The sequence below is a fragment of the Schistocerca cancellata genome, chromosome 2 (assembly GCF_023864275.1).
Source record: "Schistocerca cancellata isolate TAMUIC-IGC-003103 chromosome 2, iqSchCanc2.1, whole genome shotgun sequence".
Lineage (NCBI taxonomy): Eukaryota > Metazoa > Arthropoda > Insecta > Orthoptera > Acrididae > Schistocerca > Schistocerca cancellata.
Genome location: NC_064627.1, coordinates 211335327 through 211407415, shown reverse-complemented (window position 1 = coordinate 211407415; position 72089 = coordinate 211335327). Strand labels below are relative to the sequence as shown.

Here is a 72089-nt window from a genome sequence, read left to right as displayed (position 1 = left end):
TCACCTGGCTTAGAAACCATACCGTAGTGATTGTAAAACCAATACTTAAAGCAGAACTTCAAAATAACGACGGACAGTAACAATAATATAACATAATACCAGAATCAAGCATTTAGGAAAGCTTTTCTTGAATAATGAATTTCCATGTTTCCGTGTTTGGTTTTCAATCAGCCTTGTCAAACCCGACTACTATTAAACGCTCGCTAGGTTCCGTTAAACAGGCGGACTAGTTGTAACATAATCTTAGCTCAACAATCATGCATCATCTGTGCGTATTTTTTATATCGCTTTTAATTGTTACTTAAAGGTTTACCAGAAATAGGTCAGCATGAGACACAAGGCATCGTAACATGTTAAAAACACCCATTTAACGTACGCCTGTCTTGTGCCACTAAAAGCTAAAATATTTCAGAAATATTTTCATAAGGTTTATAACGGAACATAATAAATTGAGTACCCACTGGACATTGAACATGTAGACCAATTTAATCAAAGGCTGACTATTAATAGTTGTAACCATTGTCATGCAATGAAAACCATTCACTGTGGCGTGGGACCTGCTCACTAACGGCCAGCTCATCTAACAAACAAGTTACAAAAGTTTGGAGTCATCTAAAGCATTTTAGTCAGTTTGTTTAAGCGAGTACATGCGACGCTGCACGGCAGTCTCGGTAATGAGATGATCATAAAATACGTTACTCAAAGGAGCAACTTCAGTTTAACCATCTGTAAATGATGCAGTTCTATGTATCATAACAGTCGTGACATGGGGGCAACTCCCACCGAGGACGGCTATCGTGTGCAGAGACGGCATGCTGCCGGACAGCATACTGAAGTTTCCAGAAATAATCTGATTAGTTTACCTTTCTGGAGCCCACACTCTTTATTTCATAGGGTCACTTTCGGCATATCAGCCTAGTGAGTGGGTTGACGGGTGTCATTATTTGGAAACAAAAACCGATCACAATGGCATAATTTTTGCTGTAAATTTTTCGTACACCAGAAAAATGACCGGCTTAAGTATCTCAGGGGATTGTGTGCCTTAACAGAGAAGCGAATAACGGAAGAAAACCAGTAGTCTCCTGTCGTTCGTGTCCGAACAATCCGCCGCCATCCGCACCTGGTTTTTCCTCGAAACATAGACAGAATGAAGAAAAAGTGCCGCACTTGGAGGTCGGCATCCGATTTCTCATCTAGACGCAAGACAAAATTTTAACTAGCATAATCATATCGGCTGCATTTTTTAAAATACGTGTATGAAAACGAGGGGCTGGCAACGCTATGATATCATGCGACGCATTGGACTGTATAGAACATATATCAGGCAGTGCCGCCACACCTACTGTCGTAGCTCACTATACAGGGTGGTCCATTGATCGTGACCGGGCCAAATATCTCACGAAATAAGCGTCAAACGAAAAAAATACAAAGAACGAAACTTGTCTAATTTGCAAGGGGAAACCAGACGGCGCTATGGTTGGATCGCTAGATGGCGCTGCCATAGGTCAAACGAATATCAACTGGGTTTTTTAAAATAGGAACCCCCATTTTTAATTACATATTCGTGTAGTACGTAAAGAAATATGAATGTTTTAGTTGGACCACTGTTTTCGCTGTAATAGTCACTAACATTTGGCTCACAATTATAGACGAACAGTTGGTAACAGGTAGGTTTTTTAAATTAAAATACAAAACGTAGGTACGTTTGAACATTTTATTTCGGTTGTTGCAATGTGATACATGTACCTTTCTGAACTTATCATTTCGGAGAACGCATGCTGTTACAGCGTGATTACCTGTAAATACCACATTAATGCAATAAATGCTCAAAAAGATGTCCGTCAGCCTCAATGCATTTGGCAATACGTGTAACGACATTCCTCTCAACAGCGAGTAGTTCACCTTCCATAATGTTCGCACATGCATTGACAATGCGCTGACGCATGTTGTCAGGCGCTGTCGGTGGATCAAGACAGCAAATATCCTTCAACTTTCCCCACAGAAAGAAATCCGGGGATATCAGATCCGGTGATCGTGCGGGCCATGGTATGGTGCTTCGACGACCAATCCACCTGTCATGAAATATGCTATTCAACACTGCTTCAACCGCACGCGAGCTATGTGCCGGACATCCATCATGTTGGAAGTACATCGCCATTCTGCCATGCAGTGAAACATCTTGTAGTAACATCGGTAGAACGTTACGTAGGAAATCAGCATACATTACACCATTTAGATTGCCATCGATAAAATGGGGGCCAGTTATCCCATAATGCCGCACCATACATTAACCCGCCAAGGTCGCTGATGTTCCACTTGTCGCAGCCATCGTGGATTTTCCGTTGCCCAATAGTGCATATTATGCCGGTTTACGTTACCGCTGTTGGTGAATGATACTTCGCCGCTAAATAGAAAGAGTGCAAAAAATCAGTCATCGTCCAGTAATTTCTCTTGTGCCCAGTGGCAGAACTGTATACGAAGTTGAAAGTCGTCGCCATGCAATTCCTGGTGCATAGAAATATGGTACGGGTACAATCGATGTTGATATAGCATTCGCAACACCGACGTTTTTGAGTTTCCCGATTCTCGCGCAGTTTGTCTGCTACTGATGTGCGGATTAGCTGCGGCAGGAGCTAAAACACCTACTTGGGCATCATCATTTGTTGCAGGTCGTGGTTAACGTTTCACATGTGGCTGAACACTTCCTGTTTCCTTAAATAACGTAACTATCCGGCGAACGGTTCGGACGCTTGGATGATGTCGTCCAGGATACCGACCAGCATACAAAGCACACGTCCGTTGGGCATTTTGATCACAATAGCCATACATCAACACGATATCGACCTTTTCCTCAATTGGTAAATGGTCCATTTTAACACGGGTAATGTATCACGAAGCAAATACCGACCGCACTGGTGAAATGTTACGTGATACCACGTACTTATACGTTTGTGACTATTACAGCACCATCCATCACAAAGCGAAAAAAGTGGTCCAACTAAAACATTCATGTTTCTTTACGTACTACACGAATATGAAATAAAAAATGGGGGTTCCTATTTAAAAAAAACGCAGTTGATATCCGTTTGACCTATGGCAGCGCCATCTAGCGGTCCAATCATAGCGCCGTCTGGTTTCCCCTTTCAAGTTAGACAAGTTTCGTTCTTTGCAGTTTTTTCGTTTGACGCTTATTTCGTGAGATATTTGACCCGGTCACGATCAATGGACCACCCTGTATAGACTGCTGATACATCAAAGCCACAACCAACACGGAGCTATCTCTAGAATCATTCTCAGCTTCCATTTTCATTTTTCTGACGACCGTTCGCTAGTTCTCGTCGTTTACGAGCAAGATATCATTTTGTCACGTGACAATAGCCTATTACTTCAAATCAATATAACGAAGTCGAAAAAGGCATTTCCGAACATGTCAAAAATGTACCTAACAAAGTCGAAAATGGCATTTTCTAACATGTCAAAAACGTACCTACATTTTTTGACATCTTCGGAAATGCCATTTCCGACTTTGTTATATGTATTAGAAAATGGGTCTCGGTCCAAAACTAATCATCGAATGAAAAACGAAACATTTGCAGCTTGGGATGTTTTTTCGTTCTGTTTATTAACAGTAAAAACCCTGAACGCTGATCCTAGCGAACTTCCAAAACACCGCTTGGAGCCGCGATCCATCTGCACTACTGGCCATTAAAATTTCTACACCACGAAGATGACGTGAGATGCAATGAGTGTTAGCAGAATATGGAATCGGTGGGTTCAGTAGGGTAATACGGAACGCCGTACTGGATCCCAACGGCCTCGTATCACTAGCAGTCGAGATGACAGGCATCTCTTATCCGCAACGCTGTAACGGATCATGCAGCCACGTCTCGAGCCCTGAGTCGTTTGCAAGACAACAACCGTCTTCAGGAACAGTTCGACGACGTTTGCAGCAGCATGTACCATCAGCTCGGAGTCTATGGCTGCGGTTACCCTTGACACAGCATCACAGACAGGAGCGGCCGCGATGGTGTACTTAACGACGAACCTGGGTGCACGAATGGCAAAACGTCATTTTTTCGGATAAATCCAGGTTCTGTTTGCAGCATCATGATAGTCACATGCGTGTTTGGTGACATCGCGGTGAACGCACATTGGAAGCGTGTATTCGCCATCGCCATACTGGCGTATCACTCGGTGTGATGGTATGGCGTGCCATTGGTTACACGTCTCGGTCACCTCTTGTTCCCATTGACGGCACTTTGAACAGTGCACGTTACATTTCAGACGTGTTACGACCCGTGGCTCTACCCTTCATTCGATCCCTGCGAAACACTACATTTCAGCAGGATAATGCGCGATCGCATGTTGCAGGTCCTGTACGGACCTTTCTAGATACAGAAAATGTTCGACTGCTGCCCTGGCCAGCACGTTCTCTAGATCTCTCATCAACTGAAAACGTCTGGTCAATGGTGGTTGAGCAACTGGCTCGTCACAATACGCCAGTCACTACTCTTGATGAACTGTGGTATCGTGTTGAAGGTGCATGGGCAGCTGTACCTTTACTCGCCATCCAAGCTCTGTTTGACGCCTTGCCTAGGTGTATCAAGGCCGTTATTACAGCCAGATGTGGTTGTTCTGGGTACTGACTTCTCAGGATCTATCCACCCAAATTGCTTGAAAATGTAATCACATGTTAGTTCTAGTATAATATATTTGTCCAATGAATACCCGTTTATCATCTACATTTTTTCCTGGTGTAGCAATTTTAATGGCCAGTAGTGTACACTCAGTGTAGCTAAGCGTCACCAGCTCTGCTTTGGCCTGTGAGACAGGGTTAAACTTGCCACTGCTCCTTGTCAGTGCCCTGCAGCAATCCAAATGTTTTCAAGTCTTTCAAAACCACCGACTTGAGAGCCGTTCACTAAACGTCGCCTTTCAAGTCGTACTTCTTTACGCCAGTGATGGGTCGCCGAACTGATGCAAAGACGTGTACTTTGGCTCTTGTCCGGACACCTTACTCAGACATTTCTGAAACATTAGAGTGGAAAAGATCCTTACATCACATGCAATTTAGTGAGTTAGGTGAGGGTGCTGCAGTACCCAGTACTTAAATTGATCTTGATCACACCAGACCGAGTGGTCAGACTCTGCTCCACATACAAACTTTGTGGGCCCACAGTAAGTGCGCTTACTCGTTGATGGGACAGAAATAGAGCTCCTAGTTTACCTCCTTAGGAATCGCTAGGGTCCATAGCGCATCACCATATCCGGACCGGCCGTCCGACGGCTTCCATACACCAGCTCTGTCAGGCGTTTGAATAGCATGAACTTTTTGGAGTGGCGGATTGCTGGTGGTTTCCCCAAGAGCGAAAATTTCATTATAATAGTCGTCTCCACAGCTTTTAACATTTTCTATTATCACTGCAACTAAAATATTAATGCAGATTTAACAAATATAAACTAATTGTGTTACCACCGACGGCATTTTTCTGTATTGATAAGTTATTCATGTAATAAACTACCGGGCGTCATGGATCGATCTCAGAGCAATAGTTCTAACGGTGCTTAAAGAAAAATAAAATATGAGCTGCAGGCACAATGGTTATTAGTTCTATTAGTAGCTCGTTGAACTACTTATTCTCATTTCGTTCGTTATTGTTCTGCTCAGTTCGTCTAGGCGGACTTCGTACGACATCCCTTCAGGTTCATTTCACCCCGCTGAGCTACCCTGCCGGCGTCCACTACACTAGCTGCATCTACAAGTACAATGGGTACATCTGAACGATCGTCTTATATTGAAATCAGACATCTTTTCCTAATAACAGCGAAACCAAATATGCTCAATAACTTGCAAGAAGTAAATTTCCTGCATGAGATTAGAAATTTCAGCTTTTTTCCTTTTAGTGGCGGTCGTATTACGTGAAAATAAGGAAAACAAGAAAAAAATTACAGGGTTAAATGCTTCGTATGCCTGTCTCCCCGATTTAAAATTCATCGGTGAGATCATTTAATCAGTCTGAATTTATGATTTTAGGTTTGTGATGATTACTTTTCCGTTTTATTTAGATTCTTATTTCATTTAGCGACAGTTTCGTTTAGCTTCGATGATGAGGTGTACTCAGTATCGCTCGGCATAGAAACTGTAAATGAAGCCTGAAGATAGTTGCAGCCACAGCGATGGTCTCGAAGATTTCGTCGCTCAGCTGCAGAATAGTTAAATGTTGTTCGGTCGCCTGAAAACTAAAATGATTCTTTAATTTCACTTATACAACTTTTACAATATGCAAGACGGCAACTCAGTACACACGTGGATATCCAAATTGTTGCGTACGAAACTCACGGAAATAATTAGGGGTTAATGTTCTTTCATGACAGCGTCTGCAGATTCACCAGTGTGCATCCAAAAATCATTTTTCGAAACTCTATACTCGTATTCGCAGTCCACAGTATCAGGTAAATCACTTTTGAATGAGCAAGATATACTCTTTACCTTTTAACGTAAACTACTATACTGACGTAAATATTACATTCGTTTGTGAGTGGAATATCATTAATTTGATACAATTAACTTCGCAAACACTGCAAATTAACATCGACAGTACTGGCTGCCGCAACAATAATCTTACATTTCCAATCAAACTAACCTGTGCGCTATCGTTCATATCTAGGTAAGAGACAATGATGATTCAACCGCTGCATTCTTCTAGTATAACTTAAGCTCTCCACAGAGAAACACAACAATCAAAGATTTTCCCCTGCGCACACTCAGTCGAATCACAACCAATATATCATAAGTCAAAACACCTAAACTAGCTTAGGTAATCTACGTTTTCCCGCTCTGAGTAATAGTTGGGACTATTGTTACTTGCCACATGATTACCGACACAGAGTCGCATGAAGCTCTCGACTACCCTCGACAAAACGGGCGCTATCAGGCAGCCATAATTGAGCCTTCGAGGTTATCTAATTAGAAAGTAGGAGAAATAATAGCGCAACCACTCTCTCTGAATATAACCTGGCCAATTACAGGTAGTTGTCTCCGAGGGGTGTTTTAAAATTACAGTATCATTTCAAATTAACCTCTTTCCATTTACATGAAGAAGAAATATGTTTAAAATATTTTTTCAAAAAGCTTTTGCATACAGTTCATATTCACAACTTGACTTACTACGTCACAAGCATTAACAAAATAGGTACTGATATTATCTCGTGTGATATTAGCATTGCTGTTCTTGTTGTTGTTGTTGAGACTGGTTTGATGCAGCTCTCCATGCTACCCCATCCTGTGCAAGCTTTTTCATCTCTGAGTAACTACTGCAACCTACATCCTTCTCAGTCTGCTTAGTGTATTCATCTCTTGGTCTACTTCTACTATTTTTACCCTACACGATACCCTCCAATGCTAAATTGGTGATCTCTTGATGCCTCAGAACGTGTCCTACCAACTGGTCCATTCTTTTAGTCAGGTTGGGCCACTATTTTCTCTTCTACCCAATTCCATTAAGTGCCTCTTCAATAATTACCTGATCTACACATCTAATCTTCAGCATTCTTCTGAAACACCACATTTCGAAAGCTTCTATTCTCTTCTTGTCTAAACTATTTAGCGTGCATGTTTCATTTCTATACATGGCTACACTCCGTACAAATAACTGCAGAAAAGACTTCCGGGCACTTAAACCTATACTCCATGTTAACAAATTATTCTTCTTAGAAACGCTTTCCTTGCGATACCCAGTCTACATTTTATATCCTCTCTACTTCGACCACCATCAGTTATTTTGCTCACCAAATAGCAAAACTCATCTACTACTTTAAGTGTCTCATTTCATAATTTAATCCCCTCAGCATCACCTGACTTCATTCGACTACATTACATTATCCTTGTTTTACATTTGTTGGTTTTCATCTTATATCCTTCTTATATCGACAGGAAGTGCAAAATGGCTAAGCAGGGATGGCTAGAGGACAAATGTAAGGATGTAGAGGCTTGTCTCACTAGGGGTAAGATAGATACTGCCTACAGGAAAATTAAAGAGACCTTTGGAGAGAAGAGAACCACTTGTATGAATATCAAGAGCTCAGATGGCAACCCAGTTCTAAGCAAAGAAGGGAAGGCAGAAAGGTGGAAGGAGTATATAGAGGGTATATACAAGGGCGATGTACTTGAGGACAATATTATGGAAATGGAAGAAGATGTAGATGAAGATGAAATGGGAGATAAGATACTGCGTGAAGAGTTTGACAGAGCACTGAAAGACCTGAGTCAAAACAAGGCCCCGGGAGTAGACAACATTCCATTTGAACTACTGATGGCCTCGGGAGAGCCAGTCATGACAAAACTCTACCATCTGGTGAGCACGATGTATGAGACAGGCGAAATACCCTCAGACCTCAAGAAGAATATAATAATTCCAATCCCAAAGAAAGCAGGTGTTGACAGATGTGAAAATTACCGAACAATCAGTTTAATAAGTCACAGCTGCAAAATACTTACGCGAATTCTTTACAGACGAATGGAAAAACTGGTAGAAGCCGACCTCGGGGAAGATCAGTTTGGATTCCGTAGAAATGTTGGAACACGTGAGGCAATACTGACCTTACGACTTATCTTAGAAGAAAGATTAAGAAAAGGCAAACCTACGTTTCTAGCATTTGTAGACTTAGAGAAAGCTTTTGACAATGTTAACTGGAATACTCTCTTTCAAATTCTGAAGGTGACAGGGGTAAAATACAGGGAGCGAAAGGCTATTTACAGTTTGTACAGAAACCAGATGGCAGTTATAAGAGTCGAGGGGCATGAAAGGGAAGCAGTGGTTGGGAAAGGAGTAAGACAGGGTTGTAGCCTCTCCCCGATGTTATTCAATCTGTATATTGAGCAAGCAGTAAAGGAAACAAAAGAAAAATTCGGAGTAGATATTAAAATTCATGGAGAAGAAGTAAAAACTTTGAGGTTCGCCGATGACATTGTAATTCTGTCAGAGACAGCAAAGGACTTAGAAGAGCAGTTGAACGGAATGGACAGTGTCTTGAAAGGAGGATATAAGATGAACATCAACAAAAGCAAAACGAGGATAATGGAATGTAGTCAAATTAAGTCGGGTGATGCTGAGGGAATTAGATTAGGAAATGAGACACTTAAAGTAGTAAAGGAGTTTTGCTATTTAGGGAGTAAAATAACCAATGATGGTCGAAGTAGAGAGGATATCAAATGTAGACTGGCAATGGCAAGGAAAGCGTTTCTCAAGAAGAGGAATTTGTTAACATCGAGTATAGATTTAAGTGTCAGGAAGTCGTTTCTGAAAGTATTTGTATGGAGTGTAGCCATGTATGGAAGTGAAACATGGACGATAACTAGTTTGGACAAGAAGAGAATAGAAGCTTTCGAAATGTGGTGCTACAGAAGAATGCTGAAGATAAGGTGGGTAGATCACGTAACTAATGAGGAGGTATTGAATAGGATTGGGGAGAAGAGAAGTTTGTGGCACAACTTGACTAGAAGAAGGGATCGGTTGGTAGGACATGTTTTCAGGCATCAAGGGATCACAAATTTAGCATTGGAGGGCAGTGTGGAGGGTAAAAATCGTAGAGGGAGACCAGGAGATGAATACACTAAGCAGATTCAGAAAGATGTAGGTTGCAGTAGATACTGGGAGATGAAGAAGCTTGCACAGGATAGAGTAGCATGGAGAGCTGCATCAAACCAGTCTCAGGACTGAAGACCACAACAACAACAACATCCTCATTTGAAGACACTGTCCAGTCCGTTTAACTGCTCTTCCAGGTCATTTGCTGTCTCTGACACATTTACAATGTCATCGGTAAACATAGAAGCTCTTATTTCTTCTCCATGGACAATTCCTGCTCCAAATTTTTCTTGTGTTTCCTTTACTGCTTGCTCAATATACAGATTGAATAAGATCTGGGATAGGCAACAACCCTGTCTCTTTCCTTTCTCAACCACTGCTTCCCTCCCATGCACTTCTACGCTAGTAACTGCCATCTGGTTTCTGTATAAATTGTAAACAGCCTTTCGCTCCCTGCATTTTAACCCTGCCAGCTTCAGAATTTGAAAGAGAGTATTGTAGTCAACATTGTCAAAAGCTTTCGCCAAGTTTACAATGCTAGAAACGTAGGTTTGCCTTTCCTTAATCTATATGTCGTAGGGTGAGTATTGCCTCCACGGAATCCAAACTGATCTTCCCCGAGTTCGGCTTCTACCAGTTTTCCCATTCATCTGTAAAGAATTTGTGTTAGTATTTTGCAGCCATGGCTTATTAAATTGCTAGTTCGGTAATTTTCACACCTGCCACACCTACTTTCTTCGGGATTGGAATTATTATATTCTTCTTGAAGCGGGAGCGTATTGACTTAGGTCTTTCAGTGCTCTGCCAAATTCTTCACGCAGTATCGTATCTCCCATTTCATCTTCATCTACGTCCTCTTCCATTTCTATAATACTGCCCTCAAGTACATCGCCCTTGCATAGACCCTCCATATACCCCTCACATCTTTCTGCTTTCCTGTCTTTGCTTACGACTGGTTTACCATCTGAGCTCTTGATATTCATTTTGATATTCGTACAGGTGGTTCTCTTTTCTCCAAAGGTCTCTTTAATTTTGCTGTGGGCGGTATGCCTCTACATCCTTACATTTGTCCTCTAGTCATCCCTGTTTAGCCATTTTGTCCTTCCTGTCGATCTCATTTTTGAGACCTTTGTATTCCTTTGCGCCTGCATCATTTACTACATTTTTATATTTTCTCTTTTCATCAATTAAATTCTTTATCTCTTCTACTACCCAAGAATTTCTACTAGCCCTCGTCCTTTTACCTACTTGATCCTCTGCGGCCTTCACTATTTCATCTCTCAAAGGTACCCATTCTTCTTCTACTGTATTTCTTCCCCAGTATTTATCGATCGTTCCCTAATGAGTTCTCTGAAACTCTTTACAACCTCTGTTTCTTTCAGTTTATCCAGGTCCCATCTCTTTAAACTCTAAATTTTTTGTAGTTTCTTTTGTTTAAATCTACAGTTCGTAACCAATAAATTGTGGCCGGAGTCCACATCTGCCGTTGGAAGTGTCTTACAATTTAAAACCTAGTTCCTAAATCTCTATCTCACCATTATATAATCTATATGAAATCTTCCAGTGTCTCCAGGCCTCTTCCATGTATACAACCTTCTACGATTAAGTTATGCTATGCGCAAAATTCTACCAGGCGGCTTTCTCTTTCATTCCTTACCCCCAATCCATATTTACCTACTACTTTTCCTTCTCTTCGTTTCCCTACTATCGAATTCCAGTCCCCCATGACTATTAAATTTTCGTCTCCATTAACTATCTAAATAATGTCTTTAATTGCATCATACATTTCATCAATCTCTTCATCACCTTCGGAGCTAGTTGGAATATAAACTTGCACTACTGTGGTAGGCATGGGCTTCGTGTCTATGTTGGCTACAATAATGCATTCCCTATGCTGTTCGTAGTAACTTACCCACGCTCCTATTTTGTATTCATTATTAAACCTACTCCTGCATTACCCCTATTTGATTTTGTATTTATAACCCTGTATTCACCTGACCAGAAGTCTTGTTCTTCCTGCCACCGAACTTCACTAATTATCACTATATCTAGCTTGAACTTATTCTTTTCCCTTTCTAAATGTTTGAATCTACCTGCCCGATGAAGGTATCTGACATTCCACGCTCTGATCCGTAGAACGCCAGTTTTCTTTCTCCTGATAACGACATCCTCCTGAGTAGTCCCCGCCGGGAGATCCGAATGGGGGACTATCTCCGGAGTATTTAATATTTACATTACAGTCATGATTATCATGGTCCTTGCTTCGCCGCAGGTCAAACTTTACAACATTCCGAGTGGCTATACATTTTTTGTGGGCCTTATTGATGTATTTGCTATTTACATTACACTTTGCTGATCTCGTTTTTGATCTGTATTTACTCTTTAACTTGATGCAACTAGCTTTTTCTTCATTATAATTTTTATATTTATCATAATAAATCATAACTAACCTTTTTAAGCATCTGCTGAATGGGTGAGAATCACTTAGGGATGGGTGTAGTCATGTTTTCAGGCCGTTGCTTAATTCTTTTCAGAACCTTTATTCAACAGCTTTTAAAAATGACTGTGAAGTATACCGATAAAAACTGCAAATGCATCCTCAACATTCTCACTTTCGAGCGGGATGTCATTCCATCTAATCATCCGCAGTTATGTCCTTTATTTGTAAATAGTCGATCACGCAGTAGCCTAATATGCTTTGTTTCAATGCAGTCAGATAAAAGCATGTTAATTTTTAATTTGAACGGCAATCTTCATGGTCTGAAAGAAAATAAGTATTCAACAATTGTAATTCATGTAAATCTTCTTCAATATCGGTGAAGACATTAACAGGACAGGATGACTGCTTTGTTGTAATGTTATTAACACAATATAGATCATGTGATCTCACCATTTTCAGTTACGTAAACCTTCCCCTTCGCAATGTGTAATTTTTGCCATCACCGACTTTTGAAATTAATTGGTCTGTTCAGTATCTGGAGGTATGTTTCAGGTCAGAAGCAAGTTCATAATATTACATAAATACTCAGAAAATTTGTGGTAAGGTCTTATGGGACCTAGCTGCTGAGGTCATCGGTCCCTAAACTTACACACTGCTTAATCTTACTTGAGGTCATCGGTCCCTAAACTTACCCACTACTTAATCTGACTTAAACTAACTTACGCTATGGACAACACACACACCCATGCCCGAGGGGGGACTCGAACCTCCGACGTGGGGAGCTAAATACTCAGGTTCAGTTACAAAAGGAGCATACCGGAGGCTCATGAACCATCTTCCAATTTTAGGCAAAAGCGTAATGCGCAATTCTGAGCCAATGTGGAGAAAATCGCATTTGAAGACTGACAGTGCAGCTCTTTTCCGTACGGTATGTGCTTGTCCGTCTGGGGCAGAGGAGACTCTGCGGTAAGCCAGTAAGCGTTCTGACACATGCAGCCAAAGTCGAACTCCTCTGTTCACATATAGACTTCATTCTGCACTATGCACTGATTGCCGCTAGTAAAATATTTACCATTCGGAAATGTGTATGTTATGTATCCTAAAACCTCTATTTAAGGAAATCGATTATTTAGAAATACGATCTGCCCACGGAAGATGTTGATATTATGATTCATATTATCTCTGTTCTATTATTTGCGTTGCAATGAAGGTGATGAAAACAGTCCTGTTCTTGTGCTGGGCGGAGCTGCTTATCCGATCTTTTTCTGCTCACGCGTGGTACTGTGCTGTGTACATCATTATGAGCCTGTTTCAGTACACGTCTTTCACTTATCTGATAAGACATTTGACGATTTAGTGTTATTATCCAGATGCTTCTTATTATTATTTAATGCCCTTCAGCGTCAGTTGAAGGATGAAGCTTATCCTACCACGTTTTTGCATAATCTGATAATGCCTTACAAGGGCAACACGCGTCGCTGTAATTGACAAAAACATTTTTGCAACCGATAGTGTTTTCGTTCAAAAATATTCAGAAACAAATAACTCTGGACGTCACACGTGATGTTCCACAAGGCTCCCACATCAGATGTTCCACAAGTTTCCGTGCTTGGACCATTACTTTTCGCAAATTATGTAAATGATTTGTCCAGTATGATGGCATCATGTAAGTCCACATTATATGCATGTGACACCACCTCTGTCAAACCTGAAAGGGTCTTGGACACACACACGCATAAGGTAGAAGATCCAATATAATTTTTATGGTAAATGTATCACGAAATAACCATTCTAAAACTGTAAATATTCATATTAGCCTGTGTGACAATGACAACTGCAGTGGCTCAGTGAAGATTATTGGCATTCATATTGATCTAGAATTAACTTGGGAAACTCACACTAACTATATACGCACAAAGTTAGCCTCAGTCACACATCTGCTAAATAGGCATAGGATTTTATGAGTTTAAAGCTGTTGCTGAACTCTTACCATTTCTTTTTCACAACCACCTCATGTACATAGTGCTGTTATGGGGTAATTCCTGTGGAAAAAGGACATTAGGTGCATTTGCTGGGAGTGCTCAACTGCTTGGTGTATATCAAGGAAAACCAAGAAAGCCATATGACACACGTCAGAGGCAGGTAGTTGACAACACAGTTACTAGGCTTAAAAGAGCCAAAATAGTTGCGTGTACATAAGGATGTAGTTATTTAATATGTTTCCAATTACTACATGCAGCAAATCACTGAATATATTCACAAATATTTGAAAAAAACTGGCTTGAATAAAAAGGTTTCTATGGAGTGTAAGAATTTAAAATACATTATAAAAATGATCTAATATACTAAAATTTTGAAACTACTTTATGATGTGACTGGTATATTATTTGAGATTTTCTTAAATTATTTACTGTTTCATTGTGCTTGATTTTCATAATGCTTCAATACTTAATGACTAACACTTATCAAGCACGTCTCAGTTGTATTTGTTAAAACATTTTTCTCACCATCTGTACTCTGTCGCACATACCATTTCTTCGTTTTTCATCATGCATGATGCATTTATATTTAATGATTATTACATGTGTCCAATATAAACCATATGTACTTCTTTAACATGCTCAGACTATGTGACTTACTATCCAGCTAAACAATGTGTTTAAAAAGACGATGTCAGCTACATGGAAAATGTTTTAAAAGTGGAAAAATAAATCAATCAAAATAAATGACTTAAGCATGGTTCATAGGGGAGCGACTTACATAAGGCGCTCCTTACTTAGTGGTCGCTTTCCTGTCTTCTGCTAGACATCCACCAGATTCACACAGGCCCATCTGAATGCAATATCATGTCTCAAGGCTTATAGCTCATAAATCTGTTTCCATTCGTTTATAGACACTGCCTGCCACACTGTGGCGGTGTTGTTCCTGTTGCCACCAGAAACCCTTGTGTACAAAAGTCAACATAATTCTGTGTGGGGACATTAACATCAACACTAATATCATACATAAATCCAGCAGCACCTCGTAAATATCCTTCAAAGTTTTGACATATCCCTATTGGTCAATAGTGCAACAAGAGCTACTACAATGACTGCATCAGTAATTGATTATGTGGCCAAAAATATGGACAGGGAAAAATGTACAATAGGTTTCACTGACTGACGTTAAATGACTAAAAGTACTTCTTACCTCTAAACACTAGTTGTTACTATAAGGTAGAACACCTGCAACTATAAAATGGAATGTGTATTCATCATTGTGTATGTATGGCTAACCACCTGTAGCAAAAGTGAATGACCACTATAGCTTAATATCCGTAACAATAAATGACCTTGTAACGAAAATTGCTAACCACTTACAACTAAACATGGATACTACTTATCACTAAAGAAGGCAAATAATTTGTAACTCCAGATGATAAATTAACTGAGAACACCACGTTAAAAGGACAAAAACCAATTATACGTAACACATGTAAATTGCACAGTAAAATGTTGACTAACTGTAACTGTGAGCAGCACTATGTCAAAATCTTAGATCATAAGACACACTGCAAGCCTTTTCCTTTTTTATTAACTCTTGAAAATTGCGAAATTCGTAGCTTGCCAGGCGGCTAGATTAAAGCACTCCCCTACCGTGGCTCTAGCAGTCACCGCACGCACAACACGGCAGGTGCACAGCCTTGGTTGAAGGCACATCGGTAACCAGGTAACGCGACACAACGCGATCGTAATTACTATGGCGAATTTCACTTTCCGTCGGTAGTTTCTCGGAGACAGTTGTTCGCCACAATTATTGTTCGCTCGAATTTGGAAGTCATTCAATATCCATAATTACTGGGCAGCTGTCTTTGCGGTATCCCTAAGTGTCAACAATGGTGCTAAATAAATTCATTTTGTTTTCTTCCGGCATGCTTGCTAAGAACGTCAGGCTCCAGAGTTTAACAGCAATGTGGAATCCCTGATCCTCGCAAAGATGAGATATGAAGAACGTGGTATATAATAGAAATTACCTACTTCCACTGAAGTCCCACGTATGTGTTATTTGGCAGTTAATTTTTTGGACATTCATTCGAATGATGTCGATATTCCGGTAGGTTTTGTGGAAGCTTTAGAAGAAACTGGAAATAACTCTGACGAAGCCATAAATTGTGCCTCGAACGAAGACTTTTGTGCTAATGAAAGTCTAGAAGCCGGCCGGAGTGGCCGAGCGGTTCTAGGCGCTTCAGTCTGGAACCGCGCCATCGCTACGGTTGCAGGTTCGAATCCTGCCTCGGGCATGGGTGTGTGTGATGTCCTTAGGTTAGTTAGGTTTAAGTAGTTCTAAGTTCCAGGGGACTGATGAACTCCGATGTTAAGTTCCCATAGTGCTCAGAGACAAAGTCTAGAACGAAAGTACGGCATGTTAGTAGTCCAAAGGAAACATTACAGCAATAGCTTTCAGTGACATAGAAAAGGCTGTAAATGTTTTGGTTGAACGAAGGAGGGAGGAAACTTTATAGTTAAGCAACGCTCAATGCCGGTATCGATCCATATTTAAGCATTGTGCCATCTCTTTTTTTTTGTGGCATATTTCTCTGTACGATCTTCTGGAGAAGGTCGAGGGAGACCAGTAAAGAAATAAAATTTCCGTGACTCTGGCTGCTGATTGTTTTCTGCAAATGTTCTTACCGTTGTTGAAGACTAATAAAGTACTGCATTAGGTAACATTCATGAAAGAGAGATCGCCATACTTGATAGAGCTACAGAGATTGCAGCATCACTCACCGTCTTCACAAGCCGGGAGGCAGGAGCAATCATCGAGGAATAATAAGGGGAGACCTCGCTACAAACTTACGCTGTACGTTGCTTTGATACCGGCGCCGCCATGTTAGATGCCCTAAACATTAGTGGACTACTGATTACAATTGCTTCTTATTCGTAATTTACGTCGCATGCAGGCAACAACTTTAAACAGAAAATGTTATGGTCTCTTCGTGAATAACACCGCATCAGAACGGCATTTTCAGACATTTTTCTTCTCTTAAATGCATATTTCATCCAATAATACGACGCATTTTGCTTCGTTAGTGTAACGTTATTTTTGTGACATATTTCGAATATGTAACCAAGAAGAGAAGTATGTGATGTGAACAGGCTACTTCTCTAATTTAGGATTTTGCTAATAAGACCTGATGCAACTGATTTTTGGTGTGTCTTCTTCCCGAAAATGCTGCCGAGAGCTTTTTAGCAATGTTTAATCTGTTCACAATCTTTCCTTCTCACAGCGTTCGGTCAGTTAACTTTTTGAGTTGTATTGATGGGAAACTTAAAAATGTCTGGGGCAACTAACATGGCGGACGTCAGCTTCAAGTTTGTGACATATTGACAACTCCGTTTATTTTACCTCCATAGGCAGAATTTACTTACATACATATCACTGTTCATAGAAGATAGAGTGTGGATGTGAACCAAAAATAAAGTTAGTCATGTGTGCATTCAGACTGTAACAAGAATCAATATTTTCCAACAGTATTTAGAATGAAGTCCATATTCAATGAAACAAATCATTTGAGAAGCATTCTCGTAGGCGAAAGAATTCGGGCAGTTGCTAATTATTCACTGTTATGGTAGAACATGTGTCTGATATATAACAGCAAGGTAGTTATAATTAATGTGCAGCTTCTCAGAGAGGTCCATGATGTGCTGTAATTATCATATAGCATGCGTTAATGTGGAATTAAACTGAAAAATAATTATTTACGACTGTGGCCACCAGGTGCAAATCTGGCACTGTGAATACAAGAAAGACCCATAGAAATGTTTCCATATGTTGTGGATAAAGAACGGGAGGTGGGCAGGAAAAGGAATAATATTGATTTTATTATCAACCACCGGTTACACAGTTTGCGCAGTATGAGACGTTGACGGGATGCTGCATCTGTAGAACGATGTGATCAACAGTTGTTCGCAGCAGTTTCGGTGGTATCTGAGCGATGTGTTCCTGTATACTGGCCTTCAGATCAGGTAGATAAAGTATGTGTCACTGGCTAACGCATTCTTTTAGATACCCCAGAGCCAAAATCATATGGATTCAGGTCATGTGCATCGGGAAAACCTCTGGAAATAGGTGGCGTTTAGCAGATCTTTCACTGGACGACGGAAGTGAGACGTTGCCCCATTTTGCATGTAAACAGAGCTTACCACATAGTTGCGCTCTTCCAAAGCGTGCTATACGAGGATGTCTTCATAACGTGCAGACGTTACAGTACACCTGACAGGCCCCCTGGATGAGTTCTCTTGAAAGAAGAACGGACCGAGAATGATACTTCGTGCACAGACCGTGACTTAACAGCATCCCAAATTCGGCACTTCTGTGTTTTCACTGCTCACTGCAGTGTAAAATGTGCCTCGTCACTCCGAGGAATATTTCCGGGCCACATGTCATCAACTTCAATCAGAGCCAGAAGCCGAAGAGCAAATTCAAACTGTTGCCGCTGATCATGCATCAGTTGCTGCAGTATCTGGATCTTATACAGTTAACAGGGTAAATCACACAGCATACACTTGACCATGGGATGGACAGTTCTCGTGAGGTTCTAAGAACACTAGCGCCACCGAGGAGACGTGATGCAATGTCAGTTACAGCAACAGCAACCGCATCAATAACTTGCTCCGGGATAGGACGCCTTCCTCTTCCATGTCCCTCACCAAGCTAACCCGTCTTTTCGAATTTCGTTATAGTCTTCTTCAAACCATTCAATGACGTCGGGCCTCTCCTCAGACCTTTCAGTCGGCGATACTCTCTCAATGCAGTCCTATTATTACTACCGTTCCCTTAAAACAGTGTCACTAACAGCGCACGGTTTCTCCTTTCGATAGCCATACTGCTCAAAAACGTGATGCCTTGTCAAATGAAAGCATGGATGTCATACCGTACAGACCCAGATTTGCACTTGGTGATCACAAATGAAACTAAATTCCGCATGAACACATACGGTATTTACAGTCAGTAGTTACACTTTAATTATAACCACCCGGTACATGTATTCTTGCTGCTGGATGAAAAAAAAAAATGAAATGTCGTGTGGCTAGGGCCTCCCGTCGGGTAACCCGTTCGCCTGGTGCAGGTCTTTCAAGTTGACGCCACTTCGGCGACCTGCGCGTCGATGGGGATGAAATGATGATGATTAGGACAACACAGCACCCAGTCCCTGAGCGGAGCCGGGAATCGAACCCGGGACCTTAGGATTGACACTCCGTCACGCTGACCACTCAGCTACCGGGGCCGGACTTGCTGCTGTATGTCCAGTGATGATAAAACGTTTGTAGCTAGCACGAAAACGACGCGTAACATATAATTATAAAAGACATCATATTTACTCCAGTGACTGTAACACCTTCTTTATTTCACGATTGCAATTTCGGCCTTAGGCCATTATCAAGTGAAGATGTTATGGCTATTAGGCCATGTCAACCTGATAGTAATAGTAATGACAACGACATATAAATGTGTCAGCTCATTTTAGGCTGACATGGCCTGATAGCCATAACATCTTCACTTGATAATAGCCTAAGGCCGAAATTGCAATCGTGAAATAAAGAAAGTGTTACAGTCACTGGCGTAAATATGATGTCTTTTATAAAGTTCTACATGACTGTGGATCCCAGGTATAAAAAGTTACGTAACATATCAGTTCTACTATTACAGAGCTATTCAAAATTATGAAAACTATGTAGCAGTCGATGTTGTTTACTTAATTTTTTTGTATGTCTTCTGGGTGCAATTTTGCTATCAGAAGATGGTAAAGTAGGTGGAGGACTTTCGTAAAGAAATAGAAAAGCATGGAAAATAACCGATACATTTATAAAGTGCTTCTGCATTTCCTTACGATGATGCAGTGAAGGTACTTCGCAGTCGACTACTGCACCGTCGGTGAATAGTCTGATAGTGGTGCCGGGACTATCTGCTACGTATGCGACGCGGCAGAATGAAGATGGCGCGCACGCACGGCGGGCCGGATAGCTGTAGCAGGGTGTGGAGGTGGCGGCCGTAACGCGTGTGTTACGTCACAGCTTCGTGGCTGCGCTGCGAGAGAGGCTGGCGTGACGTAGCACAAACAGAAGGCAGCGGCTGTATAAAGCGAAGCTCGCGCCGGGAGCCGTCAGAACAGCAGAGCAGCGATGGGAATCGAGAGGTACGCAGGCCGCGTTGCCTTGGTGACGGGCGCCAGCTCCGGCATCGGAGCCGCCATCGCTCAGGCGCTGCTCAGGAAGGGACTCACCGTCGTGGGACTGGCCAGGAGGGTCGACAGGGTTAAGGTAGGCGGCTCGTCACTGGAAAATGCCTCTCGCGTTCCCCAGGTAGATGAATTACAGTTGCACTCAACCAAAAACTACAGTTCGCCAATTTTGCTACACTACATAAAAGACGTAGTGAGTAGTAGGATTAGCGGTACTATTGGTAGCACTGGTAGCGAAAGAAACATAAGAAATGTGTAAGAGAAAATCTGGAAATCGACTATTTATCTTTGTTTTTCGTTTGTTTGGTTGTTTGTTTTGCATGCAATTAGAACTGCACATCAACCAGTGTTAGTCTACTGTGTATTTTATATCCTTACTGAACGCAAATTGTATTTTTAAAGTAATAAAAATTAGTTTATCGCGGAACTTCTGCGCTTTTATGTAACCAAAATAATTACTTTGGATTCATATACAGTTCACATGCAAGAGCAAAACAAAAAAATATTATTATTGTCATTTTGTACTCTTCGCCATGATGCAAGGCAAAAGTTTTCTGTTGCTATTGATAAATGAAAAATTATAATGAAAGTTGTTTATGAATGCCGCGCGGGAATAGCCGAGCGGTCTTCGGCGCTGAGAAAAAAAAAGGTCAAATGGCTCTGAGCACTATGGAACTTAACATAAGAACATCACACACATCCATGCCCGAGGCAGGATTCGAACCTGCGACCCTAGCGGTCACGCGGTTCCAGACTAGAGCGCCTAGAACCGCACGGACACACAGGCCGGCAGGGCGCATGGACTGCACGGCTGGTCCTGGCGGAGGTTAGAGTCCTCCCTCGGGCATGAGTGTGTGTGTGTTTGTCCTTAGGATAATTTAGGTTAAGTAGTGTGTAAGCTTAGGGACTGAAGACCCTAGCAGTTAACTCCGATAAGATTTCACACACATTTGAACATTTTTTTGTTTATGAATAAGAGAAACATGTTTTATATAATTTGAACGAAGTACTGAAGCGATGTTTATATATTTTGTTCTTTTATTTTACCTTTTTTGTCGAGGACACTGAGTTTTCTAGCACTGTATGATAAATCTGTATTGTTTTCTTTACTTCATCTGTTTCCTGTCACAGATTAACAATTTTTTAATAAAACGTGAATTAAACATTGACAATTTTAGAATGAGATTTTCACTCTGCAGCGGAGTGTGCGCTGATATGAAACTTCCTGGCGGATTAAAACTGTGTGTCGGACCGAGAATCGAACTCGGGACCTTTGACTTTCCCGGGCAAGTGCTCCACAATCTGAGCTGCCCAAAGTAGGGAGTTTGGAAGGTAGGAGACGAGGTACTGGCAGAAGTAAGGCTGTGAGGACGGGTAGTGGGTCGTGCTTGGGCAGCTCAGATGGTAGAGCACTTGCCCGCGAAAGCTAAAGGTCTCGAGTTCGAGTCTCGTTCCGGCACACAGTTTTAATCTGCCAGGAAGTCTTATTGACAATTTTAATTTTGCTGTAAATACTGTTTATTTTTAAGCAACAGACAGGAGTATAACTATGTAGGACACAAATGTGTCTTAAGTTGTACGGCGCTTTATATATTCTGACTCACATTCTGTACAGTTCACAGCTTCCGGTTTTTACCGGAATCTAGTAAGACATATTGTTTTGATTTAACTAAGGAGTTTGATTGTGTTTATCACAAAATATTGCTCCAGAAGTTGGACCATTACGGAATACGGGGTGTAGCTCACAATTGGTTCACCTCTTACCTTAGTGACAGACAGCAAAAGGTCATTATTCACAGTGTTGAGAGTGGCTGTGATGTGGGGTCTGAGTGGGGTACGGGCATGTGTGTGTGTGTGTGTGTGTGTGTGTGTGTGTGTGTGTGTGAGGGGGGGGGGTGCCCCAGGAATCAGTGCTGGGGACAGTCCTGTTCCTTATTTATATGAATGATATTTCCTCTTGTATTACGGGTAACTCTAAAATATTTCTGCTTGCTGATGACACTAGCTTGGTAGTAAAGGATGTTGTGTGCAACATTGGTTCGGTTTCAAATAGTGCAGTTCACGACGTAACTTCATAGCTTGCAGAAAATAAACTAATGTTAAATCACAGAAAGACTCAGTTTTGACATTTTCTAACACATAATTCAACAAAGCCCACCGTTTTAATTTCACAGACTGGGCATATGATTAGTGAAACTGAACAGTTCAAATTTCTAGGTGTTCAGATCGAACGATATCTGAAGTAAGTGATCGTTCGACACGAAAATTAGCCTAATTTGCTTATTTTTATTCGCTTATATCGTATGATGATATATTTTGGGGTAACTCTTCCCCTTCTAAAATGATATTTTTAGCTAAGAAACGGGCGGTTCTAGCAATAAGTGGTGTAAGTTCGCGAACCTCTTGTCAACCCCTGTGCACTAGTCTGTGTATTTTGACATTTGCCTCTCAGTATATACATTCTCCACTCTCGTTTCTTGTTAACAGTATCAGCTTATTCCCAAGAATAAGCAGCTTTCACTCAGTTAATACTGGGCAGAAATTCAACCTGCATTTTGATCGTACTTGTTTAACTGTTGTGGAGAAGGCGTGCGGTATACTGCTGCATCCATTTTCAATAAGCTTCCATAAGAATTCAAAAATCTTAGCAGTAATCCAAGTGATTTCAAATCGAAACTGAAGAGTTTCCTCATGGGTCACTCATTCTTCTGTCGAGGAGTTCCTTGAAAAATTAAGCTGATTCTTGTTTTATTGTTGATTGCGTTTACTTAACCTTATGGCTTGATATTTTTCGGATTCATAAACATATTATATTTATCTGTTATTACTTTTATGTTGTAATTTCATGTGCTGACACGTTCCATGACTTTGTAGATTTGCTCCTCTGTTTGGTCCAACGGAACTTGACGTGTAAATAAATAAATAAATGAACATTTATCGCGTACATAAAGAAAGTGATCGTTATTAAATAAAGTCCGGTGGGTAAGCAACACACGGAACGTACAGGTGAAATGGGTACGACTTTAACTGAACAAAGGTACTAGGGAAATTACCGAAGTCTATGCTTACTTACGATACCCTACAATAGCCTACAGTATTTTTGTAACTCTATATCTATTTTTATAACTCTATATCTGTACGATTGAACTATTAACCCGGTACATGGCACCTGGTCCAAATTGCAGGTTACCTATCTAGCGGCTTCCTGTGGCAATAAAAATCTAATTTTCAGTATTTCATATAATGATTGACTAAATTTAAAAATTTTACTTTTGTCATAACCTATAAATTAGGAGGTATAACCTTATGTTCAACACTGTAAGACAAATGTTACTACAGTTAGTGTATATTTCTTGAGGCAGTGTAACTCATGGCGGAAATACCAAGAATACATTCTTACAGTATTTGAGAATAAGAGCAGTTAGTGACTTTTAAAAAACTTTATCCGTAATTTCTCACCAGTGTGACACTCTTTCTGGCTGCTAACGCCGACAGATGATGAAACGAGAAAACTTTACCGCTTACAATATTTTCGCTGTTCATACAGTAAAACTGCCGCATCATGAGTGACGTTTTAGTGTAGTACTTCTTTACATCTAACTCTATTCGCAACGCACTTCGCAGATATTAGCCACATATACCATAGAATGTACGTGAAACATTGTATTATTGTGTGGCACATATTTCAGGACGTATGATGTAATAAAACCTGAGATGCGTTGAAACTAGATTGTCCCGAAACGGAGCGCCAATACCCAAATTAAGATAAAAAAAATGGTTCTAATGGCTCTGAGAAGTATGGAACTTAACTGCTGTGGTCATCAGTCCCCTAGAACTGAGAACTACATAAACCTAACTAACCTAAGGACATCACACACATCCATGCCCGAGGCAGGATTCGAACCTGCGACCGTAGCGGTCGCGCGGTTCCAGACTGTAGCGCCTAGAACCGCTCGGTCATCCCGGCCGGCCACATTTGAACAATTTTGAGTCCCGTTCTCTAACCTAATTCTCTCAGCGCCAACTTCCCTTTCACACCCCTCGACTCTTATAACTGTCGTCTGGTTTCTGTACAATTTGTAGCTCCTTGTGTTGTATCTTCTCTACCTTCAGAATTTCAAAAGAGTTCATTCTAGTCAACATTGTCAAGAGCTTTATTCAAGTATACAAATGCTATAAGCATAGGTATCATTACTATAAGTATCCTTACCAAGTGAGAGCCGTATATGACTTCAGTCACTTCTAAATACAAGTACCTCACAAATGTCAGATTCGTTTCGATATTGACATATATTTAATCCTCCACATTTGTATGATTTTCAGCTTTGCAGTCCAGCGACTAGTTGCTTAACTTGATCTTCGGATGGAATTGTAGATCCATGTGGGTTATGGCTATTTAAGAATGTGTTTCGTATAATTATTGAAAAGAACCCAATGAGTTTCCGTCCTCGTCCCTTTCCTAGTATCCTTGCATAATATCCATATTCCACTTTAGTCTCTCACGAGATCTTTATTTTCCTTTCCTTTCACGCATTTGACTAGTTCATTATATTCGGTAATGGGATTATTTTTTTAAACATTTATTTTGGACTGGAGGACAATAGAATTCAATTTACGCTTTCATTTCAGGCCCTCGAGTTGAAGGATGCCCCGGGAAAGCTTCATGCTATTGAGGGTGACGTCAGCAATGAGGAAAGCATTCTCGCAGCATTTAAATGGATCAAAGAGAACTTGAAAGGTGTCGATATCTTGATTAACAACGCTGGCGTTGGCAATGATGCTGATCTGATCTGTAAGTATCTAAATGCATTCTTGTAGATACGTAGCAGTGTTCTAGGTATTTAAGCAACAATCCCTGAGTGCGATTACAATCATTAGATTTTTAGGTTTTTATTACTTTTTAAGCATGTGTGGATTATTGTAGCTGCACTAGAATTTCACCATTATGATGTGAGGAAGCCGTCTGGTAGAATTTTGCACAGAGCTTAAATTAATCATAGCTAACACTTGGTTCAAGAATCATGAAAGAAGGTTGTATACATGGAAGAACCCTGGAGATACTAAAAGGTATCAGAGAGATTATATAATGGTAAGACAGAGATTTAGGAACCAGGTTTTAAATTGTTGACCACAATCTATTGGTTATGAACTGTAGATTAAAACTGAAGAAACTGCAAAAGGGTGGGAAATGAAGGAGATGGGACCTTGATAAACTGACTAAACCAGAGGTTGTAGAGAGTTTGAGGGATAGCATAAGGGAACAATTGACAGTAATGGGGGAAAGAAATACAGAAGAAGAAGAACGGGTAGCTCTGAGGGATGAAGTAGTGAAGGCAGCAGACGATCAAGTAGGTAAAAAGACGAGGGCTAGTAGAAATCCTTGGGTAACAGAAGAAATATTGAATTTAATTGATTAAAGGAGAAAATATAAAATTGCAGTTAATGAAGCAGGCAAAATGGAATAAAAACGTCTCAAAAATGAGATCGACGGGAAGTGCAAAATGGCTAAGCAGGGATGGCTAGAGGACAAATGTAAGGATGTAGAAGCTTATCTCACTAGGGGTAAGATAGATACTGCCTACAGGAAAATTAAAGAGACCTTTGGAGAAAAGAGAACCACTTGTATGAATATCAAGAGCTCAGATGGAAACCCAGTTTTAATCAAAGAAGGGAAAGCAGAAAGGTGTACGGAGTATATAGAGGGTCTATACAAGGGCAATGTACTTGAGGACAATATTATGGAAATGGAATAGGATGTAGATGAAGATGAAATGGGAGATACAATACTGTGTGAAGAGTTTCACAGAGCACTGAAAGACCTGAGTCGAAACAAAGCCCCGGGGGTAGACAACATTCCATTAGAACTACTGACAGCCTTGGGAGAGCCAGTCCGGACAAAACTCTACCATCTGGTGAGCAAGATGTATGAGACAGGCGAAATACCCCCAGACTTCAAGAAGAATATAATAATTCCAATCCCAAGGAAGGCAGGTTTCTAGCATTTGTAGACTTGGAGAAAGTTTTTGACAATGTTGACTGGAATACTCTCTTTCAAATTCTAAAGGTGGCAGGGATAAAATACAGGGAGCAAAAGGCTATTTACAAGTTGTACAGAAACCAGATGGCAGTTATAAGAGTCGAGGGGCATGAAAGGGACGCAGTGGTGGATAAGGGAGTGAGAGAGGGTTGTAGCCTCTCCCCGCTGTTATTCAATCTGTATATTGAGCAAGCATTAAAGGAAACAAACGAAAAAAGGTATTAAAATCCATGGAGAAGAAATGAAAACTTTGAGGTTCGCCGATGACATTGTAATTCTGTCAAATACAGCAAACGACTTGGAAGAGCAGTTGAACGGAATGGATAGTGTCTTGAAAGGAGGGTATAAGATGATCATCAAAACATCAACAAAAGCAAAAGGAGGAGAATGGAAAGTAGTCGAATTAAGTCAGGTGATGCTGAGGGACTTAGACTAGGGAATGAGACACTTAAAGTAGTAAAGGAGTTTTGCTATTTGGGGAGCAAAATAACTGATGATGGTCGAAGTAGAGAGGATATAAAATGTAGACTGGCAATGGCAAGGAAAGCGTTTCTGAAGAAGAGAAATTTGTTAACATCGGGTATAAATTTAAGTGTCAGGAAGTCGTTTCTGAAAGTATTTGTATGGAGTGTAGCCATGTATGGAAGTGAAACATGGACGATAAGTAGTTTGGACAAGAAGAGAATAGAAGCTTTCGAAATGTGGTGCTACAGAAGAATGCTGAAGATTAGATGTGTAGATCACGTAACTAATGAGGAGGTTTTGAATAGAATAGGGGAGAAGAGGAGTTTGTGGCACAACTTGACAAGAAGAAGGGACCGGTTGGTAGGGAATGTTCTGAGGCATCAAGGGATCACAAATTTAGCACTGGAGGGCTGCGTGGAGGGTAAAAATCGTAGAGGGAGACAAAGAGAGGAATACACTAAGCAGACTCAGAAGGATGTAGGTTGCAGTAAGTACTGGGAGATGAAGAAGCTTGCACAGGATAGAGTAGCATGGAGAGCTGCATCAAACCAGTCTCAGAACTGAAGATCACAACAGCAACAACGATGTGATTTTAACAGACACTGTCCCTAACTAAGGGGACTGAATGGAAGTTCAGAATATTACGTTCTTTCGATTTCAAGGTCATCTCGTAAGGGACTTGTCCAATCTGACATATCGGAACATGCTATGTTTAGCGGACGGCACACTGCTTTTTCGCCCTGTCCCTGAGGCCCCCATCGCCTTGATGGTAGATGCGAGTCAGACCGCCGTGGATGCTGTGTTATAGAAAATGGTTTCGTCCACTTGGCAGCCTTTGGCATATTTTTCTAAGAACTTGTCGGAGAAACAGAAGTGTTGGAGTGTTTTCGACAGGGAACTCTTGGCCATTTACTTGGCAGTTTCAACACTTTCGGCAATAGTTGGAGGGCCGAGTGTTCAAGATTTACACAGATAACAAACCTCTGGTAGATATTTTCAAAGATTACTGAGCACAACGCAACCCGCCAGGTACGTCAAGCTGATTTTATCGCTCAGTTCATTACAGATATCCAACACATTCCAGGAGAGCAGAATGTGGTAACTGACTGTCTATCTCATAATTGCACAGCCATATGTGTTATTGATTGTGCAGCAGTGTACAGCGAGGCTTTGACAGTACCTAATGAATATAGTTCTCCAAAGTAGTGACCACGTACTGAACGGATTTTTCTCGTTTTGTCCCTCGTGCTATACTCCATTCATAAATGAATCCTGCCAACGTGCAGACGGAAGATCCAGTTTTGCCATCCGCTTCTGATGTTGTTGAGGCGTCTGTGGCCTCTGCTTACGTCGACCAGGGCACCGACGCTAACAGGTTTTCAAACATTAAAATTCTGTCGTTCTAGTCCACATGAGCACAACTTCGGCTTACGCAAGTGCAACCAGGCTGCGTGGCATTGCGTCGGATACTGACAGATTGATTATTTCTCAACTGGATTAGAGTGTTGTTGAAAAACAAGAGGATATTTTGACCCATCAATCGTATGCATTGCTCAGAGAAACTGTGCTGCAGCGTTTCCTTTTACTAGCAGAGGCGATGTTGCAGCGTATTGTAGATGATGAGGTTTGTTTTAGTGATCCCCCTCCCAAGTGCTCCGTTCGTTGCGCGCGTTGGCAGGAAACGGACTGTTGTCTGAACAGTCATGAAAGCTATTCTGGCTCCGCAGGTTATCTCATAATGTACGGGCTCTCCTTTTAGCATTAGCACCTGTCCCTGGTCCCTGTATTTTGCAGTTCACAGCCAATGCTGCGGTTCCAGAGCCATCTCTGAACAAACTGCTCAAAGAATTGGCCAGGCTGAACGCAGAGCAGGCGAAAATGGAAATGTGCGTTTACAGTCATTGGCAAGGAGGCCCCTTACGGGGCAGGTCCTGCCGCCTCGGTGCAGGACTTATTACATTCGACCCCACACTTGGCGACCTTTGCGCCGGATGGGGATGAAATGACGAAGACATCACAACACCCAGTCCCTGAGTGGAGAAAATCCCCGACGCAGCTGAGAATCGAACCCGGGCCCCTTAGGAAGGCAGTCCGTCATGCTGAACATTCAGCTGTCGGGGCGGACGCAGCTTGCGAGGAAGGATAGCAACGCAGCAACGCTCGCGACTCCACCGCGCGCAGAAATTCTTGGTGTTGGTACCCCTGGCGTTCTGGAAAAGCTACAAGACAGTGCACCCTTCTTGCAACTACCCAAACGCTGTCGACGAGCGCCCTAGGCGCTCGCGCTCATCCGGATTACTCACAGCGCCTGTCTCATACACCAAATGCTACGGTGTCGGCAGTAGGCAGATATGTAAGACTATTCATTACTGACAGAACGTCAGGGTCATTATCTTGTTGATTCCGGCGCGGAGATTAGCGTTGTTCCACGAGAGGAAGATGACCGCCAACAGTCGTCCGACCCACTTGCAACTCCGATTTTGACGGTGGCAAGTAATTCGCACATTCCCATGTTTGGCAAAAAGACTTTGAAGTTGTCATTTGACGACGAGTTTTCCCCTTCGTGGACGTTTGTGCTTGCCGATGTTTCAGGCCCGATATTAGGAGCAGACTTTCTCAAGCGCTTTTCTTTGGCACCTGAGTTGGTACACCGCTACTAGGTGAATGTGCCTGTGTCTTCTAATAGGTTCGCGACAGCGCCGGGACGCGTACTGCGCGATGCCGCCGATTTCGGCCGCGTTAAGGTTTACGGGTCGACCGCGCGTACAGCGACGCGTGTGTTGTTACCGCCTCCGCTTTCACCTCAATGGCACGCGAGTGCGCTACGCGAGAAGACGTCGCCGCCGTCGCTTGATAATTCCGAGCTTTCTGCATTACATGTGGAATATTCGACGCTTAACGGAAAAATCTGCGAGATCAATGTCTTGTACGCCAGGGAAGTGCGGAATGTTGCTACACTACGTGAAGAAAACACCGATTTGAAACTGAATGAGGCAACACGGGAACAGGAGTTGGAAAACAAGCTCGCGGAGCTACGATACCTGTTTGATGGAACCAGTTCCCCTTCCTGTGCGCCCTCCTTCTTGGACTCGCCAGCAGAGGACAACGACCTCGGTCAGCTGCTTCCGCCAGAGTCTCAGAACTGACAAATCCTGTTGTGGCCCAGGGTGCAGTGAGGCACTCTAGTACGCACCACATACGCATAACTCCTGGCCCACCCGTGGCTCGTAGGCCCGGGCGCTTACCTCCTGAAAAGTTACACTCCGCTGAAGAAGCGTTTGGTGAAATGATTTCTGGTGGGGCAGTGTCTAGGTCACGCAGTGCTTGGGCATCGCCGTTGCAAATGATAAAAACGAAAAACGGGTCATGGCGCATTTATGGGGATTATAAGGGTCTCAACGATCGCACTGTGTCTGACAGATACCTAGTTTCCAATGTGTCTGACTTCAACAATAATTTGAGTGGTGCTAGTTTCTTCAGTGTCATTGATTGCGCCAAGTCTTTTGCACATATTCCGATGGCAGATCGGGACACACATAAGACAACTGTGGCAACGCCATTTGGTCTTTTCCAGAATAATTTTATGCCTTTCGGCCTTCGAAACGCACCCCAAATTTGGCAGCGTTTCAGGGATGAAGCACTGCATACGCTGCCTTTCATTTTCTGTTGTGTTGACGACACGCTGGAATTTTCTAACACAGTAGAGGAGCACATCAGAGATATGTGTGCAGTACTATCAAGGTTGGACAAGTATGGAATCAAAATAAATATAGACAAGTGTTTCTTTGGAAGACAGAATATTGAGTTCCTTGATTACATTATCACGCAGTCTGGCATTTCTTCAAATACTGTTAAGGTAGCAGATATCGTTCGGATGCCACTTCCTGTAGCCTTTAAAGGACTGCGCCGATTCCTTTGAATGCTCAGTTACTTCCGACGACATTTACCACATTTAGCTGAGATGCAAGCCCCTATTAATGCATCTCTTAAGGGCAAGAACACGATAGGTAGCAGGGAAGTCCCTTGGAATCAGGAGACCACTAAAGCTTATGAGGCTTTGCAAATAGCTGTAGCGGGCGCCACAGCTGCTTGCTCGCCCTGTCCGTCAGGCCACCATCGCCTTGATGGTAAATGTGAGTCAGACCGCCGTGGGTGCCGTGTTACAGCAGATGGTTTCTTCCGCATGGCAGCCTTTGGCATATTTTTCTAATAACCTATAGGAGGTAGCGGGAACTCTTGGCCATTTACTTGGCAGTTTAAACACTTTTGGCCATAGTTGGAGGACCAAGTGCTCTATATTTACACAGATCACAAACCCCTGGTTGCTATTTTCAAACATGTTACTGAGCTCAACTCACCCCACCTGGTACGTCAAGCTGATTTTATCGTGCAATTGTCTACGGATACCCAACACTTTCCAAGACAACAGAATACGGTAACTCACTGTCTGTCTCGTAACTGCATATCCATGTCTGTTACTGACTGGGTAGCAGTGGCTGTTGAGGCTGACCCTTTCCTCTCGAACTGCCGATCAATCCCTGCTTCCACTGGACTGCATCTTGAGCAAGTGCCACTACAGGGACCGACCGGCACTCCACATCTGGGGTGACACGTCGAGCAACAGGGCCTGTCCTTTCATCCCACCAAGTTGGCTTCGTGCTGTTTTCTATGCATTCTACAATTTATCACATGGAGGGATCAGGCCACGAGCAAAGTTGATATCAGACAAAGTTTTGTGGCCAGGGATGCAGAAATATTCCCGTCGTTGGGCACGAAGCTGCATTCAATGCTTGAAGTGTGAGATCTCCCGACACATATCTGCTCCTGTAGAAACTTTTCCTAAACCATCAGAGATTTGCTCACCTCCATGTAGATATGTCCCCTACCCCTTTCAAAGGGCCTCCGTTTCTTCGTTACTATGGTGTACCGATCCTCTAGGTGGCCTTAGGCGGTTCCCGTTTCCGATATCTCAGCTATTTCAGTCCCATCTGCTATTGTTTCCTCTTGGTTTCCCGTTTCGGTATTCCCCATTTGATAATGTCAGATGGAGACAAGCAGTTTCATTGTCAGCTGTTCAAGGCACTCTTACTTTTGCGCGGATGTAAACATCTCAAAACTACTAGCTACCACCCTGCCAGTAATCGGGCAGTGTTTGCTTATGCACCGCACTTTAAAGGCTAATCTGTCTTGTCAGGCATAGTCCCGGAGCTCTGCGCTCTTATCACTGCAACTGGGCTTAAGGACTGTTGTCTAGGACGATTTCGTATGTTCCTCCACCCAGCTAGTGTACAACGAGGCTCTGAGAGTAGTTAATATATTTTTTCCCTTACCCCTCCTGCACGTTTATTGGTTGGAGAATATTCCGAAATTTTGCAACACTTCCAATCTCACATGCGTAGCCTTCAGCATATAACTCCTGTCCGACATGGTACTAAGCTATTTTTCTACCGCAAGTACGTATTTACTTGTAAAATCGTTTGGATGAAAGATGATACGGTCAAGCCACTACTTGCCCTCCCAGCATGTAGGTTCTTTTTGGGTGATTGATAGAAATTGATAGGGAAAGCGGGATACGATATCAGTTGACCGCCTACCGGCATACATTGAGGATGAACAGCCTGCCCTTGAGCATGAGTTCTTGTCTGTCCCTAGCCATCCTTCTTCTGAGCATTTCGACATCCTTCCCCTTCACATGCCGCCCCACAAGCAGTGCAGACAGGCTCCAGCAAACCAGTGTCAGCGGTGTTTCTTGTATCAACAGCTGCTTGATGGTTCAAATGGCTCTGAGCACTATGGGACTAAACTGCTGAGGTCATTAGTCCCCTAGAACTTAGAACTAGTTAAACCTAACTAACCTAAGGACATCACAAACATCCATGCCCGAGGCAGGATTCGAACCTGCGACCGTAGCGGTCTTGCGGTTCCAGACTGCAGCGCCATTAACCGCACGGCCACTTCGGCCGGCGGCTGCTTGATCATTATGCTTTAATCTGCTGTTACCTTGTCTCGCAATATGTTTATCTTTTCTTATGTTCTGCATTGTTTTGCATCCGTAGTACTTATTGCTCCACAACATTGTAATATTATGATGTTTTTTTGTCCCCATTGTTATGAGCATTTGGCAAATATGACCGAGCTACAACTGTCCCGAAAAAATGGGAGGGGGCTGATGTGCCGGAAGCATACGTAAATCGAAGAGCGACTGTGAACTTACGCTGGATAAGTTCACAATCGATCTTTAATTTATGTGTGCATCTGCCGCATCACGGCCAGCCGGAGTGGCCGAGCGGTTAAAGGCGCTACAGTCTGGAACCGCACGACCGCTACGGTCGCAGGTTCGAATCCTGCCTCGGGCATGGATGTGTGTGATGTCCTTAGGTTAGTTAGGTTTAAGTAGTTCTAAGTTCTAGGGGACTTATGACCACAGCAGTTGAGTCCCATAGTGCTCAGAGCCATTTGAACCATTTGCCGCATCACGTCACGGAGAACGATATTCAGTGATCCTCTGACACACACTTTCTGATGTGAGAACCTTCATTATTAACAGTTTTACATATAGCTTCACATACATTTTGGTGAACAAACAATAGACAACAAGAACCAGAGAGGTTACAGTCTTCCATTCCGGTGCACCCGGAATGCTGTATAAGTTCACAGACGATCTTCGACTTAACGTGTGCATCCGCCACATCAGTTTTCGTTGATAGTTTGTCCACAGCCACTGTTCATTCAGATTTTCAACTCCTTTAATATCCGCAATAAATACCAGTTGTTTCTGCGGCAGCGTAGATGTTACCACTGGATATAAAACTAAACTGATAATCATTGTGTTTAACGCATGATGTTAAGCAGTGAGCAAACCCGGATTTGCTTTGTACAATCTGACTGTGAAGTGATTAAATGAAATGGAGTCTTGTACTGAGTAATTAATACATGTCAAAATGAAAATCGCAAATCTGTGAAAGAAAAACTGCCCGAAAGATTTTCTGTACAGGTGACCACAAAATCTTATTACACGCCATTAATAACCAACATAAATTCACGAACTTGAATAAATAACATGAACAACAGTTCTTTAGAGGAATTTGCTTGAGATGTGAACAATGTAGTACTGTTCGTGAGAGGCAGTGGATCGTAACTGATGGAGATCCATGTGACTGGGCCCTCTGAATCGCAGTTGAGATGAACGCTCCCAATTTGAAGTCTACTTCGACCTCTTTAAGCAGACTATACCCTGCCTATCTCACCCATATTAATTTAGGCAAGTATTTGACTCAATTCTGAAAAAAAAACTAGTTGATTCAAGACCTTAATATGTTTACTGTATGTTATATGATACTAATAGAGTCAACTGTACTAAAATCTACTTTATCCATTTTATAGTTTTTAAGAAATACTTTTTTATTTATTAACAAAAAATATTAATTTTTTTCTGCAGAAAATATTTTTTGTGAACTTCCTAGTGGGGTAATATTAACAAATGTAGTACAAGAGGTGACTTTTTATGTTATGCAGAGTCTCTGAAAATTTCATTCATTTATCTATGGTAGTTTCTGATATAATGGGGCATAAGTACTGAAAGTTTTAGTTTGCGGGAAATTGACTTTAAAGAAAAAAACTTTTGAAAATTGTTACTTACAGTTAATTAAAACTGTCCTGCTGCATATGATGGCCCTTCTTTGGCCTCTAGCAGGTCTTCCAGCATCTTTTTCACCTTCCTGGATGTTTGTATTGCTTTCTCGGCCATATTAGATGCAGAACTGTCTGCATCGACTATCCTCATTTTATCGCATTGTTGCAGCCCAGTGATGATATTTTCACCAGGATTAATTCCCAGCTTTTTCGGTACCCAACAGTTTCCAATGTTACCACAATTGAATGTAATAACAGCATCATGAACTCGTAGTTTCATTGTATGCATTCTTACAAATATAGTTTTAGGAAGGCGGTTCCAAATTATGCTGTTGAAACATTCATTTGGGTTCTGTGTATGCCCATGCAGACATTTCCTTAGAATGTCAGGATGAGCCAACTCTCTGGAAATAGGTTTAAATGCTGTAATAACAGCAGCAGGAAGAGAATGCTGGTGAGAATAAGATTCTCCAGTTGCCTGAGCCCTATCGTATTTTCACCACGATGTCCTGATGGACAAAATCCATGACATGGCTTATCATCAGCAAAGGACTTATGGAAGAATATGGCTCAAATATCTCTCTTCATTGCCTCCAGATTTTCTTTATTTCTCCTAATTGCCTGCCCATAGTATACCTGCAAGTTTTCTATTTCAGTTTTAGTTAACCGATCCTGTCCGGTCAACAATTTTCCATCTTCTAATTTTTTTCCTCTCATATCAACAGTTTTCACAGCCGTGTTCCCAAACGTTTTTGAACATGGCCTACCCATTCTATTTTGTTAATAATGGCATCTCCATATGGCTTTGAGTTCACCACATTGTTGTATGCCTTACTGTCACCGTCGCCGAAATATTTAGTGTACCCTACGCCTCTTGTTTCTACGGAGCGATGAAATATTTGTTGTACTTCATGAACTTCCATACCACCACTTGTTCCTCTAAAATTAGCCACACAGTTGTGTTCTTTATGTGCACTGACTTTGAAACATTTGCAATATTTAGACATTATCTCCACATCTGACACTTTACCGGTGTCTACATTCGTGGCAGTCACTACTTCGTTCAGAGAAGTATGTCCTCTTTTCTGCCAACTTCCACCAAGTGCAACTGCTATATCCGAACATCCATCATTTTCTTCCACTGCTTCCCTAGCAGCCAGTTTCATGCTTTCCTCACTGCCCTCACATACAGCTTTCTCTATTATTGCAGCCAGTTTTTCAAATTTATTTGGTGGTTGATGTAAGTTCATCACTGCAGCCATTCCCTTGCCAATGGATCATAAGGCATAAACTAATCTAATATTGATTTCATAAAGGCCACTTGTATCTGGTTTTGAAGAACTCATAAATGAAATCACAGCTGAGCATTTAGTGCAAATTAAATCCAAAGCAATTGCTAGGCCTTTTCTCCCACTGGCACTCTCACAAATTTTCACACTCTGTGACTCACCACACTGTCTACATTGTACAAATTTAGAAATTACATCTCATAATATTCTCAAATTTATAATAATGTTACTGCACCCCTTGCCACTTACAGTAAATTCGTAGTAACTCTCTTGAAATGGTGAGAGCTTCTTTGATGATGCACTTGTTGAAGGTTTACAATTAGAAACATCGTTGCCAGGTGATATAACCTCTTGTTCAGAAAGCTTTCTAAACTTGTCGTTTCTTGAAAATGCTTTTACGTTTCGTCATTTTCAATAAACACAACAAAACACACGTAAACAAGCACTCAAAACGTATGTATAACAACTACTCGCAATCACACTTGAACAAAACTAACTGCGTGTTTGAAAGCGTGTTGTTTACAAACAGCAGAAACGAAAGAATAAATGGTTCAAATGGCTCTGAGCACTATGCGACTTAACTTCTGAGGTCATCAGTCGCCCAGAACTTAGAACTAATTAAACATAACTAACCTATGGACACCACACACATCCATGCCCGAGGCGGGATTCGAACCTGCGACCGTAGCGGTCGCTCGACTCCAGACTGGAGCGCCTAGAACCGCACGGGCACTCCGACCGGCAACAAAAGAATACCGACCGTTGCATTCAAAGGATAGACAACACACCCAGGAGAAAAAAAAATCCCTAACGAGGAATGTAGGGGATATAAAGATTAAAATATATGCACAAAAGTGGGTGACAGAAAAGTGGTCGTGGCACGTAAACACACGTTGTAGGAAAATGCTCTTTAAATGCTAGAATTTCTATTTCAGCCAAATCCTTTTCAGAGTACTTAAATAAAACCTTAATCTATCGAAATATGATGAAAACCAAAAATAGATTTTTTTCGACCTGAACCGCGGTGTGGTCACTTAAGCAGACTTACGAAATCATGTAGTATAGGAAGTTCCAAAGTAACGAAGTTCACGTCAAGTAAAGGTGTTGAGGAGATACGATTAATTCGTAGCTAACGTGAAGATGAAGTTCACTGTTATCAAAAAAATGGTTCAAATGGCTCTGAGCACTATGCGACTTAACTTCTGAGGTCATCAGTCGCCCAGAACTTAGAACTAATTAAACATAACTAACCTATGGACACCACACACATCCATACCCGAGGCGGGATTCGAACCTGCGACCGTAGCAGTCCCGCGGTTCCGGACTGAGCGCCTAGAACCGCTAGACCACAGCGGCCGGCACTGTTATCCCCACATCTGCTGTGTCTAACGCCGATCAGTCCGGTTTCTTGAAAGAAGTCGAGCAAACCGCACATCGTCATTTTGAGGCGAAAAAGGACAGACTGTGTTGTGCAATAGATTAATGCTATGATGCATTCCTATAAAACAATGACAGTGATAAGTATGAAAGTATGAGTGCCTCCCTGTACTGTTTTCGAAGCTTTATATTTATCTTCAGGGACCTCAAGGTAAATTAGTACCAAAAATAAAAAAACGACCCTTTAGTGGCAAAAATCTTATAATTGACCTATCAAAATCTGGAAAAATAGGAATAATCATTTTTAACATTTCACTCGAAACATTTTCTAACTACTTGCAGAAATTAATTCTTCGCTTTTGTTGGACTCTTGGCCTGAGCGTAACTATACCTCTGTCTTTCCGGGGGACAACGAAAAGATTGTTGATATAATTCAGAATCAACCGACAACAAGTAATGTGACTATCGATAAAGAATTATTTTTGTTATCGAAATTATTTATAAGGAAATTGTCGGACAGTATAATTTCTGATAGCTAGGTGTAATTTGAGGTTTATTAGGAGAACAATACTTTTAAATTTAAGTCATTTGCGCACTGTCAGTTGGCATCGATACCTTTCTTTTACGCATTGCTTTACGTATGCTCGTTATGCAGCACAATAAGCAGAGCAACGGCTAGGACCACTTCTTACTCCACAGTAATTCTGTCTGAATAGAACTAGTAGCAAAATTCGAAAATTATGTTAAGAATTGTGCAGCAGTAATAGTTATGAAGTGATCTATGAGTAAAAAAATTTCATTTCAATAAATTGAAGTCACGATTAATGGAAGTCATCTGTAATGTAACATCAAGAACTGCCTTGATTTACGTTCCTCCGCAAGTCACCAGTTTAAGAATTACATATGAAACAATTTAGCTGTAAATACGAACTGTCTCCCATTCAAAACATTAACGACACATGACATTTTTTGCATGGTTTAGGAACTTCAAATTCACCTACGTCCCGGCCGTTTGCTCGATAGGCAGAAAGGGCTATACGAAGCGCTGTCGTAAGCGGTTCTTCGTGCGACAGAATCGAATAACTTCAACAACTAAAAAAAAAATTTCTAGTGCATCTTAGCATTTAAGATTTTTACGTGCGTTGCTTTCATTGTATTCTTCGTGCACAAAAATTTTCGGGGTGGGTTTCGACGTGTCGGAATGGACCATTCCCTTGTCACCGAGTGACGTGGCGTAGTGGTTAACACTGAGTCGCAGTCGGAAGGACAACCACGCGACCGACCATCCAGATTTAAGTTTTCCGCGATATTCCTAAATCGCTCCAGGCGAATTCCGGGATGGTTCCTTTCAAAAAGCACGGCCGATTTCCTTCACCGCCCTTGACACAATCCGAGCTTTCTCCGTCTTTAATGACCTCGATGTCGATTGGAAGCTAAACCCAAATCTTCCTTCATTCTTCTTTCATTCCGTTGTCAGACCGCTGAATCTCTGTTGAACTTAGTTCAGAGAGTCGACTGTAATGCTGAGCATCCTGATATTTGTCTCAATAGTATTTGGAAAAGCACGAAAAACTTTCATTGTAACTACCGGATTATGGTTTGAAACATTCCTTTTGAACAGAAGTTGACGAATTACTCTCAGAGGAAGATCTGTCAACTTCACTTTTATTTAGTTACCTTAGTAGACGCGGATCTCGTGCAAAGACGTGTGTTATTTATTTAATTTTGGCAACTACTGCCTGTGCACCATTTAGAGAAAGTGTTTTCATCACGCCACATATGGAATATTCTGATGTAAACTACATTGGAATAATATAAAACAATTTTATGACTCCTTTACGTTCTGCCGTGATGGCAGTAAGAGACTTTCAACCATCTTTGTTCTATGCAAATGACCCTTCGGTTTCGATTTTGTCACTGAGAAATAAAAATTTCACTGATTCCTGTTTATTTTCTACGCATACTAAGCTCTCTATACTGGCGCCTTTGGACTTTAATATCACTGTGTCAGTTACTCTCAGACATCTCGTCCAAGTTTTAGTTCATTTCCATTGTTTGTATGTCATCCGTCGCATGTTCTGGCTGAAAGGTATCATAGGATTCACTTCGTTATGTTTTTTGAGCCTACAAAAGCTCACATCTGATTTACTTCCACAGGAACGAGATCCTTTTTCCATGTACGTGATCAAACACATAATCAGGCTAGGTGAAGCACCTCATGCTCCATTGTTGCTCTTCATTGCTGGCATTTATGTCTCAAGCTCATCTTAACCATACGGGGGCTTTTTTATTACATTTTTGTAACTTTTATCTTAACTGATGCTTTATAATATCTGAATTTGGTTGTGAACACCAGCGCACACTTACGTTCTGATTTCAGCACTTAATATTCGTTTTCTATTGCTTTGTAAGTGTTCAAAGAACAGTGTATCTCAGCTAAGGAATAGTATTTGCTGTAATTGTTGTACTGCCCTTCCCGTTCACATGCATCATGACAATTAGCTTCGATTAATCAGTATTCAAAGTGGCTGCTTCATGCAAGTAGGGTCGATGCTGATGCTTCCAAGTCCACGCTGTAGCGCGTCATCTTCATTGGTTCCATTTATTGACGGAAGCTATGGGCAAGCGATGTGAGACATGCACAAGAACCGCCGCTTTTTAAGTCGAGCTTCTGAGACGTTGAACTATAAGCTTTGCCGCATCTGCTTCGTCTACACTGGACCCTTGATAAGAGCTTTATTTTTTAATAGCTGGTAAAACAGAAGACTGGAAGCGCATTCTGGACGTGAACGTACTGGGTCTGAGCATCTGCACCAGGGAAGCCGTGCAGGACATGCTGAACAGGGGCGTCGACGACGGCGTCATCATTCACATCAGCAGGTAGGCAGCGCCAGCAACTAGTACTCCTTGTGACAAGGCGATATGTTCTACGTATAAAGCGTCCTGTTCGTCGAAGTCTGACATATAACGGTAATACATCTTCCTGTGACACCTTCAGGAAGTTTTTCATTTACTTCCTTTGTCGGCAAATTTACCTCCTTCCGTTCACGTAGTAATTCTGTAATTTCTTTGGTAGTTTTACAGCTCCCATTCAATTCGCAAGTGGTTTTCACCTATCATCTGTGTATTGAATTATTTCCTCACTAACAGCAAATACATGTAACATTTACTTTCTTTTTATTCAGCTTGTCGACACCTCACTCCCTGACTAGTTTTTATCTCCATGTTCTTTAATTTCCTGTATTTATTGCTTTGTTTCAAGATATCGCCTTTAGACTGCCCTTACGAGAGGTGATGCATAGCCACTGTCACTAATTGTTTCTCATGATTTATTTCGATCGACTAGTCCGAAATCTTTCTCAGAACTTTTAAAACTCATGTAGGTTTATAGGCACAGTAACTTTTGTTTTTCTATGAGTGACTTGCTTCGTTAAATATATAGTTTTATTCACATTCATGTCCCAAAATATACTACACATTAGCAGTATGATGCTAATGTGTTAAGTACATTATGATCATTGGTATATTGTCTATATCCACTTCAGTGTGTTAGCAGCTTTTCCTCTGCGCCTTCCTATTAAAATGTCACATAATTTGCTATCTGGTGTTTTCAGCACAGTCGTAACTGCACCACAAAGTGAACTGTCAGTATAGACTCACCGTTTCGCATCCACGTGTCCACACACCAACATCTGACCTTGTGTACAGGGGATAATGCACATTGATAGATTGCTCCTGTACTTGCAAACTAAAAACTTACTGTTCCTAATAACTATAGGTACTAGTCCGCAAATGACGTAACTACTGATTTAACGTTGTTCAGTACGTTGTCCTCAGCCACCAATAGAAATAACTGCGCTTATAACCGTTATCACACACACACACACACACACACACACACATATATATATATATATATATATATATATATATATATATAAAATGTGTGTATATTCGTTCTAATTATACTTACAATATTACGCTGTAATCCATAATGGATGAAATCAATAAGAACCTTCCTTTCGACTGAGAGGTTTAAACAGCAGCTTTGTCAGTCTAATGCCTCACACAACATGAAAGTTTTGAGCAGCACTCCTTCCGTCCGCAGTGGTCTGGCCCACATGTCGCCGCCCATGGGGAACATGTCGATGTACACTGCCAGCAAGCACGCCGTCAAAGTTCTGCTCGACGGACTCCGGAAAGACCTCGCCAAGAGGAAGAGTAAGATCCGTGTTGGGGTAAGTCGTCATTGGCAGACTGATGATATGAACAGTTTTTGTATTTTTTGTGTAATGTAGCTACATTATTTTACAAAAAATGGTATAACGCCTGATAATGTCACTGTAATAGACCTCAGAAGTGTTGAAGGTCCTACGTATAAACAGCTGACCATTATTAAGTGGAAGTTTGATGCAAAAATAATCTTCAGTTATTGAGTTTTGATGTGTCTACTCAACCGCAGTTGATTGGTTTCTGTAGCCCACAGACAGGTATTGGCGAATTGCAGTATCAGAATTTTATTGTCAGTTAGCACTTATGTGGAGCTCATCCTAGACATCTGACAAGGAATATCTATGGATTACTGAAAATGAGTCATCGATCAAATCCTGTTTACAAGAGAATTTAACTGCAATAAAAAACTGGTTGTTGCTCTCCGCCAATAACGTGGGAAATATGGACACGTGCTTGTTTGAATAAAACTAATCTGGTAGGCTGCACTCACAGTGCCTCATTTGACAGAGAGACACGTGAGTGTCATTGTTGATGTCGGGGCCTCTAGGGATTGAGCAGGAGCTCAGATGCATCGTGGCATTCTCAATGTAGACAACCTCTATTCAGCGAACGGGATTTTTTTTTACCGTAAGTAATTTATATGTGAATGGGGAAAACAATCTTCCAATTAATTCCAACCTAAAACCATTTATTTTGCCTCAAAGTCATGAGCAACACAAGTGAGCTGAAAATTGACCTTAATGTAATTATTAACAGAATGAGGGGATATTACTACTAATGTGTGGTGGAAAGGTAAATTTCAGAATAAGTTTTGTTATGTAATGTAATACAGCCATAGTTACAACCAGAATATTTTGTTACAGAAAAAATACAATTGCAATGTACTTCGCATTACATTGCTGCACCTAGTCCATTTTATCCTCATATTTGTAGTTGACTGAAAGCGTCAAACTACAGTATAACACCTATAATTAATAAATTAATTCATGCAAATTATTCTCTCAAGAAAGGAATGTTTATAATTTATTTATAGCTAATAAATTAATTCATGTATATTAGTTACTCAAAAGATACAAATAACAAAACCATCCCTACTTATTCAATTTCCTGAGTGGCGTTAACCAATCTAACACTATATAAAAATGCTTTCCAATGTGTAACAATAAATAAAGCACCATAACATAAAATGGGCAGTTAGTCGCTGACTTTCGAAGATGGAACATTAGTGACGATATGACTTCGCGACAGCTACGAAGATGGAACATTAGTGACGATATGACTTCGCGACAGCTACGTTATGTAAAGTTCAGTAGAAAGTAGCGCCAGGAAACCGAATGACTGTACAGAGAAAATTTTCGCAACATGTGTCATCATAAAGGGAAGAAATTTTTCTCCGTGGACGAAAATATGCAAGAGGTTAAATCGTTGAGACAACAGGGGTCTTCGAGAAAGAGTTGTTCACATGGTAAGATGCCTATTTGGAAGAAAACAGCCTAGAAACTGCTGATAGAACAGATATTACAGCCCAGGCACAAACAACACATACTAGCAATGGAGCTGAATGACAATGAACCCAAGGTCCAGTCCTCTCAGTGCATTACATTGTACTGGAACATTTGGTGTGCTGGTTGTCGCCTGGAGCCTTTGTTATTGTATTTTTCCACTGTAATGTGTAAGCTTTTTTAAGACGAAATGGTGTATTCATAATTACCACTACTTCTTATTTGCTCTGAGCAATCAGTATTGGATTGTCTAAGACATAAATAATTATAAACAAGGGGATATACACTCCTGGAAATGGAAAAAAGAACACATTGACACCGGTGTGTCAGACCCACCATACTTGCTCCGGACACTGCGAGAGGGCTGTACAAGCAATGATCACACGCACGGCACAGCGGACACACCAGGAACCGCGGTGTTGGCCGTCGAATGGCGCTAGCTGCGCAGCATTTGTGCACCGCCGCCGTCAGTGTCAGCCAGTTTGCCGTGGCATACGGAGCTCCATCGCAGTCTTTAACACTGGTAGCATGCCGCGACAGCGTGGACGTGAACCGTATGTGCAGTTGACGGACTTTGAGCGAGGGCGTATAGTGGGCATGCGGGAGGCCGGGTGGACGTACCGCCGAATTGCTCAACACGTGGGGCGTGAGGTCTCCACAGTACATCGATGTTGTCGCCAGTGGTCGGCGGAAGGTGCACGTGCCCGTCGACCTGGGACCGGACCGCAGCGACGCACGGATGCACGCCAAGACCGTAGGATCCTACGCAGTGCCGTAGGGGACCGCACCGCGACTTCCCAGCAAATTAGCGACACTGTTGCTCCTGGGGTATCGGCGAGGACCATTCGCAACCGTCTCCATGAAGCTGGGCTACGGTCTCGCACACCGTTAGGCCGTCTTCCGCTCACGCCCCAACATCGTGCAGCCCGCCTCCAGTGGTGTCGCGACAGGCGTGAATGGAGGGACGAATGGAGACGTGTCGTCTTCAGCGATGAGAGTCGCTTCTGCCTTGGTGCCAATGATGGTCGTATGCGTGTTTGGCGCCGTGCAGGTGAGCGCCACAATCAGGACTGCTTACGACCGAGGCACACAGGGCCAACACCCGGCATCATGGTGTGGGGAGCGATCTCCTACACTGGCCGTACACCACTGGTGATCGTCGAGGGGACACTGAATAGTGCACGGTACATCCAAACCGTCATCGAACCCAAGGGAACTTGCTGTTCCAACAGGACAATGCACGTCCGCATGTATCCCGTGCCACCCAACGTGCTCTAGAAGGTGTAAGTCAACTACCCTGGCCAGCAAGATCTCCGGATCTGTCCCCCATTGAGCATGTTTGGGACTGGATGAAGCGTCGTCTCACGCGGTCTGCACGTCCAGCACGAACGCTGGTCCAACTGAGGCGCCAGGTGGAAATGGCATGGCAAGCCGTTCCACAGGACTACATCCAGCATCTCTACGATCGTCTCCATGGGAGAATAGCAGCCTGCATTGCTGCGAAAGGTGGATATACACTGTACTAGTGCCGACATTGTGCATGCTCTGTTGCCTGTGTCTATGTGCCTGTGGTTCTGTCAGTGTGATCATGTGATGTATCTGACCCCAGGAATGTGTCAATAAAGTTTCCCCTTCCTGGGACAATGAATTCACGGTGTTCTTATTTCAATTTCCAGGAGTGTAGATATTTTACGGTTGGCAATGGACTTAATAGAGAATATAGATTACGGATAAATAAAGATAACGAAAGCGATGGACACTAGAAAGAAATATCCACAAACTCAGTGTCAAAACAGAAAACATGTAGTAATAAAAGACAAATAATTCATCTACCTAGGAAGCAGAATTATCCATTATGACTAATGCAAGGGAGGTATTAGAAATATTATCAGGAGGTTCCAACATAGTACACATTCCACTGAAAACTGGTAGATTCATTCTGGTTACAACCCCCTAGGCCAGTGGTTCCTGACCCTTCTGACATCATTACTATTAAGTGCAACGGTACATTAACTGGCACCGCTACCCCTAGCCTCCCACTGCTATCAACATTAGCGTCTAACTAATTTTTGGAATGCAGAATTATTTTTAAGACTTTTATTTTTAAAATGATTAAATAGAAGTGATGCTTAGTTTTTGTGTTGTATTAAACGAGAAAATAGTGAGTCAATGTGACAACTGATACTGCTTGTTCCTAACAAACTAGGTTTTAGAATGATGAAGCAGTTCTCGGGGCACCACCAGTCCTACCTACAACTCCTTCTCAGGAAAGAAAGCTATCAACATTGAGGGTAGACACTTGTTAGAAAGATGCTTGCCCTGCAGCAATGGTCTCCCTAGCACTACTTTCTTCACCCACAGCCTGCAACCTCTCTAAATCAGTCAAGGTACAACGGGTGCCCCACACTTACTCTTTGTAAATGTCTTTATTGCTGGACTCCTCACTCATGAAATGGGAAAAACTTGTAAGACTTCAGAGTGCTAAAGCTTTGTGTCTGACCACTGCCCCATAACTGTAATAACATTAATAACAATAATAATAATAATATTGTGTAGGCCCTACAACACCGTAGTAGCCACTATGTAGTTACTATTTTGTTGTGCTGTCGATTAAGTTGTTTCTTGTTGTGAAGTGAATAATAAAGCAATTTTGATGTTTTGTGGGAACTACCTGCATCTAGGAGAAGGCTATTTCATGATACATTTAAGCATATTTTACTGCTATAGAGGTAGGGTACAACGTAAGGATACGTTGTAGTGGGTGGACTATGTGCAGAAGACGTTTATTTATTCATTTCACATGCTGTAGCTTCTTCCAGACGACATGATGAGTTAGTGGTGGCACATATTTGAAATAAAAGAAATTAATTAAGTTGTTGATTACTTACATAATTAGATTTAGTAACTGATTAAAACGCAATTGAACCATGTTTTTCTTTGTAGCCAGCAGGAAATTTCATTTTACCTCAGGGGTTCGTTAAAGCCACGTTCCGAACCACTGGTATAGTCTGTTCCAGGAGTGTTAATGAAGCAAGATGTACAGGAGATCTTGTGGGAAGTTTGGAAAGTAGGGGAGAGATACCAACAGACCTGTAATAAACAATATGAGTCACCCTATGACAGGTCAGTAGGTAAGAACATCACTGATGAAAGGCAAGGCTGAGTATTTAAGTGCCGATTCCACACACAGTTTTTCTCTGCCAAGCAGTGTGTTTAATAAACTGATAACGGCGAAGAAAGCTCTCTGTAACAAAATATTTATAATGCTATCAAATGATGTTACGAAACTGCATTATAAGTGCGTGATAGTGTATGTTCCGAGTGCAGTACTATATGCAGGTGGAACGTAGACCATTAAAAATAGCCAAACTGGTCGGTGAATTTGAAATGTGGGACTAGAGACAGGTGTTTGACATTAGATGAAACAGATAATCGGAGACGTAACTCACCTTTCTAAACACTCACGATGTTATGAATGTGGAACCAGCAACGTCTGTCACAGAATTTCCTCAAACTGTATTTGCTGACATTCGTAACACCTTTGCAAGACTCTGCACGTCTCTTTCAAACCAAAATATTAGCATTTAATTCCCATTAACATCAATTTTGCTGACAGTAATTTTCCATTATTTGTTGAGTGGTGTCACCACTTCATACCGAGATTCTTCCAGTCACCAAATCTTGTAGCTGTACTTATCAGGATAGCCTCATCTACACTGCAATTTCATTAGCATCTCATTTCCCTGCTTAAAATTTGATTTTGAGATATAATTACATGTTTTTGGAGGCCAAAATAAATACTAGAACTAAATAAAAACGTGCAGGTGTGATTACCTTTGAGTCAGAACTAAATAGAAGAACTAATTAAAAACTTGCAAGTGTGATTACTTTTGAGTCAGTAATTCAAATTACAGTACCGTCCTCATGTCCGTATTCTAACATTCAATGCTTCTGTTTGGGGAGCACTGCCTTATTTACACTTATATTTCGCTGTCGTCTGCAGCATCAAACAGTATAGAAATTTATACATGCACAGTGAGAAAGCTGAATGATGAACCAGACATATCGGGAACGTTGAAAGGTGATGAGGAGAAGAAAACTGTTGGAGGGGCACATTTAAAGCATTCAGTATTAGTAAACTTAGCCCCGAAAGGAGCAGTAGAACTGAAAATTGATTAATAGAAAGAAACGTTACAATATTTAATGAAGATTATCGAGAATGTGGAACGCAGATGACTTAAAGTAGCATAGCAAAAGGAAGAGATCGAGGACTTTATCAGCAGGTCGAATAATTGATAATTTTAAAAAAAGAGCCTCAAGGTGAACTCATTTTCTCACACCACTGACTATAAAAGAATTAATATTTCCGCAATACATTTTATATGCAGGTGAAGTTAGGGTGTCCATGAACGAGACTCGGTCATGATGACGTCGAGATCTTCTGCCCCACTGGCCGACAAACTCGAAATTTCCCGCCCTGAACAGATCTGTCGCTACATTTGTCCCTCAGGAAATCTGCGATTCCCAGGTACAAAATGAACAAACCACCAGCAAACACAACTAAAAATTAGCCTTCAGAGCCTTTCTGTGAACTATCTCTTACTAGACTTCTTCAAATAGTTTATAACGTGACTTTTGAGTAGGACGTTCCAAAATAAAGGTTTATTGGTTCTACATTTTGTTATTCGGAATGTCTGTCTCTCTCTCTCTCTCTCTCTCTCTCTCTCTCTCACACACACACACACTCACACACACACACATTGAAGAGATAAACATGTAACATACTGATGCTCTTCATTTATTACAACAGGCTGTTTCCCCGGGACTTGTCAGAACGGAGTTTGCCTCAAACTTCAAAGAATTCAGTCCAGAGATGTACAAACTGATTCCCGTGCACGAGTCAGAGGACGTAGCGGAGGTTGTCATCTGCATGCTGTCTCAAGACCCAAGAGTTCAGGTAAGATCGTCTTACTTGATCGAAATATTGTGTTAGAGTCTGTACTGTGTTTTGCGGTTTGCCTCAATCGCCCTGCTCACGATTTTTATTCTTCGTTTTATTGGCATCGCTATTTCGGAAATACCATCATTACATTTTATTTTTATTTTCTGTATTCAACATCATACGCTTGAAATGGAGATTCTTAAAATGAACTTTCTGGGATAACGATCACTGATTTAGAGTACTGACTAGTCTTCCTGAGAAGACTGGCACACACGCTTCGACAGGTGACTTTTCCTGTCTAGTGCCGAGCAGCGCCATACAAAAGTTAAATAACAGGAAGTGAGCCAAATGAGGAGGGAGTCTTCAAAAGACTGGGGACTGGGTGTTGTGTTACGTCCATTATCATTTCATCATCAACACACTAGTTGCCAAAGTGCTATCTGCTAGAAAGACTTGCACTAGGTGGCCGAGCAAACCAGATGGAATTTACCGGAGAACAATGCAAGAAGATCATTTTATTTTTTCCCTATCCTGTGCCAGTCTTTTCATCTACGCAAAACTATTATACCCAGGGTCATGCGTAACGTTCGTCTGCTTATTCTAGCCTTTGCCTGCCCATACTATTTAACCCCATTTGTCGCGTCTTTTAGCGCCAGGGTACGTGTTTCTGGCTGCTATGGCAGCCCTGTTGGCTTCTGCAGTCACCCCAGACAGTTTCCAGTTGCTGGTGGAACAGATTTGGGGGGAAGGGGGTGCATTTGTTCGGCCTGAAGATGATGGCCAAATTTTTCCGTAGGCCTCCAAAGGGGAAGGTGATCGGAGAGAACTAGGCGGATTTTAACGGAGAGTATTTTCCTCGGGAAGTCTGGGTTTTCCAACACTCATTGCACCAGAAAGCAGCACCTTGCAAAGGAACTGTAATCTGCCCTGTGACACATGGCATTTTGCTCCAGCCAGAGAGCTCTTCAGTATGTGTTGCTTTTGGCATACAGATGGCAGGGTGGCACATTTTACTGGAATGAGTTTTATTTTCGGAACAAAAGATGGAAGCTGACTTGCCTACAGATTTACCTCTGCCTTAATTAACAATCAGACGAATGTGATATGACTTTTAAGGTTGTGTGAATTGTCCAGCTAGTTCCCCAAAACTTGAGGTTGACGTTTTCTATGTGTTAAAAGGGTGGCTCGCTTATCTGTGATTTATGTAAATGATCAGCCAGCCAGTTTTCACCTTGTCTTATTTAGATTTTACAGAGTCACAGTTGTGCCACTGCAGTGTCATTGATTATTTCTTTGTATATTAAATTTTGTCCCCCCTGTGACTTTGGTTTCGGTTTACTTGGCGTCCAGAGCTTGTACTCTATTTAGACGTCTAAATCACACGTTCACATTGCATATTGAATTGTGCAGAGAAAAAATATAAATGCTTGTTTACAGAATTAAAAGATCAGTTTGTCACAATGTTTCCCACAGTAATGTTTAAACAAACAGCATGATACGTAAGTTAGTGACTTCTGTGTAATTAATTCATGCTGTTTCCTAAATTTAGTCATAAGCAATACGGTGAACTGAAAACATGAATACTATTGAAAACTGCCAAACATTCCAGATACGGGAAACATCAAATAGAGAGTAAGAAAGATGTACTGTCGATGTCAGAACTGTGATATCACAAGATTGGGGAAAGCAAACACGAAATTGTGTTCTTTCACAAAGGCAGATCCTGTTTTTATTTCACCTAAGCTTGGGAATCAATCTTGGAGAGATACATGTGTAACAGTCTTACATTATTATTTGTGTAATATTTTTCTTTCTCACGCTAACGACTAAATAAAATTTACTGTTGTTACAGATTCATGACGTCATTATGAATCCTACAGGTAGTGTTTACTGAAGCTGCCAACAATCACCTGAAAAATGTCAAACGCATCATTAATCAATAGAGAACTCACATCACTGGCTGATAGTGTGCGATAGTTGCACATCAAACTAGAACTTTTATCTGGATTGTGTATATTCCACACTGTTCTTGACAACCCATACAACAGATGGTGATCAACAGTCATCAAGAAAGAATGGAAATTATTTAAACGATGTAGCTTATTTATAATTGCAACTATAAGTAAAACAAAATACTTTTGCCGTTTTGTAGAACTATCTAAGTGTATAAAAAATAAACAAATAAAAATAGAAAGGAATTTGACTTTCAGTTTAAAAAAGAATTATGGGTACCTCATAATACACCTCAGTGGTTCAGATATTTTTAGGGATAGAAAATAGACAAAAATTTCAGTATTCGAAAGTAAGCAAAAAAAAAAGAAGTGTTGAACAGATGTCTTGATCCGTAGTTTAAGTTCACAAATAAGGGCATAGTTGTAAATAGTAGGCCCTATATGTATAGGACTTTTTCTAAATTCAAATTACGTTAGTATTCAGATAATTTCTACCTTCCTTTCAGTAGTTTCTCATATACGAAAGAAAATGAAATTTTGGACTAAATGTATGTTTAATGTCGAAGGCAATGGAAACTGGGTGTAAAGAGAAGTAAATTGAGAGCAGCGTTCTGGAAGAAGCAACAGAGTACATGGAATTAGTAAATCTAAATGGCAACATGAGATTTCAAACCCTAGTCATCCCTATAAATTCCATTTATGGGAGACATCTTCACATGACGCCTCTTTACAATTTAAGTTTCTTTATTTCAGCTGTGGCAATTTTTCACCTAAACCAAAATGAAAAAGCTCCATAGCTTTGTGTAAATTAGCGAATGGAGGAAAAAAGTCTTCATTTCTACATCGTGCACCAAAGTACCTGACTGCCAGTCAAGTCCTGACCCTTGTTTTCGGCGACCTCTACATTCTTTGCGGCTTTCACTCACAATGAAAACTCACAATAAGAAAAGGTCACTGCCTCGAGCCGACTGTACGTATTTTACCCTGACAAGTGGTCCTTCAAATACCGACTTGAGTTTACGTGAGCCACGTTACTTGATCCACCTACAGCATTACACACAATTTCATCATAATGTTAATGATAAATTACTCGAAGCCCCTGCTAAACACGCGACAACTTCGAAGAAAAATGTCACTAGACACTCCAGTCCATTTAGAGGGACGAGATAAGCAGTGAAGCCAAAAAAATCTGTATCATTAAGAAATATATGGGTCAAGTATACATACTGCACATGCAGTGTATGTAATACATATTCATGCACCAAAAGAAATCGCTGGTAGTCAAAACTGTCCAATGTTTTCTTTACAGTGACTTTATGGTACCTGGTAACCATATTTATAAATGCCAATTAAATATGTTTTAATGGAAAAGTTAAACCGCACCAATAAAAAGGAACCACAGTATTTTTAAAGAGATTAACTGCTAATGCTTTGTGATATGCACTACAACGTAACTGAGGTTCATATATGAAACTGAATTTAGTGAAACAGGAAATCGATTTATACTTCTCGACTCGCTGAACACTGTCATTCTGGCAACTTTGCATTTCTTTTTTCTTTTCGGTTTTGAGAGTTACTTACAGTTCGATGTCTGTAAGTGTACTGCTCCATTATTCCTTGCGAGCAGAACACTGCAGTTTTCCAATGTACAGTAACTTAAAAAGTCTTCTCTCATTAATTGACTAAATCGATGAAGGAATCAGGAACGGAGTTAAAGTGCCACTGATATGTATCACAAGAGGGAATCCGAAATACAGTTATAATTTTAGATAACAGAATTATGAGTACTCTAATATTTTCGACACTAAAGTGTACTCGATTCTTTCCACCTCCCATTTACTGAAACGTCTCTTGGTTAACACTGAAATGGCATCTTCAACTACGTGTATCGCATCAATTGACTCTTTACTTTGCCAATAATCATACTTTTAAAGGTGTCGATGCTGCTAAAGACATAACTCGATCGTTACTGATAGGACGAATACACATTCGCCAGGCGTATCACATCTGAACACTATTGCAATGATTCTGATAGGCCTATAAATAAATTTGTTCTCGGTTTAGTTGCTCATTAGCCAGTCACAATTCTCTGCTTTACTGTTTTTGAAAAGTAAAAAAATGGCTCTGAGCACTATGGGACTTAACTTCTGAGGTCATCAGTCCCCTAGAACTTAGAACTACTTAAACCTTACTATCATAAGGACATCACACACATCCACGCCAGAGGCAGGATTCGAACCTGCGACCGGAGCGGTCACGCGGTTCCAGACGGTATTTTGAAAACTGTTACTTGAAACTGGTTCTCAGCAGAACATTAGGAAATAGGTCTAAATATACAACGTGAATGAATGTGTTAATGACACAAAATTTTAACAGATAATTTTAATTTCTTGTTCTAATCTAGAAAGATAACAAACGACCATCTCCTGTGTCATAATTACAAATCATCATTGTTACAATCTTTAGCACTGATTGACCACAAACTTTGTTACAGCATGTCAAGCAGCCTTTATTGATTTATTATAATGACACATCAGCTGAACTTGCTGCAATAAAATGTTCATTCTAGCAAAAGTAGGCTGATCAAGGTCACCGAGAAAGAATTGTTATCACAACATAATTTAAAATATTTTTCTTAACCCATCAGTTCACCAATAAAACGTGCAGTTCGAAAGTACAATGAGGAGGATACTGGCCAAACACCATGTACACCTAAGTGATAAACAACATGGGACCAAATGGCTCTGAAGCCACAGTTGAGTTCTGTCAGTAGGTTATGTAGTAATTCATGTACTGATGTAGATTATCATAATTATCAACAGCTGCTGCGTTTCTAAGGTATAACGTATTCAAATATAGAAAACAACCATTAGTTTACATTGGACAAATACTCGGGCTAGGGACTCAACCACATTCAACACCCCGGTAATATTACTTTGGGAATCACTGTAGATTAAATTTTAGTGTCTACCGGCATTTAATCTGTGCCTACAATTAAGCATTGCATGAAAAGTACACAAAACCAATGTATGATAAATAATAAGTCAGCAAACCACCAACAAATAAAAAAAAGGTGCAAGATGTAAAACGGTGTACAAATAAAGGGGGCCATGGATCTGTGATATTCAGTGTCAATGCACAGTAACCATTCACTGGCAGCTGGTGGCAGCAGTATCAGTGAAGGGCATACAAAGCGTGTGCAGGGGAAGCAGAAAACAGTGGAGTCATTCTTGCAATGTAACCAATGCAGAGAGACTGGTGGTGGACCACAGACCATACAGGACAGAGGCGAACGATGGCTACGGAGATGCGAATAGATATACAGCTGCTGAGCAACTGACTGCTCAGATGAACCAAGGGGCTATCAATAGTGTTTCCTCAACGACCGATCAGCGAATGTTGCTGCGTATGGACCTCTGCGTCAGGCACCTGGCTCATGCACGTCATTATAGCAACTTAACGTCTACTGAGTGGTGACAGGTGAGCTTTTGATATGAATCACATTTATGCTTCATTGGCGTGAAATGTCTGAAAGCAAACACGTTGCAAACATTGTTGGAGCTTTATGGTCAGTGGAATGTGTTTGTGTTATTCTCTCGGTAATCTCGTCATTTTGGAAGGCACAATGGATTAACCCAAGTATGCATCTGTCCACCCCTCTATGCAGTTTGTTTTTCTTCGGTATTATGGCGTCTACGACGGTAATCCCAAAAGTAAGGTCCCCTATTTTTTTATAACTACAGAACGCTGTCTGTGTGGCAGTTGGTCACACTGTTATGAAGAGTGCTTCACGCGCTGTGTGTAGACATGCGCACGCCGCGCAGAGGCGCTGTCTTGGCGTGGCAGCCGTTGAGAATGGAGCTCCGGTTGGCTGTTACCGCCGAGTGCGAATTGCGTGCAGTTATTCGGTTTTTGAACTCAAAGGGCACCGCGCTGATTGAAATCCATCGGCAATTGACGGAAGTGTATGGTGAGTCATGCGTGGATGTAAAAAATGTTCGTAAGTGGTGTAGAGAGTTTGCAGCTGGTCGGACCGAAATCCCGACGAACAATGGAGCGGGAGACCGCCAACTTCTGAGGAGACAGTGTTGGAGGTTGAGCAAAGCATGCGTGAAGATCGGCGGATCACCCTGGATGATCTCTGCACGTTGGTTCCTGAGGTTTTCCGAAGCACCGCTCACAGAATTTTAACGGAAACATTGAACTACCGGAAGGTGTGCGCAAGATGGGTACCTCGCATGCCGACTGAGGACCATATGCGGCAACGAGTTGATGCTTCCCGCGCATTTCTTTACCGCCTTGCAGCCGAACAGGACAACTTCCTGGACTCAGTTGTCACAGGGGACGAAACCTGGGCATACCACCTTACACCTGAAACCAACCAACAACCACGCCAGTGGCGGCATCCTTCTTCGCCAAAGCAACGGAAATTCAAACAAACACAGTCTGCCGGTAAAGTCATGACAACCGTTTTTTGAGATCGGAAAGGGATAATGTCAGTCGACTATATGCCCACTGGGACCACAATTAACGCTGAAAGGTACTATGAGACTCTGAAAAAACCCAGACGGGCAATTCAGAAGCGGAGAAGAGGAATGTTGAGCAAGGGCGCACACATTCTACATGACAGCGCTCGCCCACACATCGCTCGGCAAACCGTTGCTCTCCTGCAACAGTTTCAGTGGAACATAATCACTCACCCACCATATAGTCCTGACTTGGCGCCCAGTGACTATCACCTGTTCCCTGAGTTAAAAGAAGATTTGGCCGGAAATCGATTCAGCTCCGATGACGAGCTCAAAGAAGAAGTTCATAACTTTCTGAACAGCATGGTGGCGAGCTGGTATTACATGGGCATACAAAAACTGCCACAGCGTCTACAAAAATACATGGACAGAAATGGTGATTATGCAGAAAAATAGCTAAATGTTCAACCTGTAAACTGATGTAAACCATTGTAGAAATAAACATGTCTTTTTTTTTTTTTGGTCATCAGTCTACTGACTGGTTTGATGCGGCCCGCTACGAATTCCTTTCCTGTGCTAACCTCTTCATCTCAGAGTAGTACTGGCAAACTACGTCCTCAATTATTTGCTTGACGTATTCCAATCTCTGTCTTCCTCTACCGTTTTTGCCCTCTACAGCTCCCTCTAGTACCATGGAAGTCATTCCCTCATGTCTTAGCAGACGTCCTATCATCCTGTCCCTTCTCCTTATCAGTGTTTTCCACATATTCCTTTCCTCTCCGATTCTGCGTAGAACCTCCTCATTCCTTACCTTATCAGTCCACCTAATTTTCAACATTCGTCTACAGCACCACATCTCAAATGCTTCGATTCTCTTCTGTTCCGGTTTTCCCACAGTCCATGTTTCACTACCATACAATGCTGTACTCCAGACGTACATCCTCAGAAATTTCTTCCTCAAATTAATGCCGGTATTTTATATTAGTAGACTTCTCTTGGCCAGAAATGCCTTTTTTGCCATAGCGAGTCTGCTTTTGATGTCCTCCTTGCTCCGTCCGTCATTGGTCATTTTACTGCCTAATTAGCAGAATTCCTTAACTTCATTGACTTCGTGACCATCAATCCTGATGTTAAGTTTCTCGCTGTTCTCATTTCTACTCCTTCTCATTGCCTTCGTCTTTCTCCGATTTACTCTCAAACCATACTGTGTACTCATTAGACAGTTCATTCCGTTCAGCAGATCATCTAATTCTTCTTCACTTTCACTCAGGATAGCAAAGTCATCAGCGAATCGTTTCATTGATACCCTTTCACCTTGTATTTTAATTCCACTCCTGAACCTTTCTTTTATTTCCATAATTGCTTCCTCGATGTACGGATTGAAGAGTAGGAGCGAAAGGCTACAGCCGTGTCTTACACCCTTCTTAATACGAGCACTTAATTCTTGATCGTCCACTCTTATTATTCCCTCTTGGTTGTTGTACATATAGTATATGACCCGTCTCTCCCTATAGCTTACCCCTACTTTTTTCAGAATCTCGAACAGCTTGCATCATTTTATATTGTTGAACGCTTTTTCCAGGTCGACAAATCCTATGACAGTGTCTTGATTTTTCTTTAGCTTTGCTTCCATTATTAGCCGTAACGTCAGAATTGCCTCTCTCGTCCCTTTACTTTTCCTAAAGCCAAACTGATCGTCACTTAGCGCATTCTCAATTTTCTTTTCCATTCTTCTGTATATTATTCTTGTAAGCAGCTTCGATGCATGAGCTGTTAAGCTGATTGTGCGATAATTCTCGCACTTGTCAGCTCTTTCCGTCTTCGGAATTGTGTGGATGATGCTTTTCCGAAAGTCAGATGGTATATCGCCAGACTCATATATTCTACACACCAACGTGAGTAGTCGTTTTGTTGCCACTTCCCCCAATGATTTTAGAAATTCTGATGGAATGTTATCTATCCCTTCTGCCTTATTTGACCGTAAGTCCTCCAAAGCTCTTTTAAATTCCGATTCTAATACTGGATCCCCTATCTCTTCTAAATCGACTCCTGTTTCTTCTTCTATCACATCAGACAAATCTTCACCCTCATAGAGGCTTTCAATCTATTCTTTCCACCTATCTGCTCTCTCCTCTGCATTTAACAGTGGAATTCCCGTTGCACTCTTAATGTTACCACCGTTGCTTTTAAAGTCACCAGAGGTTGTTTTGACTTTCCTGTATGCTGAGTCTGTCTATGTACTTATAAAAAATAGAAGACCTTACTTTTGGGATTACCCTCGTACTAGCAGAACAACGCAACATGTCACATCTCGCAGTGCAAGACATGTGGTTCGAAGAGCACCAGGTAAGTTTATCGTACTCGCCTGGCCGCAAAATTCCCTGGGTTTAAACCCAGTTGAGAATCTGTGGAACCATCGCGATCGAGCAGTTCGCGTCATAGATACTCAAATGAGAACCCTAGCGCAGCTGGCCACAGAACTATAGTCAGCATGGCTCCATATCAGTGTCGGTACCTTCCAGAACTTCACTGACTATCTTCCTGCACGTATCGCAAAGATGTATGCTGCAGAAGGTGGTTATTCAGGCTTTCGACCGGTGGCCACACAAATGTGACTGGACAGCGTAAAATCAACTGAATGAATGAGTGAAAGCCATTGAGGGATGGCAGATGGCTTAGCCAAAGAGGAGCCACCTTCCTTGTGAGGAGTAGATGACAACAGGAAACAGAACTACACCAGCACAAAGAGCCGAACTGGGTTGAAAAATGGCAGGACAGGTGTAGTATCATGAACGATGCAACACGTTGGAGGGAAGTTTAGGAGCATCTACCCCAGACATACATGACAGTCTATAGCAACAATACTACTGAATGTTTTGGAGGTGATGTCTGATAGTATACAACGACAGAGAGCTTTGTAGTATATGCAGGGACGATATGAGGATACATGGAGCAAACATCTGAGAACTAATAACATTTTTCAGTGGAGTTAGGATTTGATAACCTATTATATATTGACGGAACTTTGATCTTCAGCCCTCATTGCTTCTTCGAATTAGTTAATTCACAAGTGAGGACTTTTTAGAGATTCTTCTTGGAGAGGGCAGTGAAGCAGTACAGTCTTCGACATCGAAGTGTACCTCAAAAAAAATGGAAAGGAGCATTTTGCCACCTGCCCAGCATGACAATGTTCAGAGCATCGAAATTGAATAATCTATGAGTCGTTTGTGTCGAAGGATTCCTAGAGATGTTGTGAAGTCAGAATACAAAGACCAATAATGAAAGACAATCAGCGTTCAGAGCTGGTAAGATTTGTTCCGACTATGTGTTTTGTTAAACCAAGTACTAGAGAAAATACCAAACACCAACCAAGAACCCAATACTTGTTTGTAGACCTTGATAAAGCATATAATATCGTACACTTACAAAGGCACTGCAAAGTATTACAGGAAACAAACACACGCTCTCATAAGGACCCTCCAAAATTTGTACAAAGCTTCGATGTCAAGAAGGAATATTTGTAATTGTCTACCTTGGAGGTTTTCTGTCAACAAGCGTCTGTGTCAAGGCTGTTGTGCGTCACCTGTCCTGTTTAAAATATACATTTTATGATCCAAAGTATCTGGACACATATTTGTGAATATTAATATTAGTTAATTAATTGATTAAATATTAATATTAAATATTAGTATTCGTCTTATGATGGTTTCAACTCTGCTGGCGGCTCTTTCAGAGAAGTGTGTGAGAGTCTGTTGGGGAATGACAGTCTGTTCTTCCCCGAGAGCCAAAACCGAAAAGGAAATGGTTTCGGACACTGGATGCTGGAGCGACTTTATAACTCGTCCGAAGCCGGAAGGTGTTTCCCTGGGCAGGGCTCTGGGAAGGTCAGTCCATTTCAGGAATGTTTTTGTCCGCAAACCGTTGCCTCACATGTGCTGCTTTATGATAGGGTGCGTTGTCATGTGGATACAATAATACACTCAGAACAATGGTGTACAATGTGTTCATATTCTTCAGCATCTAATGTTTTCTTAAGCGCAATAACGGGACCACATCCAAACTAGGGAAATTACCATGTTTTTATAACTCAACCTGCTCTGTATATCCCTTTCATCATTACACGTGATGGCAGGGGACGTTCTCTCGGCATTCGCCAAACCTAGACCACTCAGTGAGGTACGGAGGTATGGTGTAATTCATCACTCATTTGTAATTGATCCAGACATTTATGAAAGGACCTTACTACAAAATCTTATCTTTTCCGGAACTAAGGGGAACATTCTGCGGGTGAGTATAAGGAATGTAACAGGATGGGCTTTCCAATGTCTAAAGGACAGTATGAAATGGATATTTTGGCGTTATTCCAGTTCCCAAGTTTCGAAATTACTTCGAAAACATAAGACCATAATGTTGGAATCAGGTTCTTTGTCTTCAGGAAATACTTATTTTACATGGCCAAGTTATGTTCTCAGTAGTGTTTTAAATTAATTCTTTCTTTTTTGCTCAAACATTTTCACAGAATTGTAACTCTAAGTACCAGTGATGACTGCTGTGTAAAAGCACAAGAGCACGTGAACGCTCTAACTATCGACATCTGACGGACTTTTTCACTATTTTTCTTTGTCTGTTGTTAAACGTAACATAGATGCGGTAATTTGAAACACACGGCACTAATTCTACTGCGCTATGCTACATGGCTGCTCTAGACTCCACGAAAATTGTCATCAGGCTCGTGAGCACACCCACGGTTGTGTACGTTTTAAGGTGCTCTTGCGCATACACAAATCACGATACGTAATTGCCTTATGGGCCAAATACATACGGATTTGATTAACAACGTGCTTGGTTCACGATGTGCACAGCTAGCACACTGCGGCAGGCTTGTAACCCAGTTTGTTCGGCGTAAATCCTGCTAAATGATAGCCCACTCCTCAGATATGCTAATTCATTGACTATATGCTGTACTACAATTATACTGAAGGGCCAAAGAAACTGGTATAGGCATGTGTACTCAAATACAGAGATATAAAAACAAGCACAACATGGCGCTGCGGTCGGAAACGCCTGTATAAGACAACAAGTGTCTGGCGCAGTTGTTAGATTGGTTACTGCTGCTACAATAGCAGGTTATCAAGATTTAAATGAGTCTGAAAATGGTGTTATAGTCGGCGCACGAGCGATGGATCACAGCAACTCCGAGGCAGCGATGAAGTGAGGATTTTCCCATATGATCATTTCACGAGTGTACCGCGATTATCAGGAATCCAGTAAAAATTCAAATCACCGAAATCGTTGCGGCTGGAAAAAGATCCTTCAAGAAAGGGAACAACGACGACTATGGAGACTCGTTCAACGTGAGAGAAGTGCAACCCTACCGCAAATTGCTGCCGATTTCAATGGTAGGCTATCAGGTAACGCCAGCGTGCAAACCATTCAATGAAATATCATCGATATGGGCTTTCACAGCCGAAGGTCTAATCGTGTACTCTTGATGACTATACTACGCAAAGCTTTACCCCTCACCTGGACCTAGTCTTTTGTCAAACTGTTGACTGTCCGGCTGTTAGAAATTCCACAAATTAGGGCCTATTACATTCAGTGAGACCTGTCAATAGTGGACATCTCATTCTATTAGAAATACCTATTTCCATTGTGGTGTCTCTTTGGGTATGGTGCAAAAATTTCCCCTAAACTATTAACGTTTTTCTTGTAATTCGAGAAAAGTCCTTGCGTTGGTCCATGATGGTTATGCCACCACCACAACCACTACCCATCGACTAGGGGCGAAGCCAATAGCCAGGCAAAGTCAGCCACGGGTGGATTTCTTTACTGCAGGCTCCCAAGAAAGAATGTGGGCGCCTAGCAGATTTCCAACCCTGAATCTGGGTATCCAGCAGATCCCCAAGCCTGAATGTGGGTGTCTAGTAGGTTCCCAAGCCTTGTCTGGGTCTCTTTCTGGCTCCCGAACCATAATGCAGAATTATTCAGTTACGAATGCTTTAAATTTGTTGCTGATGTCCAAAACTATTACTCCTGGCAAACTGTATTTCCACCCCATCATTGATGCAGCTGCATCTCTAATTGCTGCAATTACTGTTCTCAAATTCAGCATATGTCTATTATAGCAGGTGAATGAAATGATTGAGCAGCTCCATGAGGATGCATGAAATTAATCAAGGCATCTTCTTATTTGTGTGAAACATCACAGATATCTCCTATCCATCATTTTCCATCATAAATGCAAGCAACATACTGGTCACATTGTAGTTCAGTAATGGCTACATGTTTAGAAGTAAGTTTAGCATTTCGGTCAACATTTGCTGGAATGGACAATGTATCATTTGGTACTCTACAAATCTGAAGTCACTTAGCATCAACTGGCACAAACTGGTGATGCTCTCTTGTACCAGAAACACGCTCAAAACGCTTTTCTTGATCAATTTTTGCATCTTCAATAATTTCTTTTTTGATATAAATAAATTCAATGCCATGAAAATTTGCTTTGCAATACTGAAACAGATCGTTTGGTGTTAAGATTTGGTTTTCAGTTCGATGCTGAAGGGCAGCTCTTACTGCTAAAGGATTAATTGTGCCCTCAAGTCCATCAGGCGGTGATTTCCCATGGCTTACTCCGAATAAATTCCATTCTGCAGTAATGCAAAAATCTTTTTGATCATGGCAATAAACGTTTTTGTACTGGGTAGCAGAAACGTATCTAAAGTAATGAACATGCTTAATTTCTGTGGAAGTGCACTTCAGGGATATGATCAAGTAAGTTAAAAAGACATGCACTGCATCATGTCGGAAGCAATAACTGATTATGCAAGAGCTGATGCTTTTTAGTTCTTCATTATCATTGTAGTAAATGACAAATGGATGTAATGTAGCTTGGCTATTTTCCCAGTGAAATCCTTGAACTGCATCATGGAGAATAAAGGAATAATTTTCAGCAAATTCCATTAATGTTGAAACGTCCCCTTAGAACATTTATACATGACTATGCTTGTACTGACACACAATATTTTTTAGCGCAACGCAATCTGACTTTCAGAAATCCCTACAAAGGAATGGCCCTGACTAACGTTAACCTATATTTTTCACAAATCACTTACCTCACAAAAATCTTCGTTACTGGAACTACTGCAATACAGCGAGCGCCACTACTGCCAGCTAAATAAAAGATTCAAACTACTGAAGGCACTAACTACTGATAGGCATAGTTGGCAAATGAAAGATTTTAATAGAGAACAAACAATGTATTTACCTTAATAGTCATCAAAAGTCATAATATATACAGCAGTTCATGATATCCAGTATTGAAAATTTCAAAACTCCGCCATCTCTCTCCCCACATCCACCACTGCTGGCGGCTCACCTCCAACTGCGCAACGCTACGCGCTGTTCACATCCAGCTGCCGCTGCCCAACACTACAATGGCAGACAACAATGCAAACTAGCCACAGACTGCACACAGCACAGCCAGTGATTTTCATACAGAGCGCTACGTAATGTTGCCAATAAGAAAACATAAACAGCCTACTTACATCGCCCCCACGCTCCCCACAAAAAATTTGACAAATTGTTTTGGGCAGTGGCCAATAATGATTTGAAAAAATTTTTCATAATTACAATAACAAAGAAATCAAATGCACACACTTATTGATACAATGTTGGTCAAAAGCTAAAATTTTCTCACAGTCCATAAATACAGTCCTTATCATTTATCACAGTAATATTACAGTGGTTTTTTTTTTCTGAAAGTCTGAGTAGTAGAAGAGAATGCACACGGAAGTAGTGGATTTCCATGCAGTCTTGAAGAAGTAGTGTTGTTCTTCCAACGGAAAGACAGTGCTGACTCTTGACATGCAAACAGGTAATGGGCCACAACAGAGCAAACCCACAGCAGAGTCATTCGACGTTTTGAAGGAGATTGGTAGGTAGGTCATCACAGAGCAGACCGACTGTAGTCCTGGTAGAGAGTATGGTATTGGTGGACCACCAGAGGTGCAGACCCACTGCAGTCCTTGTAGAAATAATGGTACTGGTGGGTCATCAGAGATGCAGACCCACTGTATTCCTTGTAGAGATGGCCAGCAGCCATCTGTTGTGACTGTGCAGGTGCACATTCAGCATCGAAGAGTCTTGCGGAGAATATAGCAAGTCCATAAGCCACCACTTGTGCATGCACAAAGTTTTTGGAATTGTCCTTAGAACCATCAATGCTGTTATCCAGTCCCTTGCTGAATTATTAACACACGTGCAAACACTAACAGTCCCTACCTCTCACATATTGTCCATATACTAAGACCAACAGAAACGTGTGCAGTGAAATGAATGCTTACAAGTTAATAATATCATGAACTGGTGACAATTACAATTTTATAACATAAGAATACAATTACAAGGTACAAAATACATAATTAAAAACATAACAATACAGATAACATTTGTAGTAAAAGCCTTACAAAAGAATCGAAATAATATATACATCAGTGTTACAGGAATTATGACATGAGTGCATACATAAAAGATCAGAATAACTTTTGAAACATCAACTTTACACATGAGCATTAAAACAAAACAGAATAAATAATGTCTAAGCATATTTACAAAGTAAATAACATATTATTAATGCCAATTATATTTGAGGATAACAGTATTCCTCATCATAGTGAATGTAGCTTAGTATTATAAGAAGAAAAAATTCTATGAAACTACACAGAGACAGGAAGAAAATAAATACACAAGGGTACACAAACACATAGTGGGGTAACACAAAAGGAAAGGACAGGGTTTGTTTTCAGTGTAACATTTGGTACTGCAGTCCAACCCAAAACTTCATTCCATAGATCTTTCGTCTTATTTCAATCTTTGCTTCCACCAAAAAAATCTTATCCAAGCATGCTTTCTGTATTCTGTTCACACATTTCTTACCTCATTATTTATTTACCATTATCTTACCTCAAAATTTATTTCCAAGAAAATCCTACCTAAACCTGTTGTCCCTAAACCCTACTTTTTTTTGTTCATATCCTCTTTCAAAATTCTTTTTTTTTTTTTTTGGCCACACCATTTTCTTATAGCTTCACAATGCATTTCTTCCAATTCATCATAGTTAGTTTCTTATATAGTCTACCCCCTCTTAAGCTAACTTAAATCTACTGAGCTCAGATGCTAAACTAAGGGACGAGGCAATGCAGCAGCACAAAATAATTAACACAAACAGCAATGAGAAAAAAATTTAAATAGGCAAAGCAATTGCAACATTACAACTAATATAAGGCACTGTGCAGCAAACAAGGAAAATAAATCCGTAATAAAACTGGCTTAACAGCGTAATACAAAGTCAAATTCAGTAACACTATGCCTGGCAAACAGCAGCAGCAACTTATATCTAAACATGACATAGCTCAAGCAAAAAAAATATTACACTAAAGACAACAATGCAGATAAGAGAAATGTATATTCACAACTTAATGTCTATGTAATTAAAGTGGTGCACCACAACAACTTATTGTAAAAAAATATTACCATGTACTTAAAAAGAAAATTATGTGTGCAGTTACTGTTACTAGTCCCTTCTTATTGTTCTTTCCATTCCAAGTGCTCCTTTTTTGAAGAATGTGGCTCACAGAATTATTATTTAATAGATCTGTTGACAGAAAGTGTTCACATTAGCAAATGCATTTTATTTTATTTTATAAAACCAATGCCACAACACAGCTGGAAACTAGATATCAAATGAAATAAGCAACTATAAAAGGCAAAGCATAAAAATACCATCAATAGTCATGTGACATTTCATAAGTTAGTAGAAATTCTCTCAACTCTCATAGAAAGACGCTTGTCATAATCAGGTGTGCAGATGTAAGTATTTTTCCAAGTAATGAGGGTGTCGCATTTGCGATGCTTTCTCTAAATGAATGTCAATGGCGAGGATAATGGCCTCTTTTTTTTCACCTAATGGCTTTCTTTTGTCAGACGACTACCTCTCAGCTGGGCACCCAAAACGCATTACGTGCAGGTGGTCACTTAACTTTCTTACGGAAATATTTACGACAGCAGTTTCCGCTACAGTGACAGTCTCATATAAAAATATTTCACAGGTCAAGAATTTGCGTTACAAATCTGTAGAAACAAAATGCTATTGATATAACAGTGTCCAAAAAATTTTTGGCGGCATTGTGATACATTCACACATTTACATACATTACACTCTTAAAGTACGATTCTTGGTTTCCAACAACCTTATTCACAAACCAGAGTCCCTAACCACTACTCATTATTCCTTACCTTATTACACATATACATACTCATATTCATCAACACGTCTTCAATATTTCATCATAATAACTACATAGCATAATCAGATTCCTCATATAACATCAGCTTATTGATCATAAACATACTTCAACAGCATAATACACATCGTCGTCGTAAAAATAACATCATAACACCTCAGTCAAATCTCAAAAACGTTGTAGCTTTCTGCATTAATGTCAAAACCTAAAAAAAAATCTCTGCTCATTTCAAGAGTGTCATCTACCTCAAACGTACTTTAAAAATCATGATCTCATACCAAATACATCATTCAAAGCTCTCATAGTATCACAATAGTTTCGAAAAAATATGAACAGTTCACAAAGTACAGACAAAATACAAGTTCATAAGTGTGAAGTTACCCAACTGTGTAATGGCGTAAACATGTGTCACTGATGTAGTAAAAAAAATGTTTATCTCTCAGTTAATTTATGTGTTAGAGAAATATGGTACCGATGTGTAAAGTTGTATAAGCAAAAACCATATTAGCTAGGGCTCCTTGTGCTTGCCAAACACATGGTACACAAAGTAAGCGTGGACCCCCCCTGAGGATTAATGTAATTATACCCTCAGGTGTTACAGATTACAAGAATGGAATGAAATGTGTTACGGAAAACCTTTGTATCATTGTACTTCAAATATCTTTAAAAATAAATCATTTAAGTACAAAATTAATCACTCAAATACATGTCCTGTACCCCTAAATGTGCGTCTTGCTGTAAGATAATCTCTGTGGAAGTGTCGTAGTTATTGTCCTCCGAAAGCTAAGTTCTGCAGAAGTCAATGTACTTACCTCATGATAAACAAAAGTGAAATGCTTTGTGTATTGATATCTTAGTTATTATGCTTATTGTTGTGATGAAGAAATTACTGTGCTGTAACGTATTGTTGTGTTATGGAAAAGGCTGTGTCATTGTAGCTATACCACAAAAGTTACTACTAAAACATGTTTTACTTTCCAGAATAATACAGAAAAACTGTGCAGATATGAAACAGAAACACCGCAAAAGCAACATTGTAAATTGTCACTCATTAGTAGCGTCGTGATAAAATCGTGTAGCTGTCACACAAACTAACCACTGTGTCATCTGGTATCTCACAGAAAGTACTTTAATTCCAGAATGTATTTTCAAGTAAACCAAATTGTTGCATGAAAATCTCATTAGCAGTACCAGAATATGTCCTAAGTATGTAAGCCTTATAGTCGTTACGTAATCGTGCAACTAACACGCAAGAATGAACACACACAATGACACTGTGACGTCTGTTCACTATAACAATGCATTCGTAATTTCTGTTTAAATAAGTTCTCTTGGTTCTTGATTGGATATTTAACTTCAAACATTGTTGCATATTAACAGATACTAAGTCTGACAAAGCATACTAGTAATGTAAAGTGAAAAGTTATATGGCAAAAACAAAGTTAAAAGGCAGATTATCTTTCAATAAACGGTTTTACATGTGAAATGTGGTGTAAACCTTTACTCTTCCTAGTATGCAGAGTTTCAACTTGAATGCAATTATCATGCGGTATTCGTCCGTAAAGAATACTGGAATTTTGCTCAAGGTTAGCGTCAATATTATTTTTCCCTGAGCCAGCGGGCGCAAGTGGCTGCCTGCGGTGCGAGTCATCGTCTGTTTCTTTTTTGGCGCGCGTCGTTATTGGGATTAGGAGACCTAACTTCTACAAATTCGCCTTGTCGAGAGGGCTCTGCTCTGTTTAAAGCTCGCCAGTTCTGATGGAATTCAGGTCTGTCATTTTGTCGGTAGTTTACACAGTTTCTTTCGTGTCGGTCACGTGGTGGAGAATTTCTCCCTGAATCGTAACTGCGCGCTGAACTGTTGCGTCTGAAATTATAATGTCTCCCTTGATAATAATAGTTCTGATTACCATATTGTCTGTTTCTATGTTTATCTCTGTCATATTCATTACTACGGAAATGCGATCTTTCTCTGTAACTATTATTCTGCCAGCGGTTGTCATACGGGTGGTGTCTCTTTTGGTCATGATTTACATTGAAAGAATAGCCTTGTCATATATTATTTCTGTCATCGCGGAATTGTGCCGGATGTGATCTGTAATTGTTGTGCTCCTGTTTTCGCATCCCGCGATTGTCAGTGTCGATTTCCAGTTCTTGTAACAGTCCCTGAAAAGCTTCAATGTCGTCTTTGCAACGTCCTGCTAAAATAATATGTCGTAAATGTTCAGGCAGTTTGATTAAGTAAATGCGGATGAGTTCTGAGGGACTGTATGGGTTTGACAGGTACTGATTCTTGTGCAACATGTCTTCAAAATATTTCACAAGACTGGAAAATTCAGATTGTTCGAAATGTTTCATCATTATGATGCTATGTTTTACTCGGTCTTGTGTAGCTTGAGACCAATATGCTGAGAGGAACGCATGGTAAAATTCTCCTTCACTGTGACAATCGTGAATGACCGATCGCATTCTTACAGCTGGTTCATTCTCCAAGTGGCCACACATAAATTCAGATCTGTGTTCTAATGACCAGTTGGGAGAAAAACACTGAGAGAATTGATGGAGCCATGCTTGTGGATGAATGTCGTTGCCAGAATTCTTAAACGTTTTGAATTTACGTGTAGTAATGAACAGCTTATAGTCAAAATCATCTTGTCGGCGAGTAGCATATCGGTCATTGTTACTTCGTGTCGGCGGTTCCATCTCAAAATTCGGTGTACCTTGCCAATTTCTTTCATAATTTCCGAAGTGCCCTGAGTTATTATTTTGTGGCTGTTCCGTATTTCTATGTCCCTCTTCCCGTATTGGAGCGCGAGTGGCCTCTGAAATACGTAATTTTTGTATTACCTGTGTCAGCTGATCTTGTACTTCTCGGATTTCTCTTTGGTATTGCGTATTAATTTGATTCTGATTTTGTTTGAATTTCTTAATTTGTTCATACTCTTCTGTGTCAGTGATGGCTACAGGTCTTGTGTCATTCAGATCATCATCTACCTTTGTAGATAAGTTAGTGAACTGATCTGAAAGTTCGGCTACTTTCTCTGATAATGCACTAATTTCCCCCATGTGTCTTTCTACTGTGTCCTTTAAGTTTTCCTGAGTTTTAGCAAGTTGCGTAACCGAATCGGTAGATGCAACTGAGTCAATTTTAGCCCACAAGGTCTCATGATTTTCATGAACAATGGTTTGCAGTTCTTTTATGGCTGCTTCGTGATTCTGTAATGCATTTTCATGCCGCGAAAAAATAGGTTGAAAATGCTCACAAATTTGTGTTTTTACGTCATTACAGACTTTTTGACATTTCGATTCAATGTTATGTAACTCAGTAGTTAAATCTTCGCGTGTTTGTTCAAGTGTGGTGTCTAACTTCCGAAGATTTTGTTCCATTGTGTCTAACTTTTGAAGCTTTTGCTGTGTTTGCCTCTGCTTTTGTTCCATTGTGTGTAACTGTTGCTGTGTTTGTCTCTGGTGTTGTTCCACTGTGTCTAACTTTTGAAGCCTTTGTCCTATTTGTCTCTGATTTTGTTCCATTTGTTGCATTAATTGCAATAATAATGTATTAGTGTCTGCAATCTGTTTCTCTATGCTTTTCGGCAGTGCATTTGCACCGGCAACATTCACATTTTGACAAGCTGAAAATGTGTCTTGACTTATTTGAGAAAACGGTGAGGACGCAAAACCTGAATCTACAGTATTTGTAAAATTATATCCTGTCATTTCGGATTCCTGAGGCGAGCTGTTGCCGACCGATCGATCGATAATGCTTCCCTGTTCACTAATTGTTTCACTGTCTACACCATTGTTTGCAGTCTGCTCCATTTCCCTATGTACAATTACCAAATTACTACTTTGAACATTAGTTAATTCATTACTCGGTGGCGCTAACACACTGCTTTCGTCTTCAATGTTATTTCTCAGTTTACTTTGGAGCCTAGTATTACGTTTTTCACACGCCATTATTGTCACAATATTTCACACGACAACACAAAAGAAACACAATTTGAAGAGCAAAAATAAGAGAACACATTAACATAGAACTGAAAATATTATCTAGTTAATTGCAAGCGCAGCTGCGAAATACTTGGTGCAAATCTAAATGCATGCCAAAACTGTGTACAACAATAAAAAACTACAACTACAAAGGAAATTCTCTCTATAATTACGCGCTAGCAATAAACAAAAGCTACACTAATTACACAAACTACAAGAAAAAAATCAGAAGATTCCAGTGAGGTATCCTAGGCTAAGGGTCGACATATGAAACGTCCCCTTAGAACATTTATACATGACTATGCTTGTACTGACACACAATATTTTTTAGCGCAACGCAATCTGACTTTCAGAAATCCATACACAGGAATGGCCCTGACTAACGTTAACCTATATCTTTCACAAATCACTTACCTCACAAAAATCTTCGTTACTGGAACTACTGCAATACAGCGAGCGCCATTACTGCCAGCTAAATAAGGTTTCAAACTACTGAAGGCACTAACTACTGATAGACATAGTTAGCAAATGAAAGATTTTTATAGAGAACAAACAATGTATTTACCTTAATAGTCATCAAAAGTCATAATATATACAGCAGTTCATGATATCCAGTATTGAAAATTTCAAAACTCCGCCATCTCTCTCCCCACATCCACCACTGCTGGCGGCTCACCTCCAACTGCGCAACGCTACGCGCTGTTCACATCCAGCTGCCGCTGCCCAACACTACAATGGCAGACAACAATGCAAACTAGCCACAGACTGCACACAGCACAGCCAGTGATTTTCATACAGAGCGCTACATAACGTTGCCAATAAGAAAACATAAACAGCCTACTTACAATGTAATCAATTTTCCTGGGTTGAGACCTTCTTTAGTCAGTTGCTAATGCTTGCTCTGATGCTTTGCAATGTAGTGGTGAATAGAAAAGTCCAAAATTTTTGTAACTATTTCTTCAACTAATTCTTCAACTGACATTTCTATGGTTACAAGCGTATATCTGTTAGTGTCAATCCATTGTTTAAACTTATTTGTATCTACAGGATCAATATCTGCAAAAAGTCTTTCTAAATCTTCCTTTAGAGCTTCTGTTCCTGAACATACTTCACAGCAATGAAGCATGCAATCCTTTTCCAAATTACAGACAATTTTGCACGCTAAAATTACATAGTGTTTCTTTAATTGCCTGCCAACATTAGTTCCACATTCTGATGTATTGTGAAGAGGAAAACTGTATTTGAACCAGCTGCAACTAGTCACACACCACTTCGGCCTTAATTCACAAAACCTGGAAAATCCATTTTCCAGTCCATTTTTATTGCGGTAAGCAACAAACATTTTTTAATGTTACTCAGTAACAAGCACTTCTGTTTTTGAACCTTTTCTCCATATATTCGAACAGTAATATAGTTACTTTTACCTGGTAAAATCTGGCAAGTTTTTTATCATGAAAATAACTCTTGCCTTCAAAACCTCAGAAAGCTTTTTACCTTTGGGCTATGCCATTATTTCCTGTTCAGCTTTTAACTTTCTAATCTTTCTTAACATTGTTTCTGGGACACAAAATTCTTTCATATTCTTTCTGATAGACCAACTTTGGGGAACTAACGTCGAAATTTGAATTTTTTCATTATGATTTGATATGTGTAATTTTGCTTTCATTTCTTGGATCAGCTGGCTGCAATCTAAACAAACCAAGCATTGCTTGCTTGTGCATGGTTGCGCCAGTGCACAGGGATCAAATCCCCCAACTGCTGCAATATTCTTAGTAACTCTATACGTTCAACTTGATACATAACTTTTGGTATACCTTGTATTAATTCGTTGAAAGTTTAATGGTGATATTCTAACAGCTATTAAGCTTGCATTCAAGTTGTGAGAAACGTTAGTCTCATTGTCTTGGTCTGAAATGTAACTTCCATTCGTGAATATTTCATTGTATCAAGTTTTTTTTCTATAGGATGGGCTCATTTTTTGGCCTGATTTAGTATCAGACGTGGTTATCCATTTTTGCTGGTCAAGTGTTTCCATGATAGAGCGCCAACATTTTCGTGTAGTATGGATTTTTTACCAAAAGGACTGCAGCATGATCTGTGAAAAAATTCAAACCTTTGTATTAGTAAAACTTCATGATGGAAGCTTAGCTTTAGCTTAGTCCTAGTGTGTAAATCACACCATCGAGTAAGCAACTGTTCTTGTTATAACGGAAGTTTCTTTACAGCTTTCAGGCCTATTGGAAATCAGCATTTCTGTAGCTGCATGCATTTACAATCTTGTTTTTCCATTTCAACAACAATTTGATAAGTTTCCAAGACTAACATCAAATTATCGAGTCCTAAATAAGGATAAGATGTAAAATTAATAGGCATGCAATCAGTATTCACAAAGGACTTATCTAGCACATTTAGTACAATTAAATATAGCAATGAACCTATCACTGTCAGGTTTAAATTTTCTTTAACCACCAAATAAACAGCACAATGAGTATTTAAACAATGAACACTCAATCAACAAAATTTCATATTTTAGGCGAAATTTTTGCACCTTGCCCGAAGAGACACCAAAATGGAAATGGGTATTTCTAATAGAATGAAATGTGCTCTGTTGATCTGTGTCAATGAATGTAATGTGGTAGGTGTCCACTTTGAGACACATGACTTCGAACACTGGTATAATTTGGTACATTCACATTTTTTAGCATATTTACAGGATGGTAGCACAGTAATTAAACATACAAGCTGGGCCCTAATTTGTGACATATCTAACAGCCAGACCGAAGATAGTATGGCAAAAGACCAGGTTATAGTGCCCTTTCCTCACTACCTATGTCCCGTTAACCTATGGGGCAAATTTTTCTCGACATGATTTGTTGCCACCTGAAACATCGCAAAAGTTCTCACAGTTCCTAACCACTTTACAGTCACGTTAATGCGACCGTCTGTCAAAATCCTGAGTAACCAACTTTTCAGGGCAGGCAGTTGCGAGAGGAGCAGGAAGAGAGTCAATGAGGCTATGGATGATACCGACAGGGATGTGAAGCCATGCCGTCTCCAGTGCGGTGGCCAGTTACTCTAGGCTTCTGGGCTGAGCATCCATGGGGCAAACAGCCCAATCAAGGTGCTCCCATAGACTCTCGTTTGTGTTTAAATCCGAGGAGCTTGGTTGCCAGGGGAGAACGGTAAACTCATTCTGGTGCTCTTCGAACCAACTTCGTACACTATGATCTGTGTGACACGTTGCATCGTACTGCTCACAGATGCCATCGCGGCGATGAAACGCAAACTGTATGTAAGGGTGGACATGAACCTCAGGGATAGATGTATACTTATGTTGATGCACTGTACCTTCCAGAATGACGTTATCATCCAGGGAATGCCACGAAAATACTCCCCAGACTATAACGCTTCCTCGTTGTTTGCTTTCAGACGTTTCATACCGTAAACGCCAACTGCCATCTGTCCGATGGAGCACGATAGATGATTCATCTGACAAGGTCACTTCTCGGCCACTCAGTGGACGTCCAGTTACGGTATTGGCGTGCAAATTCTAGCCTTCGTCGCCGACGAACTGCAGTCAGGCTCCTGTTGCGGAGACTCATACGCAGCAACTTTCTCTGACCAGTCGTTGAGGAGACACTGTTGGTAGCCTGCT

At 40.9% G+C, this 72089-nt stretch overlaps 1 protein-coding gene across 1 annotated transcript; it reads left to right on the top strand.

Moving 5' to 3' along the window:
- The first annotated feature begins 20153 nt into the window (after positions 1 to 20153).
- Positions 20154 to 49917, top strand: LOC126144584 (dehydrogenase/reductase SDR family member 11-like). Its single transcript, XM_049915500.1, has 6 exons — positions 20154 to 20327; positions 24878 to 25040; positions 39799 to 39928; positions 41157 to 41286; positions 47594 to 47740; positions 49578 to 49917. Exons 1-6 carry the CDS (start codon positions 20190 to 20192, stop codon positions 49617 to 49619), a joined length of 750 nt encoding a protein of 249 aa, XP_049771457.1. The 5' UTR covers positions 20154 to 20189; the 3' UTR covers positions 49620 to 49917.
- The last annotated feature ends 22172 nt before the right edge of the window (positions 49918 to 72089 follow it).

Coding starts and splice junctions, on each gene's coding strand:
- LOC126144584 (XM_049915500.1), top strand. CDS start 20,190: ATGGGAATCGAGAGGTACGCAGGCCGCGTTGCCTTGGTGACGGGCGCC. Junction 25,041..39,798: donor CAATGATGCTGATCTGATCT/GTAAGTATCTAA, acceptor ATTTTTTAATAG/CTGGTAAAACAGAAGACTGG. Junction 41,287..47,593: donor AGAGTAAGATCCGTGTTGGG/GTAAGTCGTCAT, acceptor TTATTACAACAG/GCTGTTTCCCCGGGACTTGT.